At 32.7% G+C, this 72,089-nt stretch overlaps 5 protein-coding genes, 1 long non-coding RNA gene and 1 other non-coding gene across 37 annotated transcripts in view; 6 read left to right on the top strand and 1 right to left on the bottom strand.

The window, feature by feature from the left end:
• LOC129312823 (uncharacterized) overlaps nucleotides 1-9,446 on the top strand; it is a 20,281-nt gene extending 10,835 nt beyond the window's left edge. For 16 of the 28 annotated variants that reach the window (XR_008593714.1, XR_008593710.1, XR_008593730.1 and 13 more), the window contains 5 exons: nucleotides 1,116-1,272; nucleotides 2,029-2,099; nucleotides 3,424-3,562; nucleotides 3,685-3,942; nucleotides 7,688-7,909. This is a non-coding gene — a long non-coding RNA (uncharacterized LOC129312823). Of the gene's footprint in view, nucleotides 1-1,115; nucleotides 1,273-2,028; nucleotides 2,100-2,843; nucleotides 2,928-3,423; nucleotides 3,563-3,681; nucleotides 3,943-4,406; nucleotides 5,243-7,687; nucleotides 7,910-9,052 lie in introns of those variants that run through there. The other 12 variants (XR_008593709.1, XR_008593708.1, XR_008593717.1 and 9 more) reach the window with 12 other exon arrangements.
• Nucleotides 9,345-9,417, top strand: TRNAK-CUU (transfer RNA lysine (anticodon CUU)). The gene has a single exon. It is a non-coding gene; the product is annotated as a tRNA-Lys (tRNA).
• Nucleotides 9,447-34,283: 24,837 nt separating the features above from the next.
• LOC129313684 (thymidylate kinase) lies at nucleotides 34,284-41,609 on the top strand. 4 transcript variants are annotated; one of them, XM_054956991.1, is made up of 7 exons: nucleotides 34,298-34,419; nucleotides 34,537-34,594; nucleotides 34,929-35,285; nucleotides 37,982-38,093; nucleotides 38,203-38,262; nucleotides 38,595-38,699; nucleotides 40,876-41,609. In XM_054956991.1, the coding sequence occupies exons 2-7, from the start codon at nucleotides 34,557-34,559 to the stop codon at nucleotides 41,002-41,004; spliced, it is 801 nt and encodes a 266-aa protein (XP_054812966.1). In that variant the 5' UTR covers nucleotides 34,298-34,419; nucleotides 34,537-34,556; the 3' UTR covers nucleotides 41,005-41,609. The 4 variants fall into 4 exon arrangements, with proteins under 4 accessions (XP_054812967.1, XP_054812966.1, XP_054812969.1 ...); XM_054956994.1 differs by having other exon boundaries at nucleotides 34,324-34,419; nucleotides 34,537-34,554; XM_054956992.1 differs by lacking the exon at nucleotides 34,537-34,594 and having other exon boundaries at nucleotides 34,284-34,419.
• A 4,921-nt stretch (nucleotides 41,610-46,530) lies between these two features.
• Nucleotides 46,531-49,292, top strand: LOC129313685 (probable ubiquitin-conjugating enzyme E2 26). Its single transcript, XM_054956995.1, has 4 exons — nucleotides 46,531-46,830; nucleotides 46,958-47,066; nucleotides 48,798-48,893; nucleotides 48,984-49,292. Exons 1-4 carry the CDS (start codon nucleotides 46,775-46,777, stop codon nucleotides 49,290-49,292), a joined length of 570 nt encoding a protein of 189 aa, XP_054812970.1. The 5' UTR covers nucleotides 46,531-46,774.
• Nucleotides 49,293-49,306: 14 nt separating this feature from the next.
• LOC129313821 (uncharacterized) lies at nucleotides 49,307-59,822 on the top strand. Its single transcript, XM_054957232.1, has 8 exons — nucleotides 49,307-50,116; nucleotides 50,197-50,260; nucleotides 50,635-50,774; nucleotides 50,872-51,183; nucleotides 52,573-52,869; nucleotides 55,794-55,878; nucleotides 56,938-59,280; nucleotides 59,362-59,822. The coding sequence occupies exons 1-8, from the start codon at nucleotides 49,307-49,309 to the stop codon at nucleotides 59,820-59,822; spliced, it is 4,512 nt and encodes a 1,503-aa protein (XP_054813207.1).
• A 2,468-nt stretch (nucleotides 59,823-62,290) lies between these two features.
• LOC129313820 (translation initiation factor IF-1, chloroplastic) lies at nucleotides 62,291-62,725 on the top strand. Its single transcript, XM_054957230.1, has one exon. The coding sequence runs from the start codon at nucleotides 62,291-62,293 to the stop codon at nucleotides 62,723-62,725; it is 435 nt and encodes a 144-aa protein (XP_054813205.1).
• Nucleotides 62,726-71,628: 8,903 nt separating this feature from the next.
• LOC129313688 (uncharacterized) overlaps nucleotides 71,629-72,089 on the bottom strand; it is an 863-nt gene continuing 402 nt past the window's right edge. Inside the window, exon 2 of the mRNA XM_054956997.1 lies at nucleotides 71,629-71,997. Within this exon, the coding sequence (XP_054812972.1) occupies nucleotides 71,821-71,997 (177 nt within the window). The 3' untranslated portion in view covers nucleotides 71,629-71,820. The remainder of the gene's footprint in view (nucleotides 71,998-72,089) is intronic.

Genomic DNA, 72,089 nt, shown 5'->3' with positions numbered 1-72,089 from the left:
CAAGTTTGGAAATTTTTATAAATTGCAAAGCAAAATCTTGACCTTATGTATCATGAAGGGATATCTTGCCTCATCTATGATAATGTCACTTGTTAAGGTTTTGGTGAAGTCTTTGATAGTTTATTTTTATGATGGAAATGAACATTTGAGTAGTTTATGAACTTATCATTCCTACTCATGGGAATTCTCACAAATTTTTGGGTGGTTCATAGAAGTTCTTAGATTGCTAATGCACTATCGAGATCTATACGATCCTCAATTGTCATTTCCGAAATTGTCAAAAGATGTCGTCCCCTCTTTTCTAGGCTAAGCATCCCTTCCTTGACCATGCATTAATTTAAGATTGGGTAGTTTCACCTTCAATGCTCACAGTCTTCTATTTTGATCAAATTTACATGGCAAATATTTATATACTTTTTGTGGAGTCTTAAATCTTTTTGTTATTGTGTTCGTTGTCTGATTCATGCTTTGAGCGGAGTTAATGTGATTTAGTGTTAGCAAGTTTTGTAATTTTTATAAATTATAAGCCAAAATTTACACCTTGTGTGTCATGAAGGGAGATCCTGCCTAATCTATGATAATGTCACCATTTAAGATTTTGGTGAAGTCTTTGGAAGGGTGAGGGTGATTCTTATGATGTGAGGAAATGGACATTTGAGTAGCTTATGAACTTATCATTCCTACTCATTAGACTTCTCATAGATTATCGGGTGGTCCATCTCAGTTCTTGTATTGCTTATGCACTATCGAGGTCTGTGCGATCCCCAATTGTCATTTCCAAACCTGTCAAAAGATATCCATTGTCCTATCTTGTCAATGCAACACTACCTTCATGATGCATTACTTCAAGGTTAGGTGGTTTGACTTTCAATCCTCAGAGTCTTCTCATCTAATCAAATTCAAATGGAAAATTTTTATGTAGTTTTTGAGGAGTATTAGACCTTTTTCTTGCATCTTTTTGCTCTTGTGTTTATTGTATGGTTTATGTTTTAAATGGAGTAAATGTCATTTTGTGTTGGCAAGTTCTGAAATTTTTATAAATTTAAAATCAAAATCTATGCCTTATGTCTCATTAAGGAAGATGCTGCCTAATCTATGATAATGTCACTTGTTAGGTTTTCATTGAAGCCTTTGGAAGGGTGAGGGTGATTCTTATGAGGTGAGGAAATGGACATTCAAGTAGTTTATGAACTTATCATTCCTACTCAAGGGAGTTCTCACAGATTATTGGGTGGTCCATAACGGTTCGTTGATTGCTAATGCACTATCGAGGTCTGTGCGATCCTTAATTGTTGTTTCTAAGATTGCTAAGAGATATCATCCCCTCCTATCCATAGCAGTTTTTGAATTGCTTATGCATTATCAAGATTTGTGCAATCCTTAATTGTCATTGCTTAAATTTTCAAGAGACATCATCCCCTCCTATCTAGATAGTGCATTACTTCTTTGATGTTGCTTTACTTTAAGATTGTGTAATTTCACCTTCAATGCTCACGGTCTTCTCATTTGATTAAATTTACATGGTAAAATTTTATATAGTTTTTGTGGAGGTCAGACCTTGTCCTTTCATCTTGTCGTCGTTGTTTATGTTGTACATTTCCTGTTGTTTTAGTGGAGTCTTAGACCTCGTCCTTACTCTTTTACATTGTTATTTACATTTATTGATTCATGTTTTGTGTGGAGTGAATCTGAATCGAGGTTATGAAAATTTCATTGCATATTTTTTATAGTTGTGGAGATTTAGGCCTTGTCCTCTCATGATATTTTTTATTGAGTGATTTAATTCTTGTGAATAGGTGAATGTAAGTTGCTATCAACTCCATATAAAACCTAAGGAATTGAACATTCGAGTGGTTGGAGAAGTGTTTATTCTTACCCAAGTGAATTCTCATAGATTATTAGGTGGTCCATAGCAATTGTTAGATTGCTTATGCATTATTGATCTTTATGTGTTATTTGATTGTCATTTCCAATACTGTCAAGAGACATTGTCCTCTCCTATTTATGCAATGGATCACAACCTTGCAGGATGCTATAGTTTAAGATTGAGCGGTTAAGTTTCAATGATAACGGTCATCTCACCTGGTCAAATTTACACGGTAAATTTCCTATAGTTTTAATTTAAATGGAGTCTTAGACATCCTTACTTCTTTGCGTCATTTTTTACATCGAGTTATTCATGTTTTTAATGTAGTAAATTTGAATCAGTTTTAGCAACTTGTGAAAATTTCTTGGCATGTTATCCATAGGTTTTATGTTGATTTAGGCCTTTTCCTCACTTGTTAGTGTTATTCCTGGTATTGAATGATTTTATTGCTGTGGAGAGGTTAATTTAAACTTTCTATTAACTTCATTCAAATTGTCAAGCTAAAATTGAACTCAAGTGTTTTGAATGGAGATCTCGCCTTATCTATTAAAATGATGTCCGTTGAGGTTTTCATGAAGTATTTGGAAGGGTGAGGGTGAAGGTTCTTATAATGTTAGGATATGACCATTTGAGTAAATGATAAACATTATTTCTACTGAATTGAATTTTCTTAGATTATTAGGTGGACCATCACAATTCTTGGAAGTTAAAAACTTTCATAATAACTTTCTTGATGCATTATCTTCTCCTCCCTATTATTTAATATTGTTAAAATTTTTATAATAATATTTATATCTGATTCGTGTAATTGTCTTCATTTCTTGATTATATCTACTATTTTTTTCAAATATTTTTGTTTTTAAAGAATTTGTATGACACATTTTTCCTTTGACTTCTTCATCCCTATCTACTCTTTCGTGTCATTCAAGATTTTTTGAAATTTTTCATAGAATACAAAATTTCCAAACTATGGCAGATATCCCCATTTTCTGTCTTCATTTTCAACACCTGTTGGTGATGTAAGAATTGGCTCAGGCGAAAACACTTCATATGGAGTCGTGTTAGTATCTCATTCTTTTCCTTTTGTTTTAATTTTTGTGGTCTTGCTCTAAATTTGGCTTTCGTTGTGAATACTGTTTTTGGCTTTACATTGATGGGTTTGATAATCTGATCATGAATCTTGTGTTGGAGATTGTGTACAAGCTGTTGTTGAGGGGTTTTGCTTTTTTTTTTTTTGACGTGTAATGCCTGTTAATTCTGAGCTAATGATTGTTAACTTGTTCATTATTTTTTATATGCAAAATATATCCCTAGTCCATGTGCATTGCATGATTCAGCTTTTGATCATCACCTACATTCAAAAATCTATCCCTAGTCCCTACGCATCTCATCTCCGTCATATTCTTCCTTCAAATCTGGCAAGGTTTTTTTGTTTTTTTTGCTTGTGAAATTTCTTTTTTATACTTAGATTGAACTCAAGCCTCTTTTTTGTGCGAGCTAAAATTTTTGTTTTTGTGCAAACAAACATATAAGTGGAGTTTATCTATCTTTTTCAGAGAGGTAAATGCAAGTGAAATTAAACACACAAATTTTCTTTCAAAGGGAGGCTGAAAAAATTCTGGCAAAAAAGAAAAAACAGTGGCTAGGAAGTAGGAAAATCCAGAGTAGATGACACCATGTGAGAGACTTAACTGGGTAATTTATTTATACAATTTAATTTTAAATTTAATATTAATTCTTTCTTTGGATGTTAGTTTGCTACAAAGTCCTTAATCAAGGTATTTGCTTTCTATTGTTGAAATGTATACTGTTAGCAGGATGAAGATGATAAAAAGCCCCCCAACTCAGAGAACCGAAGATGTCATCAAAGTATAGAAGAACATGCACGTAGTCAAAGTAGAGAGGAGTAAGATAATTCCCAACGCACAAAGCTAAGCATGTTTTTTAAGTAAAGATGAAGTAAAGAGGAGAACAAGCTCCAACGCAAAAAGTTGAAGATAGTGTCAAGAAGATGGAACAAGAAAAGAGGACTAGGAAACTAACACATACAACAAAATCCCCCTCCAGTGAAAAAGGTAGGGTAAAAATAATTAAATGCTCAAAATTTCATGTCATTTGCCTGTGTGTTCTTCTTCGCTAGTTTGAGATGGCATTTTTTGTTGACTTCCACAGCCATTTTAATGGTTAGGGGCTGATGATCACAATTTAAAAGTTTGGGGTGTCCATTTTAAAGTTAAGGGAAGTTATATGCAACTAAATTAAAGTTTAAGAGGGTTATATGCATTTTTGCCAAGTTTTTTATGTAAAAAGATTTTTGAGTTTTGAATAAATTTAAAGACTTCAAAATTAATAACGAGTCAAGTTTTGGTTATAAAAAATATATGTTCTAGGAATTTAGGGTAATTTTTAGTATAAAATGCTATTTTAAAAAAAAAACAAATGGAGAACATTAATTAATGAACCGCAAACCATTGTCACATTTATATTTCATCAAACCGAACCTTATCCTTTTTCCTTCTAATTTTTCTCTTCTGGTCAGCTCAAAGAAAAGCAGGGGGCATAACGCTTAAGCACTAGCCATTGACCCACCGCTATTTCCCCCTAAAAAAAAAAAAAAACAAACGGAGAACATTACATTAAAGAGATAAGTGGGTGTGAAAACTGCTTCCCCCAAGAAGGTTTTAGGTGCATGAGATCCAATAAGAAATAGCTACATTGATGAGTTGCCTATTTTTTTGTTCAGAGACTCTGTTTTGCTGGGGGTGTTGACACCAGCTTTGGTGAGTATAATCCCATTTTTTGATGTAATTTCGTTCATCGCAAAATCAAAGAACTCGGTTTCATTGTCAGTGTGTAGGACTTACTTTTGGGTGGGGTTTATTTTAAGAAATGATAGAAAAAATAAATCGATAGGACGACACCTGATGGATGCTTTAGTTTTGGACGGGGGCAAGTTCATCTGCTCATCACCATCTTGTCACTTTAGTTTTCAGTTTTTCATGTTAAATTGCCTATGCTATTAGTGGTGTTTCAGATCTCGTCCTTTCTTATGTGTTAATGTTATTCTTGGTGTTTGAGTGATTCAAATCTTGTGAGAGGTAGACGTAAATTAGTGTTAGCTATCAAATGCAAAGAGAAATAAGACCTTTTTTGTTGCGAGGTCTATCAAAGTTATTGGGCTAGGGTTCTTATAGTTAAGGAAATGACGATTCATGCAGGCAATGAACTAATCATTTCAACTTAAGGAATTGTCAATATTATCTGGTGGTCCTTAGCAATTCTTAAATTGCTTGTGCTAAATAGAGCTCTACACATACTTTTGTTATTATTTTAAAATATTATCAATGGACCTTGTCGTCTTGTTTGTGTGCGTCATTGGCTTGAGGTTATAAAAATAAACTTGTAACTTCTAATATAATAGAATGGATCCTGTGATAGAAAAGAATCTATCATGGTGGATAAGACTTTGGTTAAAGTGCAAATGTATGCAAATCTTTCTTTGAGGAGCTGCTGACATTCTTAACTCAATTATGGTGTGATTTTACCCATGAATCGTTAAAAAAGGTGCTAGAAATCCCTCTTTCATAACGAAGGCCAATCATCTGTTAAGTAATAATTGTTGTTGGTCTTACTTGCTCTGCCATGTGTAAATAGGTTGGTGGCAAAAGTATCCAAAAAGTAATATATTATGGCGCAATTTTGCCTATCAATTCTAAAAATAGTGCAAAATCTCTAATATGTAATTAAACTCTGGGAATTGTAACTAGCGCTAATTAAACTCTAGTTGAACCTAGATAAGTAAGTTGTGATGTTAGGTTTCCTAAAACAGTAAGCAAATTGGAGTTTCATTTTTGTCGAGACTTAGAGAGGCTAATTGGTAATTAGCTTAGGTTAGATAGGATGGGTAAAGATAATTGAGGTGTTACGTTTACATAATTGGCCTAAAAGAACGTTCGGGGTTGTTTGCGCCCTGTTGAGCACTATGTTAAGGGGGTTTTGGGACAAGAAGTTAGACTTTCATAAAACTTTCATAAATCACTACTGAGACTAGTTAGGCTTAGTAGGGAAGATGAATCAAGGTTCTGGTATTACTTTTCCCACTTTATGGTGTTAGAATTTTTAGGGATTATTTATTAATTACCATGGTCGTTTTGGTTATGTGTTGGGGTAATAAAGGTGGTATTACATGGGGCAATCCGGCTGCTTGAATAGCCTTACTTTTGATCATTAGGCCCGTAAGAGAGCCCAGATAAAGGAGAAGCGGCTAGCTGATTAGCTATTGCATTGGGAAACACGTCAATCCATTGGTTGTTTGCGAAAGCTCTATCCAGCCTTGCGAAAGTGCCACCTCAGTGCCAAGTGAATTTTGATCCATAAAAGCCCAATTTATGAGCCCATTAGCGTTTGAAAATTGCTAGTAATGTTTACAAGTTGGGAATGTTCTTCTCATGATTTGCAAAACCAGACTGGTTTATCCGACTGGTAAATTAGTGAACCGGCAGTGTGTCCTGTCTAGTTCACTATTTTTTTGGGGGAGTAGTTGACCCGAGAAAAACCTGGATTACGATCAACCCGATAGGTCATGTGGTTTAAGCAAGCTGATTGTTTTTCCTCTCTTACACCCGAAAACAACACAGTTTTTCCTTTCTTCATCTTCATCTACAGCAGCGTGCTCTTCCCTCCTTAATTGGCATTGCTGTCTCCGACTTTTGCATTCCGTGGGTCTGTCATCCACTAGTCCACTTGATCTTAGAAGAGAAGGAAAAATAAGTGGACAAGATTTATCATGAAGGCAAATATTGCTTTGAAGGTTACTGGGAGGAGATAGTGAAGACGTGTGAGAATATTATTAGAACTTCATATCGGAGTCATCTTGATAAGATTTCAGATAGAATTTTCGTAAAGACTTATTTAAAAAGGAAGTGTCAGAAGATAAACTAGAATTAATTTTATTTGATTCAGTATTTTAGTTAGTTTTTAGATATTTTTTCAGATTTTATTTAGATATTTAATTCTTTCTATTTTATCTATTTTAGATTTTATTCAGTTTTTAGTAATGATTAAAAAACCAAATCAAATCGGATGGTTGGACTGTCAACCAGTCAGGCTAACGGTTAGGACAAGCCGAAAAAATCATTTGGAGAGTTGAGTTGGATTGGACCACTTTGGATTAGCAGTTGGATTGAAAAACGAGATCAATCAAGGGATCAGGTCCATTTTTCAAAAACTAGACTGTTAAAAAAATGTTCTTTTTTCTTTTTCCTTTATTTTTTAGAAAATGATCTATTTTTTAATTATTTGATGTTATATTGGATCATATTAACTTTTTAAATTATAATAAATTTAAAATATTTAATTTTATTTTTAAGTTAAGTAGCAATTTCATATTTATTTTTTTATTTAGATTATTAAATACATATATAATTTTTAAATTTAATTATTATGTCATCAATTTGACTATTGGTCTAACTTGATTGGACCATATAAATTGTGAATCGCTAACATTTTTAGTTCATTTTGCGATCCGGTTTTAAAAACATTGGTAATTGGTAATTAGATTATAGGAGATTTTATTTAGTTATTTGTATTTTATTCATTATTTTAAATTGTATTTAGCATTATAAATATGATTAGCAACTTAGAAGTTAGCATATTATCTCTTTAATAAAACGGTCTTTCAAACTTTTTGAAGATTTTTTTAAACATAATTATTAAAAAATATAAAAAGAGATGTTTGTTTTATATTATCTTAATAAATTTATTCTTTTTATTTCCTTTATTTATTTTGAGCACCTAACACATCTCCTCTCTTATCACCAGGCTTGCCTTAAGGTGGCACGTCATCTCTAGCCATTTTACCAAAAGCTTCTATGAGAGACTGTTTGAGCTTTTCTGTTGTAGTTAAACCAGCGTCCTTGGGCCTTACTTTGTTGCCTTCTGTTCTTAACATTCTGCTGAACGTTAAAACCAGGTTAGGTGGGTGTTTTATCAGGGGCTTTACTATCATTTTCACATTTTATAAGATTAAATTATTATTATTTTTTATTTTAGAAAGATTTATTTATCATTTTTCCATATTTTTAAATTGATTTCGTGTAAAAATGGAACTTTTGTATGAGCAAATAACTAAAATTAAACTAAAATAAATAAAGGAGAATTTCTTTTAAGAACCATAACAAGTTTTTTTTTTTAATCAAACCAAAAAATTTGAAAATACAGTGGAGGCTCTAAGGTCCAATTGAAATAAACTTTCAATGCAAAAGATCAAATTAGATTCAATGTTTTGAACTTAGCATTAACAAGTAATAATGCAAGGAGATTAACCAGCAATTTTAGCAATTTTATAAGTGAAGTTAATAATTTAACAAGTCATGATGATGGATTTAAAAGAGGATAGGTTAGATAATGCACAAGTAATATTGTAGACTTAACAAGTAACATAAGTTAACAAGTAATATTAACAATTTTACAAGTAAAGTTAATAATTTAACAAGTTATAATGGATGGATTTAATACAAACTAAACAATATATAAGTAACATTTTGGACTTAACAAGTAATGTAAAGAGATTACCAAATGAAGTTAGTAATTTAACAAATCATATAATGGATGGATTTAACACATTAGATAATGCATAGATAATGTTGTGGATTTAACAAGTAAAACAAAGGAATTAACATGTAATGTTAGAAATTTTATGAGTGAAATTAATAATTCTCCTAAATCATTCAAAAAGAATACTTCAGTTATTTTGCTTCAACATTTTGTTTCACCCCGGTCCCAAAATCATGCAAAGTATAATTTCAGGATTTTTGGGTTCCGATTTGTAATAACTAGGTACCGTGGTCTTTAGGTGAAATTCTCCCAATAAATAAATTGTTATGATCAGTACTTAAGACATTAATTGAAAGACACAGATCGCAATTAATAAAATGCTATATTTTTTTTACTTACATTAAATATGAATCACAGAAACTTGCATCACAATTCACGCATTTAGATTCAGCACGAGACCTATATATGATTGTTGTTTTCAAAAAGCCATAAAAACGTTTTCCTCCTACTCCTTTTGGATCAGCATTCCAACATTACAATTCTTTTGCCAATGTGTGTGTGTGTGTGTGTGTGTGGTTATTTGCCTTTTTCTAACTGATTTCTTCTGTACATTCTGTGAATTGGATTCAGTGAAACAAACCGGAAGAAGTGTACAGATCAAGAACAAGCTTGGCTTGGGGTATATGATTAACCGCAGTCAATTATTGGTGCTATATGTAACAGCAAAGACTTACTAGTTCATCAGTAAGGCTACATAAAAGTTATTATAATGATATTCGAGGACTGTACTGTGGCTACTTGATTGCTTAGAGTGACTACATGCTGTGCACACAAGAGCAGCTTAATTGGTCTGCAGTTGGACGGCTTCAACACATGTACGTTTACATCTATTTATGTACGTACAAAAGAGTGATCGAGCTAAGCCCGTCTAGCTCAGTCGGTAGAGCGCAAGGCTCTTAATCTTGTGGTCGTGGGTTCGAGCCCCACGGTGGGCGTTAATATCATCATTAATCGTTTTAATTTATGACTTATAAAGTTTTAATTAATTAGTTCAGCTTGCATAATTATCATCCATAGAAAATGAACATGCACGCATGACTGCATGTGCATGTTTGAAAAGTGTAAGAATGAGCTCAGTTTCAAAATTATGCTCTATTATATATCTCTCGAGGTTCGCCAAATTTTGAAGACCTTCTTTGCAGTGCTTGAGAACTGAGAAGCCATAACAAAGAGCTAAGGTTAACTTTCAACTTTTCTCAGTGTCTGTATTATGATGTGTCATCAACGTAGTCGTTCCCTTTCTTTGTGGATAACATATTGTATTTATAATCACATCATAAGGATATGATTAAGTATATAACACGCACGCACGCACATCAGCTCTGCCCCAGTCGTGATAGGGGTCGGACAAAGTGAATATTGAGATGTGAGAGCAAGCACGAAGGAGCTATGAATCTCAGAGCCTTTTTTTTTTTTTTTTTACTTCAGCTTGTTCAGACCGTTCGAATAAATTTTAAGAAATTTTGGATTAAGCCTGAACTTGAATGAGTCAAGCTTGAATACCTGAATTTTTTTATTAGTAATAAAATAAAATTAATATTCACTACAACTTTTGCTCAACATTTACGAACCTTTACCTGGGCTTTCAGTTTGCACATTTCATACTCTTGAATAAGGTTTTAATATTCTAATAATTATTTGTTTTGAATATTAAAAAATAAACATAAAAGATTATTTCATATGCTTTCATTTTTATTCTTTTAATGCTTGATCTCATTTTAATAAGAATAGAGAAAAAGGTGTCTTGTACTGTTATGTTGCTTGAAAATTTTAATTTTTTAAGATAAAAATTAAAATTAACTAAAAAATAATATTTGATAATTTAGACATTCACATTAGCTTGAATAAACTTAAAAAATCAAGATGTTAAAATTGAGTTTGATCATATAAGTTTTTTTTATATGTTTAAATATTTTAAATTCGGCTAGTTATTTTATTAATGTTATCATCTCAAGGAATTTTCACTTTTCAGCAATGGAAGGCCTGGCCCTCCTCGGCTGCAATATCGCTTGTATATGTTCTGGCTTTTTTAGATTAATTTTTCAATATATATATATATATATATATAGTTATGTACATATTTCTTTTTTGTATTTGTTTGGTTTTTTCTAAAGAAGGTATAGTTTGCTCCGTAATGTGTCACTTGGTTACAGTAATAGCACTTGGTGCCGATATAAAGTTATTCTTTTGTTCTCTGATTTGAGAGTAGCTAGCATTCTTACGTAATTTGGCATGTTTTAATTTTATTGCTCCTATGTGAATATTATATTGTTATAAGGAAATTCAAAGACAGCTTTTTTATTACAAGATAATTATCATTTGATCCCTCGTCTCATCTCTTGTTATGTGTCTAGGTTTTGTGTTAATTGATCCTACTTTTTTATGGGAAGTTGATTGACACAGAATGGGCAGCTTGAGAGAGAGACAGAGATTAGATCGACATGATTTTGAAAGGTTCCAAATGGGGCTGTCAGCTTTTGGATCATATATATATATATGATTGATTTGGTATATGTATGTATATTGTGAACAGCAGGATTCAGTGAAACAAAGTAACAAAGAAGAAGAAAAGTGCAAAGAGAAAGAACAAGCTGGGGATATATATGATAATATCGGTGCATTAATTAATAATAAAACATAGAAAGACACAATACAACATGGAAATTATTAAGCACACATACATAACACCACCACAGGAACCACAGACACAGTCAATTATTGGGATGTGCCTAGCACATATACATATATAGGCACCAACAAGGTACTATATATAACAGCCAACACAAGCTTATTTTCAAAAGCAAGGCTACATGATATATATAGCTGTGATAACATCTGTGGTGGCAGATTATGATATATATTAATGGCTTAGTGACCAGAGCAAGTGCAATTCACGCAAGAGCAGCTTGGTCCACACTTGCACTTCCCGTCGTGCTCGCCGTCTGCCACGTCCATCATGTAGCTCTCCTCATAGCTGCAAGATATATTTGCATATTAGATGAAACCAAATTCAATATGAATATGCACTAATACATGCTTATGTTTTATAAGAGGAAACTTGTTTTTTAACATAGACTCCCACTTATCCTTATTATGATAGTTAATTTTTTTTTAAAATATTATCATTCTTTAATTTCATCAAATTATAATTCCTAAACACACTTTATTATTAGAGAAAGGCTTATATACTTAGTTTTATATACTTAATATATTTATATTCAATTAAATCAAGACAAATGAATTGTAAGGTGTCAATAATGTTAATAACAAGAATTTTTAATAGAATAAATAATCTATAAAAGATTCACATGTCTTTATTTAATTAAAAACAAACATATTAATTATTTAAAGTTAAGCATATAAATTTTTCCCTTATTATTGTGGTCATTAATTTTAATGGAGACAAAATTGGAAAGTCAAATATTTTTATACAAGTTAAGAAAATTAACCAATAACATTCCTTAAGAATTATGAAATTGATTAACTTTATCATATGCTTACTTCAATCCTTGGCATCGAGCGGATTTTGAAAGCTTTTTTAAGCACTGAATTAATATGAGTTAATGTTAGAGCAATTAATGTTTTTTTCCCAACTTCACCCCTTATTTATTTATTATTGTTTGAATTTTTAGACAATAATTTATTATGACATTAATTACAAAGAATGGATGGTAAAATTAGAAGTTAAATATTTTTTAACAATTCCAATTGTTTACCAAATTTTGAAGGCCTTGAATAAGCTTGAGACAAGTCATAAAATGCAATATTATGAAAATTAGATTGACGATTAAATTAATTAAAATACTAGTTCATGATTTAATAACAATACTGTAGTTTGTCATTAATAAATTGATATATTTTAAATATTATACATTTAAAATAAAAAGAAATAATCATATATAGTAATAAAAATGAATATTTAAATCTCAAGAAAATAATAGACAATAAAAAAAGATAATATCCATCAATATTACATCATTTTCATTAAAAAAATATAATTATTTCATAATTTATTATTTACAACTTTAATATGCACACATATAAGTCATGATTTCTTGCATTTTTTTCATTTCATAATACTTACTAAGTATAAAAATATATAAATTATAATTAAAAAACTATGAATTAGAAATGAAAAAAATAATATGACCGGTTCAAAACCGATTCTCAAATTTTCCAATTTTTTATGGTATTTGGACTGAACTTTAAGATCGATTCTCAAAAAATAATACTAGCCAATTCATTCCGTTCTGATTTTAATAACACTGATAAAATATGGACAGCTTGGGTTAAGGTTGTTTACCTGTTCTCGAGGTATACCAAGTCAGCAACATAGCCGCTGCCTTTCTTCCTGGATGACAGATTTCAATCACAGCATTAGGATACAATTGTAAATCCAATCTATAACTAAGTAAATGGGTAATTATATGAGAAATTATCATACCAACCTGGTGCATCACCTTACGTCATTATTCTTGATTCATCTAATAAAAATATAAAAAAATATAATATTCATATGATATTAAATATAAATTAATTTTAACATTAATAATAATAGAGAGTTAAAATATATGAAATTAAATAAGCATTTTATTATAAAAATAAATTTATTAAAAATAATGGTATATAAAATTTTATTTAATTAAATTGATTTAATTTTATTGAATAACTGTGGATGACATGATACATCCATCTAAAAATTTATTGCCATTAAATATCCCATATATCTAGTATTTAGGGCGAGATGTCTATGTAACACACACACACTAAAACCTTATCAAGTGATAGATTCTTCACTGCAACTCTGGTATTCTCGGTGAATAGACCAAAATAGGACACATGAAAACAAATTTAATTCAATTTGTGATCTACAGTTTCATCTTTTCTTGCTGGTGTTTTCATATATGTGACACTTAATAAGATACGGGATAAAAATTCAATAAATTCCCTTCACAGAACGAGCCATGAGATATGCTGTTCCGATTCCCGTGGCTTCCACATACACACCTAATATATACTCGTGTGTGTGTGTGTGTGTGTTTTTTTTTTCATTAGTTAATACATAGGAAAGAAGAAGCACTTACACACACTGGCTCTTGTCAGCACAATCACAGTTGCCACACTTGTCCGACATGGTGATTATATTTGAGAGCGAAGAACAAGGGAGCTATATGGCTGGCTTTTCAAAGTTTATTATTGGTGTGCCTGATTGATCAGCTGCTATTAGTTATGCGGTATTTATAGAGCAAAGACCTCACAGGGGCACGTGAGGAGCACGAGCCTGCTGAATATTATGATCTCGAGGAATTTTTAGCAATGGAAGGCCTGGCTTCCTCTGCTCCTCTCGTGTCAGCTTCAAGTCTTTTCTTAGGAGAGACGCATCTTGCCTTTATATATTCTAGCTTTTTCCAAAATACGCGTATTCTTTGGCTTTTTTTTCTTTTTCTAAAAGATATAACATACATAGCATGATTCGTGTGTTAGCTAGTCAGCGTAATTTATTTGGTGATATCTCTATATACATACGTGGTTTATTCTCTTCGATTTGAAGTTTATATTCTTCCGTAACTTGTCATCTTTTGTTGCTTTCCATATGAATATTGTTAGAAGAAATTGAAGTAATATATCAAAAAGAAAGAAAGAAAATTAAAGGAGACCTTTATTTCATTAGAATTAAATTTTTAATTCACTATAATAAAAAAAAAAACTTTTTACAACAATTAAAAATAATTTTTTACAACGATTTACAAGACAATGTTATTTTAAAAAGTGTAGAAAGTCGTTGACTTTTTATGTTAGTTTTATAATCGATGTAGAAAATTTATTTTCTACATCGGTTATTTATAGAACGATGTAAAAAGTTATTTAATTTTTTAAAAATAAATTAATACCTTACTTTTTACATCGATTGGAATCATAATTGATGTAAAAAGTTAATTTTTTACATCGATTGTAACCATAAGTGATGTACAAAGTAAATTTTCTATATTAGTTAGAGTTACAATGCCCATAGTCTATTAACAGTAACCATTTTGTCATTTTATAACAGAATTATCAGTTGAAGTTGAACTACACAGAATATATTGATAACTACCCATAGTATATTGACAATTTATGTTTAGATTAGTAACAACATATTTTGGTATTTCATAACAAATTTATCAACATGTACTGGTTGTTAAATTTGTTAAATTTGTTTTAAACCATGCAAAACATTTTGACAACTACCTATAATATGTTGACAGCTTAGACTTAACCTGTTAACAACACATCTTGGTATTTCATGATAGATTTACCAGCTTGATCAAGTAACATTAGAATCTCAAATATATCATTACAAATGCAAGGCTGGTAATCACCCACAATAAATATACCCATTAAGAGAGAAGGAGAAACCATCCATGACTGATATACCCCTAACGAGAGAAAGAGACAACTCTATTCTACCAATAAATAATAAAAGACTAGATTAAATGATCGATAGGGAGTACATGCAAACCAATCTCATCATTTACCTAACTTGATGCAGTCACTATTGCATTCGTTGAAGGTTGAAGCTACATAGCTAGCTTGAAGGCGGGCCTTCTTCCTTCACAAACTCCTACCTAGCTCACTCCGAAGAAGATTGTGAGAATGAGTTCAGATTCTAACTACAAGATGATCACCTAGCTCATACAAAAGATGAACGTGAGACTTTCATCAACTGATTATCGCTTCATTTCTCACGAAAATCTCTTGCTCTTTCCTCTTTCCTTGGTTTTTTACTCTTTATTCAGTTAGGGTAAATGAGTCATTTCAGTTGCAGAATTATTTACACCCAAGGACCAAGAGACTTCAGAATAATTTTACTAATTCATGAGACCTGACTGTATTTAAATCTCTTATGTGGAACCTCATTATAATTTCTTCTTATGTATATGCGTGTGTGTGTGTATATATATATATATATTATATTATAGGTTATATGGGTATTTATCTGTCAAAAAGGTCTGTTAGTCCTGCGACTAGTTAGGATAGAAATATATAATATGTTACATGTAACAAAATTGTTAGTTCACAGTTAGCGTAATAGAATTGGCTGTGTTTTGTTCCGGGGGGGGGGGGGGGGGAACAGTGAGCATGTTGATAAACCTTTTTTGATGAATGCCTAGTTGACAAATCAAGTGGCATCCATTTCTTCCTCTTATTTTTTTAATCAAATATATGTATCCTGTTTTAACGCTGATGATTAGTATATGTTGAGGGAATTTTTTGGCCCAAAGAGTGTCCACTCAAAAACAAAGTCAACTAACCGTATAACTTATGACATTATTGGTTATTGGTCTAAGTTGATAAACTTTTTTTAGAATTAAATGACAATTTTATCTTTAAATTATTAGTTCAAGAACATTTAGATTTTAAATTTATTTTTTGTGCAATGATTTTATTTAATTTTTAGGAATGATACAATGTCACTCTTACTATTAATATAGTTAACTTTAATTATTAGTCAATCAAAAAATTATAACAAAAACATACAAAATTATAAAAAATAAAAAAAATTACAAAAAAGAACCCAAGACATCAGGAGAATGATCGAGAATTGTTTTATCATTTTATGTGATTTTTTAGATCATTTTTTATGTCAAAATTAACATTTGTATATATAATATATGCAATATTGCACCATTTTTAAAAATTTTAAAAAAGTATTGCATAAAAAATAAATTTAGAATTTTAAATGGTCATAACTTATAATTTAAGAATTAATTTATTTTTAATTTTTTATTTTTAATTAATGAGATTCCTAATTGGAAGGGTGACGTGCCAACTTTTGGAGCATGCAATGATTTGTCCCTCAAGTTAAATATTCTCCCCCCATGATGAACCATGCATTAGAGAAGAACAAGTTTATCTAAAGAATAATACTTTTAATATTTAATATTCGATGATAATAATAACATACGATGATCAATGACAACAGAAATATAATTAATAATACTGATAATTCGAAGCCTCGGTTCTATCTAGATAAAAAAAACTGAAAGAAAGAAAAAAAAAATGACCCCCTTTTTTAATTCATATTAGACCTGCTTTTAAGAATAGAGAGAGGGCCACCCCCTAACTTTTTAATTTTTTTTAGTAAAATATAGAGTTATATATTTTCAGCTCTCATTGAAATATTATAGAAATTATGAAATATTAAATAAAATTTTCATTTTAATTTTATATGTAGTGTTTTACATATCTATAAAGCAACTATTTCAATAGCTTGAATATATGATTATCATAAGATCTACTCATTTTCAACAAGATAATATTATATATGCTCTTAAGGTATTGATGCCATTTTATTTTTCTTTCATTTTATATTTAATGAAAGAAATTGTTAAAATTATTATTAACAAACTTTGTCAAACATTGTACCAAAAATTTCAAAATATATTGAATGTTATGTGCTTAATATATATATATATATATATATAAAAATAAAATCACTTATCCAAAAGTCAAGAGGTTTGATGAAGATGTTTTTCTAAAAAAAATATTTTTTTAAAATAATCAAGCTATTAAAATTTATTATATGAATAATTTTTACTCTAATATAATTTAATCTTATTGACATAAAGATTTTATGACAATTGAGCATTATTAATGCGTTGACATATTTGTTTATTACAATTGTCAATTGAAAAAAATTAAATAATAAATTCAATAAGTAAGTAATATAACTTATTACATTGAATAAAATTTTAGATTTCAATGATATATTTAAATTATTTAATGCTCATAGAAATAATAAAATTTTTACCAATTCAATAACAATTCATTTTGCGAAGGAAATTGTTAAAATATTTATTATAGACATAATAACTAATGATTTTTATATCATTAAAAATTGATGAGCAAAACTTTATATATATATATATATATATATTGTTATACATGTATAAAATTAAATATAAATATATATTATATATAATTATTTATATTATGTCGGTGATATATATATATATATATATAATTTTTCTTTAATTGTCATATATATTTTGTCATTTTGCCCCCTTTAATAAAAATCTCTGATTCCGTCCTTGCAGCTGCTTCATGTTCGTTCGAATAATGATTTCACTAACTGCTTCATCGGCATCGAAAATTAAGGTTATTAGTGATCTTGCACACTAAAGTTCATTGGGTGTGAAATTCATGCTAAAAAAATTCAAAAGCACTGAGTCATATATCACCTTCTTCTTTAACTGTCACAATATTAAATCAACACTTCAGCAGAACGCTTGTAGATTGAAATATTGGGGGAAAACATGAAGAGATCCTGGCTCATGTGGATTGTGTGTATGTATGCATATATCCCATCGTCAACATATCTCCATCATTTCCCAGCTAGGGTCCAGCTTTGAAGAGATCAGCTTGTGAGATTCCATGATGCATTCTTATCTTTCTTTTTCTTTTTCTTTTCGTTCTTTTATTCATTTTCTTTTCCTATACTATCTTCATTATTATTCTTCAATATCCTTGCTAATTAAAATATTATTTCATCTGTCCTTTTGACTTTTTTTTTTTAGTTCTTGTTAGAAAATTGCAAGTTTTAGAGCCAGTTTGTTTAAAATTAATTAAAAACTCATTTTAGTTATGCCAAATTATAGAGTTGCTAGAGTCAATGAACTTTATATGAGAGTTTCATTTGTTGGGGAAAAATATTTTTTCTGTTTATTTTGTTAAGTTAATCTAAATATAGCGTATCAAAATAAGTGGAAAACAAATTTTCTAACACATCTAATGATGAAATAGAATAGTAGAAATTAGAATGAAATAAAAAGTAAAAAAACAGTAGAAATGCTACATTCTTATCGGGTGTGATGCACGGGTCAGCTCCTCGAATCGACATTTAATATTTTAAATTTTGTTTTAGAATAATGTCATTCTGAATTTTTTTAAAAAATATAATATTATTTTAAAAAACTTAAATACACTTAATATATCATATCATTTATAATTTATTTAATTAAAATATTTTAAATAATTTAAATAAGTTTTTGTGTGATTTTTTTTAAATTAATTTTATTTTCATTATAAAATATATTTTCCCTTTCAATTATTATTAATATTAAAATTAATTTATATTTAATATTATTTAAATGTTATGTTTTTATTAAATAAATTATAAATGATCTAGTACATACAATTTATTTAAATATTTTATATTATCTTAAATTTTTAATTGACTGTTCACTGTCACTTGGGAGTCACCTCAGATTTTTTAGGAGTGAAAAAATAAAAAAGATCTACACGTGTTCTCCGTTAGCCCAATGTGTAGTGCTTGAAGCTGCATACACACGAGGACCCAGCTCTCCCATCACTCCGGCGACACTCGATGTCGACGTGATACACCCAGATCGCCGGGGAATCATCGCCTTCACCGTGCTTGATTCTGAGTTGGTCGTACTAAGAGATCGTGAAGTAAGGAGCGAAAGTTGTGATCACCGAAGTTGAAGATGATCTTGAATTTCTACTGCGACGTCAGCCAAAGGCAAATGAGGAACAGCCATGACCCATGAGAATACATGGCTAGAGGCGAAGTCAGCTAAAGGATGTTTTTCCATGTCGTCTTGTCTGTTCATCTTCCCCTGTTTAAAGCACCGCCAAACAGAGCCATGAGAATACACTGAAACTCATGATAAATCTTCTGATTTTCTCACAGATTGGAAGGCAAAGTGGCGATAGTTACGGGAGGAGCAAGAGGAACTGGGGAAGCAACAATAGGACTTTTGAGTAAACAACAACGAGGAGCCTAGTCATTTCCTCATTGGGCATTGATTTTTACTGCGGAGTTAAGAAGGAGAAATGAACAGGGGATGAGAAGATTCTAGGGGACCAAGATAGCCCAACTTCTCTCTCTCAAATTATTGATCAACGCATATACACTTATGCAAATAGGACTCGTGAATACTTTAATTTGTTACCATTGGTCCATGATTATCTCATCCAAATCCAAACGAAGGCCATGGAGGCCAAGAGAGTTAAGTCCCGTTTCATCACTCGTCACTTAATCACTTGTCCCTTTATTCCTAACTCGCTATTTCTGTTCAATGCAACAATGCCTAATCATATTTGTTTCCCACCACACATCCCAGCCATTTAAAAACACAAAGAGATTTGCACCCATTGTTTTCCACATTCAATTTTGGAATCAGCCTGCTCTTGACGTGGCCTCGAATTATATATATAATAGAATAGCACAGTATACCGATCGATCACTTTGGGAAGTGAAACCCAGGAGCGAAGAAAGAGACGAAGCAAAACAAATGGGCACAGAAGGCACTCTGGCATCCCAATCTAATTTACTTGGCGGCTCTATAAGGTGACATTATACTCTTTTTAAGAGATTCAAAAATTGTTCTAAAAAAAATTTAAAATACCGGTAGCCTCTAATGAAAAAAAAAAAAAATCCATAGTATTTTTATCTTTTAACCCTATAGCTAACTATCTATTTGTTACAAAATTTTGGAAGATTTATTATTAGTTACTACCATTTTACCAAATAAATACCATTTTTGCGGAAAAAACCTAAAAAGGCAAATAAATTAAAAAATTGAGAGAAATATATAAATAAAAATAAAGTCTAATATAATTTTTTTGGTAAGCATATTAAAAAAAATAATATAAATTTTAGGGAGAATATCAATCAAAGACCACTAAAGTAAATTTATAGTAAAAAATGACTGCAAGATTTTGACTTATCACTACAAGATCAGGGGACTAAAATACAAATATTTGAGAGTGAAATGACCATAATACCCTTGTTTTTTTTAATCATCCCCATTGTTAGTGCCGGAGACTTTGCCGGGGGCCAACGCCACTAATGATATTTTTGAATAATTGATGAAGGTGGCCAAGGGAGGTTTGATCCCATAACCCTTTGGCCATTTAAAAAACTTAATGGCCACCAAGTCACCAACTAAGCTCACTTAATTATATATTGCAAAAACATATATATAGTAGTTTAAGCTTCTACAAGTGTTAGTTCTTTATCAACATTATTCATTCAGGATTGAACCGCAACTTATTCAAAATTAACAACACATTTGAACTTTAACAAGCCATAAAAATTGATAAGATGGGATTAATTGTGTAAGTGTGAGTCCTTAATCAACAAGTATCTATTCATATTTCAACAACAATTCATTCAAAATTAAAAATAGTCCATATGAGTTTTAACAAGTTAAAAAAAAAATAGGTGGGATGTGCTTAATTGTGCAAGTATTAGTCATTTATCAATAAATATCCATTCAATTTTTAACAACAATCCATTCAAAATTAACAACAATCTATTCGGGCTTCAACAAATTAGAAAAACTAACAGAACAGGCTTAATCATGTAGGTGTTAATCATTCTTTAACAAATATCTATCCAAATTTTGACAACAATCCATTTGAGTTTTAATGAGTTAGAAAAAATTACAACAAATGTTTAATGGAATAAGTGTTCATCCTGTATAAACAAGTTATTTTGGTTTTAACAACAACTAATTCATGATTAATAAGGGGTTTGTTCCATTAAATATGCATTGACTGTTTTTCTATCTCGTTCAAGTTTAAATGTATTGTTGTTAATCATGAATGAGTTATTGTCAAAACTTAGATGGCTTTATGTTTATATAGTATGGACACATTCCATTAGATATGTGTAGTCAGTCTAATTTGTTAATATAACATCTCAAAAGATTTAACCCCTAATTAACTAAATAAATGAAGTTGATTAAGAAAACAAATGTGGTGTGAGTCTACAGAAAGTTAATGGGTGTTTTGGGTGTAATTTCAACCCTAGGATTGAGTCCGAAGCTAAGTCAGGCCGCCTGGGCATTAAAAAGTAAGAAGGATGAAGAGAAATGGCTATGTCCCATATGCTACAGCACACGCACAGCATGCCATGGAGTATGGGCCACCATAAGGCAAGAGCACCCTTTTTGTACTACATGCTGCAAAGCATAGGGACAAGCATCGTGGCGCACGGTATAAATTCTGCAAAAATAAGTCGCAAAAATAGAGAGAAAACAAAAGATGCACAAAGAAGACACAAGGAGCTCTACTGGAGCTTAAGGTTTAAAAGTATTGAGAGTATTTTAAAATTTCTAAACATTAAAAGTAAGTTTTTTAAGCTTAAATATCTCTTCCTCTTCTATTTTTTCTTGAATATAGAAGTTAAGATGTAGTTGAGAAAGTTAATTTTTGGTCCATAGAGCCTATGGGTCTAACTCCATTAGTTTAAATAGAGTTAATGTGAGTTGTTTAAGCTATTTAAGCCTAACATTAATGGCTTTATACATTTTTGGTAGTCAGGAGTCTTGACTGTATGAAAATCCTTGATAAATGAGGTTGATTAAGTAATATAGCTCTATTAATGATTGTTTAAGAGTTCAATGAAATTAATGTGAGTTAGAAGAAGCTACTAAATCTTGTGGGCACCTCTAGAATTGAGGAGAATGAATTTTGAGTGTATTAAAATGTTGAACCAAGTGTTGGGAATTATCCTAAAAGAGAATTTTGATAATTATGTCACGATTCATTGCAGATCAATTACCTATTGGCACCATTCAAGCTTTGTGAAACTTTATAAGTGTGAAATTAAGGGGTAAACTTTTGACCTCTTAAAAGTTTGAGGTAGTCGAGGAAATTCTCTCGCATTTTTATATGTTAATTGATTTTATTGGCTTACATATATAAATTGAAATGTGTAAAATTATTTGAAATGCAAGTAAGGTATTAAATATTTAAAAATCCAACATTATGAATTTTTCAAGGTTCAATGATTGTTTATTATTAAAGTTTAATGATTTTGTGTTTTGTGGAGTACAATGAGTATGTGTCAATGAAGTTTAATGAGTATATGTAATTGTTTGGACTTCAATGATGTGATATATGAAGTTTAATGATATGATTATTTGTGGAGTAAAGTAAAGCTCAATCATTAATATATGTGAGTTATGTGATGTCCTACTATGACTTAAGTCTAATGATGAACTCATGTATGCTTGTACAATGAATATTTGCATGCCATGAGATATTACATTTTATGCATTGCATGATCATGAGAGGTAGGAGGTCACCGAAGTAGAGGAATAGTGAGTTGAAATTCATGTAGTAAGGCTATCATTAGAGCTCGATGGTTTCCTGGATCTATATATACTTATCATCCTACTTGTTTGATGAGAGACTATCCTACTTGTTCAACAAAGGACTTGAACCTAACTAGCTTTTCACTTGTGCGACGAGGAATCTAGTTTAGGGAGAATGACATCCCATAATGTAAGAATTAGGAGAAATCGTAAACCACAAGTAGGGGTGTTCATAGGACGGGACGAGACTGGGACACCCTCGTCTTGTGGCCCGTCCTGAAAAAAGATCAAGACTCAAAATTTATCTCGTGTCTCATCCCGTCCTGAAAGCAGTCTCGTCCTAAAGGGAGTCGGGCCGGGATGTCCCGAATGCACGTCCACAAGATTATTACAATCTTTCAGCTTATTACTTGATAAGAAAAAGCATATGTTACATTAATTAGAACCCGAAAAAATGCAAATTATCATTATAAATATGGTTGATCATAGAAGTAATGACTGACTATAAGAATTAAACCATATAAATTTTTATTCACAACTCAGCACAAATCTTTTTCTTTGAAAATATTTCTTAACAATGTCTTGATTTTATGGGAGATTTGGAGAGAGAGAAAATTACCTCTTATTGCTTCCATTTAAATGGCACTTGAATTCTTCCCATATTCTCGATCACTTCAAATTCCTCCCCTACAAAATTGTATTGAAATAAAAAATTTAGTCTTGCTATTCCCAATCATAACTTAACTTTTCACATTTTATTTAATAAGTCCATCCTACTTTAGTAGATACTTCCACATGCTTTAACTAGTCCATGAACATCTCCTAGAAGCCATACATTATTGAACCATTTGTTAACACAAAGATCAACCAATGATGATGGCATTTTTCCCACAACAATTTGCTTGGCCATTTTTCTTCCTTGAATCCTCTCTCTGATAAAACCAAGATGATATAGTGTCTGAAACTAAATCAAATGCAGACATGCAATGCCACTCAAAGATTAGTTGGAATAATAGAAAATCATGTTATACTAGACAATAATATTGGACACATGGAATAAATAAAATAAATATTGTTGAAAATAGAATAAATATTATTAGGCCTGTGCAAGATGCCCATATGCCCGTAATGCCCGACCCGACCCGAGTTAAATATGCCCGACCCGAGCCCTAAACAATGTGCCTAGCACTGATTGGGCATGGTCGGGCTGAGCCCGAAATTCGGGTTGGGCAGGGTTTAGGGTTAAGGTATCCAACCAATTGACCCTGCCCGACCCGAGGTATATATATATATTTTAATAAAAATATTAATATATTATGTAATTTGTTAAATTGGTGAGGGGCATGAATGGAAATGAAAATATTATAACCCTAAGTCTCAATTCTCTCACTCGGTCACTCACATTTTCAATAGATTCAGATTGAGAACAAATAGTGCAGCCGGTGCTCGTAGTCACAGCCGAACTTCCCTAACCCTACCTTGCTCGCCTGCTCGGTGCTCACAGCCTTGCTCGCCTGCTCGGTGCTCGGTGCTCACAGCCTTGCTCGCCTGCTCACAGCTGCATACTCGATTACTCGCACAGCCACTGAATCTGATTTCATCTCCAGCGTTACTCTCCATTCTGCTATCTCGATCGTATTCTGACGTCGCTCTCTGTCCCTCTCTCTCAATCGCATCTCCGGCATCGCTCTCTGTCCCTTGATCTTTTCGAGCTTCCTTCGTCTGGCATTGGCAACTTCAGAGTTCAGAGCTTCCTCTATCTTGGACTCGGGTTAGCAGCTTTAGAGTTCAGAATCATTCGTCTCATCGCACTCGAGTTCATCAATTGATTCAACTCGTCTCCTCAAGGCTTAGGTAAATGGTCTCTTCTCTTCATACCTGTTCTTCTCTTTCACTCTCTCTGTTCGAAGCTGTTCTCTTTCACTCTCTCTATTTGAAGCTCAAGTATCATTGCTGCTGGATTGTTTCTTTTCCTTGTGAGATCTCTGTTTTTATTTTGTTTTGATTAAATTGAAAATGATTTTAATTTTTCTGCTGGTTTTTTAATGGTTCATCGATATGCTGGCCTACTCTTGTGCTGGTTCTGTTTTTAGTTTAATGAAATTATTTGTTAGGCCACAAAAATGGAAGAACAAAATTCTGCTTCTACTCCTTCACATGTAGCACACGACAGTCCTGGTTCCACTCCCACGGGTCCCAATGCTAACCTTACTCCATTCACACCTATGACTATACCCTCTCCCCAAGATGAAAGTGGGACTAATCCTGATTCGATTGCACCTCTTCCAATGCCTTCATCTTCATTACCTCCTCTACCTCCTATTAGTACCACTGCAAAAGCCCCTCAGGAAGTAGAGTGTAAGGGTCAAAAGAGAAAAGAACCTGAAAAGAGGACACCAAAATCATCACAAGTTTGGGAATTTTTTTTTAGATTGCCATTAGAAGAGACAAATGGGGAGTATAGAGCGGCTTGCAAATATTGCCACACCACATATGCCTGTGACCCAATTAAGCATGGGACAAATTCCTTGAAAAGGCACATACCTAAATGTCCCAAGAACCCACACAAAGCCACAACAGACAATAAGCAATCAATGCTGAATTATGTGTCACAAGGAGGGGCAAGCATGCAAGGACAAGGAAGAGGCTTGATTCCTCACACATATAATGAGAAGAGATGTCGAAGAGCACTTGCTGAATTTATAATTACAGATGAGCAGCCTTTTAGGATTGTTGAGAAGGAAGGATTTAGAAAATTGATGCATGAATTAGAACCCAAATTTCCAATTCCTACAAGAACAACTGTGACAAGGGATTGTTGGCAGTTATTTCTTGGAGAAATGAAGCTGTTAAAGAAGGCTTTAAAGAAGTGTGCTCATCGTGTTTGTATTACTACCGACTGCTGGACATCCAATCAAAACTTCAACTACATGTGTGTGACTGCACATTTTATTGACCCTGAGTGGAAACTTCATAAGAGAATTTTGAATTTTTGTATGATTGAAAATCACAGAGGTGAAACAATAGGAAAGACAATTGAGAAGTGTTTGTTAGATTGGGAAATTGACAAGGTATTCACAATAACTATGGATAATGCAACAGCTAATGACACAGCTTTAGCATACTTAAAGAGGAGGATTAAGGCTTGGAAGGGGTTAGTATGTGATGGCGAGTACTTACAATTGAGGTGCTGTGCTCATGTGTTGAATTTGGTGGTGAATGAAGGCTTGAAGGAGTTAAAGGAGAGCTTTGAGTCCATTAGAAATGTTGTAAGGTATGTTCGTTCCTCTCCTTCTAGGTTTCTTAAATTTAAAAGTTGGGCTGATGGAGAGAAATTGGACACTAAAAGCCTTGTATGCTTAGATGTTTCTACACGATGGAATTCTACTTATTTGATGCTTGAATCTGCTTTGAAGTTTGAAAAAGTGTTTGAAAGAATGCATGATGAAGATGATGAATATCGTGCTCACTTTAAAATTAACGAGGAGGATGAGCGTATCTCTAAGCGTGACCCAATCGGCCGTTTATATAGACGTGAATATCCTAAGGAAAGGGATTGGAGTAGAGCCCGTATCTTCCTCAAGTTTTTGAAGGTTTTTTATGATATCACATTGATGTTTTCTTCTACATTGAATGTGACATCTAACACATGCTTCCATCAAATTGCACGTGTGCAGAATTTGTTGCAAAAATATATATTGAATGCTGATCCTCTCCTTGGGGACATGAGCCTTAGCATGCAAACAAAATATGAGAAGTATTGGGGTCAAACTGATAATATGAATCCTTTATTGATGGTTGCTGTAATTTTAGACCCTCGATACAAATTGGCTTATGTGAATCATGTTTTTGAGCAGCTTTACATTGATTCAGATGTATGTGCAGCTATGAAAATGAGGGTGAAAGATTGCTTGTATCATTTGTATAATGAGTATTTAGCTGGAGTAAGTTTGGAATCAAGTATCCCCTCTTCATCTACACCATCAGGGGTGATTTCATTAGAGGATGACTCTTTAGATGATGATAATGACCCTGGTGTTCTATGGCTGGAGTCACAAAAGCAGAAGACTTCCAATGATGATCAGACAGAGTTGGACAAATATCTTGCAGCTAATCTTGAGATCGTTTCTGGTTCTGGTACAGTGTTTGATATCTTGTCATGGTGGAAGGCAAATGCATCTACATATAAAATTCTTTCTCTTATGGCCAGAGATGTGTTGGCTATTCCAGTGTCAACGGTCGCATCTGAATCTGCTTTTAGCACCGGAGGGCGAGTAGTTGATCAATATAGGAGTTCACTATCTCCTCGAATGACTGAAGCACTGATTTGTGCTCAAAACTGGCTCTTACCTGGAACATCTCTCACTGAACTTGCTAATAAGTTGCGTGAATTTGATAACTTTGAAGAGACAGATCATGTTGTTCAATCTGGTAATATTTTTAATTTAATTTGATTTTTTTTTGTATTTTTCTGTGCTATGAATATTGATTTTAGCTATTGTACAGTGTTGGACATATTTTTAATTTGATTTCTTTTTCCTTTAGAAGTAACTACTGTCATTGAAGGAGATCACTATGATACTATGACTGTGGATGGTTGAAAGAGGGACAAAGATTGTTGCTTGAATGCTCAATATGGTAGTTTTGTTAAATTAATTTATTTTTTCTATTATAAATTGTCATATAATTTAATTCTTCTTATTGTTTTATTTCAGGTTCTTGATGTGATGGTTCAGTAGTTCAGCTTCAACCTTAGGAGGAATGGCCAAATGGGCATTGGCAACTTAATTTGTCTAGTTTATGTTGGATTTTTTTAGGATTAATTTTATGTTTGAACTTTGAATTATTAGACTATTTGACTTGTGGCTTTTGAAAACTTATTGTGGTGATGGTTGATGGCTTGATAGCTTGATGGTTGATGTTTGTGGAAGATAGATCTATAGCCTTTTAAAAGGCTATTTTTGTTTATGGATGACTGGACCATATTTGAATTATTAGAGAAATCTCTTTGTGTTATGATGAATTTTATCATGTTATGTTTATCTTCTATTTTTGACTTCCTTTATTGTTGTTGGTGGTGGAATATCATTTTATATTGTCTAGTGTCTACTAGGTGTGTAGTATATTGTTTTAGACTTTTTCATGATGAATTTCTGGGCAAGGCTAGAGACCCTGCCCGATGAGCCCGATCCCTGCCCGACCCTGCCCGCCCGGCCCTTCCAAAGTCGGGCATTTTTCGGGTAGGGTCGGGCTTCGGGCTTGATTTGCTTGCCCAAAAACATTTAGGGCAGGGCATCGGGTTAAGGGGCTGCCCTACCCGACCCTGCCCATGCACAGCCCTAAATATTATATTGCATCAATAATGCTTTTAAAGACTGTCAATTAAATTAAAGTGAACCAAGTCCCACCAAAGCATAAAGATATGGATCTGCTTTACTTTTAAGACATGAGTTTTAATTTTAAATGCAGGAGAGAGTATTTAGTAGATTAGTAGCATCCTAAGTCTTAACTGAACATATTTCTTTATTTATTTTTCCCATATAAACCAATACAATACATAAAAGAGCTAAGGAAATCAAGATTAAGAACATAGAATAGCATAATATACTAATAAATGACATGTCAAATGCCTCATGCCTATCAACTTGATCCATCTAGAACGCAAGCTACAACTCCAAATCAATTAGAAAATAATGCACTTCCTTCTCTCTTTTTTTCAAGTTTTATTGGATGAGTATATTTATTTATGAGTTCGATTTTCTTAAACAGAATCAGGTAATGAACAACCCAATTGTCAGCAAACCGAGTACCAGTGAAAGCCATGGAAATGTAGAAAACAATCAACCAGGGCACGATGTTTTTTAGATATCCTAGAAATGGCAGAGACAAGCTCAGATTTACTGAGCAAACAACATACAGGGCACAACCTTTTTCAGAGATTTCAAACATAATCTATTTATTTCTTAAACCTTATATTTAAAACTTAAAATTTAATAAACGCACCAAATCAGGGTTGAGGAGAATGGCAGTGGATAAATGAGGAGAATGACGAGGAGAACGATGGATTTGAGGAAGCACTGGCTTTGGGTCAAGGAGAACGACAGCAATGGAGATCTGACTTGAGGTAAAGTTGGGCAAAGATCTAGGTCGAGGTAGTAATAGCAAGTGTCTCACAGTCACGTCGCGCAGCCGTGAAGGCAGAGGCGTGAAGGTGTGGAGGTGGGGAGTTGTGGAAGATTGAAGGGAAAGTAAGAATTTGAGTAGAAAATAAGACCAAAATCTTAAATCTTCCTTCCTGGAAAGCCAAAATAATAAGCAAATTTCAAAAAATATATAATAACATGCTCATTAAAAACAAGATGGGATATGACGTCCTGAAGGTGAGCTTGAGTTCCTTCATATCTCGTCCTTATTTTTATCCTGTCCCACAAAAGTCTCATCCCGATTTTTTTTGGGCCGGGACAAACCCGTCCCAACATGATCGGGTTAGTACGGGCTAGTCAGGGCAAGTACAGTTTGAATACCCCTAACCATAAGTAAGGTAGGCAGCCTTGGCTTGGTAGCCCTTAATGTGTGAATGACTAGGGTAGTCTCATTTCACAGATGAGCCCAATGTGTTTTAGCCCGCGATCTCATGTCAAAGGCATAAGAAGGATATAAGGGAGGTGTCATCATGCATATAACGATAAAAAGAGCATATAGTTATCTGTATCATGTTCCTTGAGATGAAATGATGTGATTAATTTTGCACTACTATAGATATTGATTCTCATAATATTGCTTCATGAATTTATGCCATTGATGATGAAAAAGCAAGTATGTGCTTGAATATGTTAATTCGACTTGAGCATGACAATGTTTATCACTTATATTTAAATTGATTAACATATATTAGTCTAAGTTAGATGGACCTTAGTTACTGAGTGGTTGTACTCACCTCTTTATCTTCAATATTACAGGGGCTAGCTCATTAGGACACAACCGAGGGAAACAGACTAAGGCTTAGGACTTTAATCCTAAAATTAACAGGCCTCATTTATTTTAATTATTGTTATGTGTATAATTCAAATGATATTGTCAGTTAGGATTGTCTATGTTTTTGGGCTTACTTATACTAGGATATTGTTAAACTATATTGTATATTTTGGGCCCTAAGGTGTATATATACTGATTGTGAAATCTATCACAGGGCCAAGATACTAGTACAAGTAAGAAGTTAGTGAGATTGTGATTATTGTAGAATGATATGATGATTTATGAATTTAAGACTTCCCTTATATTTTTGTAATTAAGGGGCTAAGTATTGAAAATGTATTTTATGTGTGTTGTTAGTGATATGGTGTATTACATAAGTTCAAAATAGTCTATTAAGTGTAGTTTGGGTTGTGTTTGAAGCTTTCAGCACTTGGTATGAAATTAGTATGCCCAAGTTATGTTTAAGTGGTGTAAAGGAGTAAGTTGTAAAATGGGTGTCCAATTTTTTATCTGAGAAATAATTTGATTGTAAAACTAGTGATATTAACTAAAGTTAGAGGAAAGCTTTCTGTAAATACTTATATTGCCTTAATTGGATATCAGATGGAGAAATGGGATGTGTTGAAAATTTGCCCCTATTGCTGTAAAATGACAGCAGCAGTGCTATCAAATACATGCAGTATACTGTGGTGTATGGCACAAAGGCATATAATTCGTAGTGCATGTATGATAAGTTGTGATACATGTCCATTTTTTTGCATATTTTTTATGGTTTCCATATTGCATGTAAATGCTTTAAGTTGTGAAAGATTACATGCTTCCACATACATCTAACTACTCTGATTTTGAATTGTAAAGGTATATTGTAATGTTTTAACTTTGAAAACTCGGGATCCTTGTTTTTGAAAAACTTATACACTCGGTAACTTGTTTGGGATAATTTCTTGATTATCTTGAAATTGGAGTTAGTTTGAAAATTAGCAAGGGACACCTTATAGTTAAAGCTTGAATGGATTATTATTAATTTTAAATAAATTGTTGTCAAAACATGAATGGGTATTTGTTGATAAATGACTAACACTTACACAATTAAGGTCATTCTAGTCATTTTTCTAACTTGATAAAGCTCAAATAGACTATTATTAATTTTAAGTAAGTTGTTATCAAAACTTAAATGGATACTTATTAATAAAAGACTAACACTTGCACAATTATGCCCTTTCTGCTAGTTTCTCTAATTTGTTAAAGCACGAATAAATTGTTGTTAATTTTGAATGAATTGTTATTAAATTCCGAATTGATACTTGTCAGTAAAGAGCTAACATTTGTAGAAGCTTAAATTAAAAGCTTGAACTACTTTTATATATTGTCAAATGTAATTAAATGAGTTTGGTGGCTTGATAGCCACCGGGTTTGCTAGGTGGCTAAGGGATCATGAAATCAAGCCCCTCTTAGCCACCTTCACTAATTATGCAATAAAATTGTCACCGTTGGAGCTTCAGTGACCTTGCCACAAATAGGATCTCTGGTAGTGATTTGGCCGATGATAGTAGGGTAATTTTTTCTTTTAGAAAATCAAGGATATCATAGTCATTTTATGCTCAAACTTAATTTTGTTTTAGTCCCTTGGTTTTGTAGTAATAATTCAAAATCTTTTGGTCATTTTTTACTATAAATTTGCTGTGGTAATTCTTGATTGATATTTTCTCAAAACTGTGAAGTATACATATTGCATGAAAAACTTACATACTTAATTATATATACTTGATGTGCTTACTTATTATTGTCAATCAACACATTAAATTCACTTGTTATGTCTTGATTTGATTCAATAAAAGTATATTAAATATGTAAGATTAACAGTTAAAGAGTATCTTCCTCTATCAACTATTCACTATGGGGGTTCTAACATCCTAAACTTACATTTAGTATAATGCTCCTCTTCAACATATAAAAATAATGCATTGAGTACTTCGTTGTTAAAGAAGTTAACTAAAAAAATTACAAAAATGACTTAAGAATTAGGGAAAATAGTGATGAATGACTTCCGAAGGAAATTTATATCCATTAGGGATTAGTTGTTCAAAATTTGAATGGAAAAAAGCCTGAATGAACTGTTGTTAATTTAGAATAAATTATTGTTAAAACCTGAATGAATACTTATTAATAAAAGACTAACCTTAATCAACAAGTATTCATTCAAGTTTTGACAATAAGTAATTTTTAACTAATATAAATTTTCTCCAACAGTCCTTAATTGACATTTTTCCTAAAAATTATTGAAATTAGACCTATGAAATTACAAGTAAATGCTTGATAAAAAATTAATATCAACTAAGTCTGTAAAATAATGATAAGTCAAAATCATATTTTGGTGTTTCATGTGAGTAAGAAATAATGTTTGCATCCTATTATTTATATATAATTTAAGGTACTTAATTGATATTAATTAATTATAGGGTACTTGTGTGTAATTTTATGAGTCATTTTTTGTAATTCTTGAGATTATTTTTATAATTTTTAAGTCAACTAATAATTAATGTCAGTTTTTTTTACGGTAGGATGCTCAATGCACTATTTTTAAATGTTAAAGAAAAAAAATTACATTATATAAAAGTTTATGATACTGGTTTAAGAGACCACGTAAGAGGTCAAGCTTGACATACTATTCATTTAAGCATTTTTTTTACGACTTGTGCTCAAAATATGAATAAATTTTAGTGTAATTAGGTTTCTAAGTCTAGCTCATTTAGGCCTAATAAAAATTGGTTTGGGCAGCCTATTTAAGCTCGTTTTTTGTTTTATCAATAAAATATAAAATATTTTTAATTTTTAAATTGAATTTAACTTTTAAAATATATGTTTATGTTTTAAAATTAAAATTTATATTATTTATTTTTAATCTCTAAACACGATAATTATAATTCATAGTTTAGAAAATGAATATATAATATGATAATATAATTTTTTTAATTTAAACATTTTTAAAAATAAAAAATAAAAAAAGGATTCAAGGTTGGCCTTTGAACCTAGTCGATAATAGCCAGGCTTGAAAGAACCACAAATTTTATTTTTTAGGCAATTGAATTTATAGGTTTGAGCGCATATGAGCTAGTCGTGCTCATTTATCTACTGATCAATTTGTTAATTATTGATGATGACATACCTAATTAGTCAAGAGAAATAAAAGAAATGATGGTGCATTAGGGGTGTTCATGATGCCAATAACCTGGTATGCTCACCTAAACTCGATTAAATTTTGCTCAACCCAACTGAAAAAAAAAGCTTGAAATGTTTTGGGCATGTTTGAGTTAGGTTAATGTAATGGATAAGGTCAGGTAGTGGATAAGGCATGCTGCCATGCTCGTTTAGCTCAGCTTGAGTTTTTTTTAAAAAATTATTTATTCTTTTTAAATTTAGACTTACTTAAGGTTAGGGCTGTTAGAGAGTCTGTCAATTTAGTCTGACTTGATTTGACCTGAGGTGATTTGGTCCCTATAAACACTGGTTCTTTAAAATAAAAAAATTAAAAAGATTAAATTATTTTTTTGACTTGGACTGAATAGGAGATTGGGTGTCTGGATCAGGTGGTCTAGTCTGGTGCTATTAGTTTATTTAATATAATAATAATAATAATAATAATAATAATAATATCTCTGCTCCCAAGGCAAAATTACTCGCACATGCACAGCACCCTGCCATTCGCAGTTCGCATCTCCCCTGCGCAAGCCAAGCTCTAGCCCCTCCCCTCCGCAGCCACCGTCGATCGGACCTCTGATTTGCGTAGCCTCTCTTCTCTGATTTGTGTCGCCTTTCCTCTGATTCACGCCGTGTTCTCTGCTTCGTCGCCTCTCACCTCTGATTCGAGTTGCTCATTGTGGGTCCTCTGATTCCTTCACGTTCTGCTGTCTCTAAGGTATTTCTGGTACTTGTTGACGTTGTTTTCTTGTTCATTATATGAGATTCTTTATGTCGTTCGCTTAAACGAGTTTAGTGGGACTGGTGGATGACATCTTAGATAGGGTACTCTCTCATTATCTGAATAGCTCGTCTCTGTGGTCACTTTACTCACCAAATTTGCTTTAAAATATTGCACTGACCTGAGCTTCTGATAGTTGTTCATAATGAAATTCTATGTTTGTAATTAAAACCTGTTAATGGACTGAAAAGGAAAATACGTTAAGGCATATCTAAAAAAGGAAAACCTGTTAATTCTATGTTTATTTAAAATATGTTTATAATGAAAACTTGTTGATATTTGTTATATGATGCTCCAACCTTTTTGAAATTTATTATTTTTAATGTATTGTGACTGTTATTTTGAATTAGATTATGAGTGATTGAATATTATATTAAGATTTATAGTAGTTTTATATTTTAAGTCAGAAATTTGTATTTTATGATGTGAATTTTTAATTTGTGGATGTTATGTTGAGTTAAATTATTTTATATTTTTTTGATAAATTATTTTATATTTGTTTTTAAGAATGATGGGTAGGGCAGCGTGAAAGTGCCCAGCCCGCCCAGCCCAAAATGAGAGGGCTTTTTGTTGGCAGGGTTGGGCAACAGGCTACATTTTGTAGCCTGTATATTTTTTGGGCTGGGCATTGGGCAGGGGCCTGGTCCAGCCCAATCCTGCTCATTCTTTGGTGCAGTGCGTTTGGAAGCAGGCAATTTTCATTTCAAGATAGGGCGCGAAAAACTTTTTTTTTTTTTTTTTTTTTCTAATACAAGGACGCAAAACACTGGGTAGACACAGAAAGCAAAAGAGCAGAGGGATTTGGTTGAAAAAGCATAAACCCTAACTTCGCACCAGCTTGTCACAATATTGATGTTGATTATTTCTCCCTGCAGGTATGCTCCAGTTACAGATATCGAATGTTTTTCGCTTCTCTGCTTTGTTCCCCATGTCTTCTACGCTGATTGGATCTTAATAATCATCTTTTTTTTTTTTTTTAAATTTTCGTCAAGTTTGATGGCTTACTGAGGGTATGCTCTGTTCTTCACATATTACCGTTTCTAAAGCACTGTAAGATCTTGTCACTCTCCTTCTCTTTTTGGCTTTGAGTGGAATAATGGAAACCGGTGTTTTTACTTATAGAGTTGGCTGCATTTCAATTTTTGACTGTGGCTATTCTGCCATTTTCTATCATGCTACGTTATGTTTATTCAAACTTAGAATTAGTATTCAGTCTGATTAGTATAACATTTTTTCTGTTTTCCCCTTTCCCTGGCCTTCCATGAAGAAAATTCAAAGATATCCAGTTTAAATTTCAGTGCTTTGCTTGGGCCTCTCAGTAATTGATCAAGGGATATATGTGCTCTTATTTCAGCTTTTATAAGGTCTGGTTTTTCTTTCACAGGAATCTTGGAGTTTTAGCTGTGCGAAGGTCATTGAATTTTCAAAAGAAATTCTCTTACAAGTATTTTCATGGGCAGATAAGAATGGAATCTAATTCTAACCATAATATAGTAGACAGAAGAGCGGAACCTAGAGGTTCTCTGATTGTCTTAGAAGGCTTGGATCGTTCTGGGAAGTCTTCTCAAAGTAGCCGACTAGTTTCATACTTGGAGGGACAAGGGGTCTCTGCTGAATTATGGAGGTTTCCTGACAGATGTACGAATGTTGGGCAAATGATATCTGCTTATCTTAGTAACACGTCTCAATTGGATGATCGCGCTATTCATCTTCTCTTTAGTGCAAATCGTTGGGAGAAGAGGTTGGTCATTTTTTTTTTTTCTATTATCAGCTACATCTACACTTACTATCTAGTTAGTGTTCAGGGCTTGAGGTGTTTTTAGTCAACAAATATGTTTTGTTATCTGTCTAGATTATATTACTTGTACACCTGAAAATATGTACCTTAAGGAAGGAGAGGTGGGTAGCAGAATGGTTGGTTGCAACGGTTTCTGAAGTAATAATCTACGTATGAAGTTGGTCAAATAATGAGCCCTTCTTCTGCAACCAATTTGGGACCCTCGTTCTTTATATTTGGAGAATGGAATTGTAGCTTGAGAGAAATAAAAACAAATTCTTAATTCATGACAGTGGGCTTACTAAGTTGCTATATTTAACTGCAACGCATATGACAGATTCTGTGGAGAGCAGGATAGCATGAAATGGAAGTTTTCTCTTTTGTTGCTAGAGAATGAAGCTGGCATTGAAATCCCATCAATGACATGGAGAAATATGAGTTATCAGAATAACCTTTAGAAGATAGACGGTTAATTCTTTGTGATAATTATGAACTATAAATTCTGGCAATTAGAGCATGCTTTGTTTTTTTTCATTGTTAGCATGACCCATGGTGATTCAATTCACGATGTTGCTCGTCATGTGCATATGTGATCAATGCTCTATGTAGTGGATGGCTGAGCATGAACTAGGAAATCCATTGCATAAAGTTGGCGATGCAGTTCTAGTGACTATACAACAAATCTGTTCGGTCTTTAGTGATGTCTAACTATATTCATTATTCATTAATTAAGGTTGATGGATGTTTACCTGTAGTCTATCACTGAAATCAGTGAAAATGAAACATAAAAGTAACAGAACAAGGGGGAATGGGGAGCTATGAAGGATTCAAAATATTTCCGTTTTTTAAAACTCTTCCCTAAAACTTTCTTTTGTTGTTAACAATAGATGAATTCCATGAAGCATGGGTAAGGCTGAAAACAAGCCACACTCATGCTTGGTATATATGGGGTATGGTTGTCTTGAATACAATTAAAAAATGTACCCTCTATCCAATCTTCAACCTTAGTAGTGAAGTCAATACTGGTGCAGGAGTAGGAGGAGGATTTCTTAACTCATGGTGTTGGGTGGTTGGAGGCTTTAGTGTCTCTCTATCATTAAGCTTGAAGAGAGAGAAGTGAGGACGTTTTCCACCATGGTTAGGCAAGAAGATCTTGAAGATGATTGATTGAGGGCTAGATGGGTTTTTGAATGCTTACAATTTGTGTGTGGGAACATAACATGGTGTATGATGTAAAAAAGTAAGTAAAAAAAAAAAAAAAGCTTCTGGTATGATGATATAAAAAAGTAAGTAAAACAAAACTTCAGGTTTGACGATGGTAGCTGTATGGGACAGCAGGCAGCAATGGCACAGTAGGAACAACATCAACGCCATCAATGTCAAAACCAGGAGGAACACCAACAGTAGCAGTGACAATGGAGGCAACATCATCCATAATTATCCTTATGATTGTACTAAAACAATAAGGAAAAGGAACCTTGAAGCATGGTGATGGTCATAGCCCTTAATTCCTTGCAATAAGACATATCTTACAAGATTCAAGAAGTTTTTCTATTTTAATAGACGACAGGGATCAACAGAGAATTTATGGTAACCCACAGATAAAAGAATAGAATATACTTCCTTCGTTAAAATGTAAGGTATTTTTAACCGAATCTCACCTTCCAATAAAGTAGTTACCTACTTTCAAACTAATCCTATTTTTTCATATTTATCCCCACTAAATACTCTACAATAAATATAAAGTCATTCATCAATTTGGGCACTTTTGGTAAAAAAGCAATGATTAAACCTTAAAAGATTAAAAATGCCTTACATTTTTTAACATCCAACTCCTCAAAAAATGCCTTATATTTTTGAACGGAGAGAGTATATATATATTACTTTTGGAGGCGTAGGCTCAAGTGTGGTAGGGTTTACTATTATATGCAACTTAGAGTATGACCAGTGGTTAATATCAAGAAAAATAGGAGATTAACATTTAGATGGAGGAAAAATAGGTTGGCAAAAAAAAAAAAAGATGGAGGAAAAACGGGTGAGGAATGGCTAGTGGAGCAAAAATAGGAGAAAACAGAATCAGCTGACGTATTTTAGCATTTAAATTGGTCAGCTGTACTAGTTCAAGATTTCAAGTAAGCACCTTCAAAATCATTGTCCTCTTATATCCAGGTGGCACATAATTTGAAATTAATTCACGTTCTTACTTATACTAGTTCAATAACTGATCTATTCAATGCTAAAATCCCTCTGCTAGTTTTTCCCTATTTTTTTTCTTCTCTACCAGTTCATCTCCTATTTTAGTATTATATGCATATGAAATGAACTAGAGCCAAATAAAATGATCCTTGTGTTCGTGCTTGAAATCTGAAGAATTTTCACTCGGGGGGACAAGTCAGAGATTATCGCTAAAACTAATTTTGAACTTCTACTAAGCTGGCTAATTTTTTGGGACAGAATAGTACTTTGACAAAATTGATAAGCTTGTTCAAGATAAAGTATCAACCATTTACATTTGATGGAGACATCATAATCTGCATTACAATCCTGTAAATAAGATGTCTGTCAGTTATTGATTTATTTATATGGATGTGGTATTTGTAGGATGAAAAACGTATTTTGAAGAAGTAAATATTAAATTCCAAACCTGGGTGTTTTTGCAGATCATTGATGGAAACCAAACTGAAAGCTGGAACTACTCTCATTGTTGACCGTTATTCTTATTCTGGAGTCGCTTTCTCATCAGCCAAAGGACTTGACATTGAATGGTGCAAGGTAAACAGTTTGCATGATAAGTTAAGCTAGGGGACTATTCGTTTTAGAACGGTCTAGGTAAGGTGTTTGTTGTCTGTGTGGAAAGAAAATTGAATTTTATCCTTTGCAGGCACCCGAGGTTGGCTTGTTTGCTCCAGATGCAGTGATATTCCTTGACATATCACCAGAGGTGACCTAATGATCTTTTCTCATGGCCATTAAATAGTGTTGCTAGGTTATGTTTGAGACACCATCTTAAAGCTGCTTTCCTTGTGAGTCTTTGAATTTCTAGTTTTTCTTGTATGCAAGAAAAACATTACAAGTATCTACGTCTTTATTTCAAACCTTGCTTATTTTCTTAAGCGCATAAACAATAGCACTGGTCTGGGATTTCTCCTTTTTGCCCCCTCCCCAAGTACATGAATTTATTTGAATGTCTTATTTCACTGTTGGTTGGCCAGCATATTGGATCTTGGTCCTTGTATGTAACCCTTTTTTTTGGGTCTGTACTCTCTGTTTCAGAAAGCTGCGGAGAGAGGAGGTTATGGAGGTGAGAGATATGAAAAGCTGGAGTTTCAGAAGAAAGTTGCTGAAACCTACAAAGTTCTCCTTGATGCCTCCTGGAAGGTAATATGGTTTTCCTCCCAAAGCACAATGCTTCTGTTTTTAATTTTTAATGCTTTTCTGTAGCTATCGGTCTTGCCCTATTTTAATTAATCGTTTTCTTCATTCTGTTTTTAATAGTTTGGTTATCTTGTATGCTTGGGGAAACAGATAAAAGTAATTTTGACAGGTGGAAGAACTCTCTTGAAAGAGTCTACAAGGTTTGAATAAATATCCACTTACAAGACATAATGACAATACCGATGCCATTTTGATTGTGTGGAAAGAATTTCACATGTCTTGGTTTTGAGTCATATGTTACTTCTTTTAGTCCTATTTATAAGTCATTTTAACATATTTCATTAGAATTTAAGAAAACCTTAAAATTTATTAATTTTGTCTGAAAATTTAGGGAAAATTAGTCATTCATTCCTTCAACTTTTAACTTGGTTATGATTCAGTTCTTCCAAGTTTAACTTGTTGCAACTCAGTCCTGAAGTTTGGCCTGTTTAAAAATTAGATCCTTGCCATTAGTAAGTGGTGATGACTCTGTCAGATATTGCTTACATGGCATCTATGCAAGCACCCCATCAGATTTATGTGGCATAGCATTAAAAAAATGAAAGAAAGAAATGACGTTGCAGAAGCAGAGGAGGCAATGAGTGTGGGAAAGGTTGTGGAAGCACTGAGCAAAATCAAAGATGGGGAGGGAGGAGATGTTGAGAGTGAGAAGCCTAGTTCTAGGTGGTGATGGTTTGGGAGAGAGGCTGCATTTCTGGACGAAGATGGGGATGTAATGGGAAGAGAGAGGAGCTGTGGATCGGAGGTGCCACAGAAGTGGCCAGTTTGGGAGATTCGAGGATCGGAGAGATGGGAGGGAGGGAAACAGAAAAATGAGTAGGATGAGAATGAGAAGGCACGAAGATGGATGTGAGGAATGTTCCATGGCAGTGCTTGGGTTGGGGGGAGAGAGTAATTAACAAGTGAGAATGAGAGGTTTGATTTGATGAGAAAAGAGGGCGGAACGGGAAATTGATCACTGCCAAGTTTGATCTTTTTGCATTTGGTTATGCTTCATCCAGTGGCACTCCCCTAATTAATTTTGGAAAATTTCCCCCTTTTTCTTACATAATTTTTCAATTTATTGCCACATAAATATGATGGGGGGTGTTGATATGGGTGACACGAATGCAATATTTTACACTATCACCACCATTTATTAATGGCAGGGGTGCAATTTTTAATCAGACCAAATTTCAAGGACAGAGTCATGACAAGTTAAACGTAAAAAATTGAGTCATAACCAAGTTAAAAGTTGAAGACCAAATGACTAATTTTTCCTAAAATTTAGTAAGTTTTTAATTTTGTCCATATTAAATATACATATGTTAATAACATATTGTCTCTTATCAACATTTAATGGAAGGTAAATGAAGAAACTTGTGATAAAAAACATAATGATATGACTTATAAATAGAATAAAAAAAAATTCTATCTTATAAATAAGACTGGAGGGAGCTTGTTGTAAGAGTTTGTGTTCATTTAGAATCCAATAATTCTTAAATATGGATCTATATATCTATATATAATATAAAATTTATAAGAAGCTGATGGGAACACAACAGTGATATTCCACTAAAACAGGAATAATCAATACAGCCCTCTTCATGTGGAAGAGGTAAAAGACAATAAAATGACTTATCAATCCTAGCTCCAGCACTGGAAATGAAAGAAACAGCAACTAAAGATGTCAGAGGCTCTCCTAAGACTACATACTTCCAATCTGCCTTCTCTGACGACACACAACCCTAGAAAACTAACTCTGGTCACCTACATCTGGGCCAGTCTCCGTTGGGCTGTCTTCTTGGGTTTAGTTTTCTTCCTCTCTTACACTTGGCCCAACTTACGGGTGGCCTCATCAGAAGCCAACCGTGAGTCATGACTAGTGTGGCTCACTTTAGACTTTGTGTATTGTATATCACTTGCATTCTTGTTAGTTGGTAGTATTAGATACCAAGTAGTTGTCAGAAACAAAAACAACATAATAATTACTCAAGGAATTGTTGCGATTAATGCTTGTAACTTGTAAGTTTCTTTTTTTGGGTGCAGTGGGGTTCTCAGTGCAAGTGTTTGATCTGCATACTGAACCTTCTGTTTCTTGTTTTTCTTTCTTCTCAATTTCTCCACTTGCTTGACGCAGGTTGTGGATGCTGGCCAATCCATAGAAGATGTGGAGAAACAGTTGCAAGATATAGTACTTGATTGTGTCATGGAATGTCAGAAAGGAAAACCTCTTTCCCATTTGTGGCCTATCCAGCAGGCCAGATAATTTCCAGACTCCAAATCCAATCTGCTATCCCAATCCAAATCCACACACACACACACAATTTCTGAACACTTCTGCTTTTGGATTCCCTGCACACAGGAGGTGTTGTGCAGAGCCTACACAGTGGGGATCCAACGGCCATAAATTATGTTTTTGATCCAACGGCTACATAAGCTGTCATGTAAACCGCACTGCAAGCTGATCACGCGCGCGCACCTTAACCCTGGATCGATAAATTTGATTGGGTCACGTAATCTATTAGGAATGCAATATGTGTATCCATGATGTTCTGGTTAAGAATTTATTTGCTCATATCGAATTCCTGTTGGTGTTCAAATTTGCAGACTAGTGTCCTGATTTGATATGAGGTTTGAATGCTACAGCTTTTGGTAAAAACCAGACGATGGCAACTTGGAACTTGCTCTAGTAGGCTTAAATGTGGCTGCAACATGAAGGCTCATTCTTTTGCCCAAATTTATGTGGGAATCTAAATCAAATTTTTCATATTTTTATAACAATACATTTGAAGGGTTTTTTTTTTTTTTTAAACGTCATTATGTATGGAGTTTTATTCAATTTGCCATTGAAGATCAAAACGCCGTATCTTATGATGTGGGTCATTTGTTTATTTATTGATAAAAAAAGCTAAAAAAACAAGACAGCAATCAAAGCAGGATCAGCTTAGGATTCTGCCTCTTGTGCATGTGGGAGAGAAGCTCCTCGCAACGAGGCCATGCTTCCCTGCTCTGGACTACGATCTCTTCATTCGTATCACGCCCAACTTGATTACTTTCAACTGTCACTTTTCAGCATGCTCTTCTCAGTTTTTAATGTAACTTTTAACAATTTTTAGGTCTTTAATATAAGATAAAATTTAGAGTAATCATTTTTTCATTATTACACTTTGTTTATTTATTAAGATTTGAATTCTTAAACATTAGTGTATTATAGTTTATAATTGCAAATGAGAGTAAAATTGAAAAATTATGCAATTTTTAACAATTTTAAGAATATAATTATCATGTCTTAATAACTATGAATATGAAATTGGTTAAATTTGTTTTATATAAAGGACCGGAAACAGTATAATTTTTTTTTTTGAAAAAGGAGTTAAGTTAGATTATTATTTGCAACAAATGTGTATTGATTTATACAAAGTGCTCCTATTTTCTGTGATTTACATTAAAAGTTATTAATGCGAGCAACCAATCAATCAATACGAGTAGTTTAAAAAATACTAAATGTGAAAAACAGAGAAATTAATGTTAGAACCAAAACAATCTCTTCATGTAACTCATGCAGAGAGAAGCTCCACCACGTTAACTGTTCATTCTCCTTCCACGTCAACGTAGAATAACAGAGTTTGGTAGTCCAATCTTTGAAGCAACCCCCAATAACAAGTGCCAGATTAATAGTGTTCTTTTCCGTATAATCTTCATCGCCGGGAGCAGAAATTATCTTTTCAAGATATTGAAGGTGAATGATAGATCTCTTGTAATTAAGTTTCTATATATATAAGGATTAAGATTCAAACTCCCAACCTTTTATTTGTATCACTGCAATGTATTAGAACAGGCAATACTTGTATGTATGTATTAAAATAGCTAAAAAATGATTGCTATACACTCCTTTATTCTTATTTGTAAAGGAGAGAGATAATGTTAATTTTGATCCTATTTTTAAGGACATAAAGATAAAAATGAACATAAAAAATACTAATGAAGAGCCCTATAAATGCTATTTGTCTTTATTAGGGGAGATGGCAACAACTTATTAAATTTTAAGATAGAGTTAATAAGATTTAGAGCATCAAAAGAGTTAATGAGATTTAAATTTTTTTAATTCTGATAAAACAAGGTAGAAATGATTTATGAGTAAGATTAGAGGCAATACAAAGATGAAAATACTCATAAATACCTGTACCAACTCTTTCCAACGTTGAGGTCCAGAAAACTTTTTCCAACTTCACATTACATGCCATCAAAATAATGGCCTGAGATAGCTCTTTTTTTTTTGGCCAAGAAAAGCACTCAGGTTAAATTAAATAAATGTTTTAATGCAGGTGTTGTTTCGTTTTTCCCTCTTCAAAGACTAATCAAGCATAAATGATCTATGTCCAAATTGAATTAATCTATTGCTTTAAAATTCTTGCTTTCTCTCTCTGTTTATTATTTTTTGCCCCCCGCTTGTTTTCCTCGTTAATTTTTTTACCAGAACTTTCCTTGTTAATTTGACTTTTGAAAATTTGTTCATAAAAATATAGGATAGGCCCCATTTTTGTCCCATTCATTTCCCGACGAGCCGACTAAGTTGAATTAGATTGCCAATTCATTTAATGCAATGGATGCAATGAATCGTAATAAAAAAATAATTCCAAAAAAATAAATAGTAATTAGTATTTCAGTATGTCTATAAAAATTTGTAAAAACTCATAAATACTGTAATTCATTTTAAACTCTATACAGATCAACCAATTTATTCTAATTATAATCATACTATACCAAGAATTTTAAAATTGATTATCTCTTCATCTTGATTACCAAACATATCATAATTTTTTAATTGAAAAGTTTATCGATTAATATGTACCAAAAGAAATTATCAGAATGACTGAAAAACATGCTAAACTAAAACCTCTAAGAAAAAGGTATTACGGTATTTAAAAAAAGGAAGAGAGATCTAAAAAAATTTAGCAGTTTGCTGGTAAAGGAAAATAGGATTATCTCGAATTCTTCGCCCCTCAAAGTCATAGAGGAAAATTAAAATAAATAAAAATAAATTCATGTCTGTTTATAAAAGTATACTAAAAACCAATCATTTTGAATGTTTGCTCCTTGTGTGATATCCTCTCACATACATAACACTTTATAGGAAAAAAAAAAAAAAAAAAAAGCAAAGAGAGAGACCCTCACATTATGGGTCCAATTGTAGAGGATGCACATTTAAAGCAAATACTAATCCTCTGTTTGGTTCGGGCAGTGGGGCGAGAAATTTTTTTAATAAATTTGATTTTTAAAAAATGGACAAGTGAGATTATAAAATTTTAATATAGGGAAGACGTATGAGAAATGAGTAAAAAATTAATTAAAATTTTTCAACTTCACTTCTTCAAATTTTTTAAAACTGAATTCGTTAAAATTTTGCATCAATTTCCATCTCATCCATTCCCATCCAACCAAACATGGGATTATTTGTATGTTTTTTGGAATACAAGGCCAAATGAGAATTAAAAAGACGAGGACAAATAAGCTAGAAGAGGATTTGTACACTTTGGTGTCGGTGGTGTTAAAAGAGTTTAAAAATTGTATTAAAAAACAAGAGTTTAAAAATAGCATTCATATAATGAGCTTGATTATTTAGCTAGTTAGCCTATTTATTCAGCTATTTGAAAGTATGATATAAAGTAATGGTCCAATTTCACATGATAAAATCTTTAACATTCTTGAATTTTGATAGTATTTTATAATGCTTGTTTAACATTATATTTTTGAGGACTTTGTTCCTTTTAACAAATACACTAATTTTTAATGTTAAAGACATATTTCCCAGGGTATGCCGACTGTGAGGATGCACTGGGAAACAAAAAAGGAGAAGTGATTTACTTGTATTTGTTTTTTTTTTTAGTGATTTATTAGTAAGTTTTTAGATTTCGTGATATCTTTATACATCCTTGTTTTTAAATGTCAAAATTTTTTTATATCTTTGTATTTTTTAGATTCTAGCTGTTTTAAAAAGTTTAAATAAATATAATAATTTTTTTAAATTCTTTATCAAAGAATGAGTATTTTTTTAATTAAAAAGATTAAATAAACTGCCATATTTTAGGCATGTTTTTTTTATCAAAATACCGATAGTTCGAATTACTTAACGTATCCATGCTATTATTGTATATAATACGATATGTGTCAATACTTTTTGATATGCATATGTAAAGTAATAAAATATTATTTTTTAAATAATTTTTTTTAAATTTTTGGTACATATTTAATGATTTTATATTGCTAGTCGATATTTTAAAATCATTACTTCAAGACATTTTTTAAGAAACTAAATTTTGTTACCGATAGAAATATTATTCCTTTGATTTATAATATCTTTTTATGATTTAATTTTATATCAAATATTAATTTTTTTAAAAAAGGTTCATTATGATCCTAAAAACATAAATATTTTATTTATTTTCTATTATGTTTAAATATTTACTTATAAGTATTTAAATAAGTTTGTATATTTTTAAATTTTATTTTAAAATTTTCTATGGTATGGAAAAACTAATATAGTGGGTTTCATGAATTATTTATAAATATGTGTGTTCATATATGCACTTATAATAAGACGTACCATATCCTACGTTTTTTTAAAACGAAAATATGGATGAATCATACATTTTTTTTAAATGAAAATATTTTCATATATGTATATTCACGTATTGTTTTTGTGTCAGTGTATCATAGGTTCTAAGCAAGAGCACACCTTTATGTTGTGCTGGCAAGGTAGGAGGAAGAAAAAGTAAAAAGTAAAAGAAAATAGTAGAGGAAAATGGTGCGTCTACATATATACATATATACATACATACATACATATATATATATATATATATATAAATTTTAATTTTTTAATTTTATAAAATATTATTTCAGTTTTTACTTTTTTAATCTTAATGCTGTTAGTTTTAAATGATTATTTTTATCTCAATTATTATTATTTTAAGCAAAATAAATTTAATGTGTTAATACTTAAAAATATTTTGTTAATATTTAAAAGTTAAATGTAAGAATTTTGTGTGTGGTTAAATTAATAATATTGTGATTAAAAATATTTTATAAAATTAAAAAAATAAAATAAAATTTTGTATAAAATTAAAAAATTAAATGTGCACTTTAATTATGTGAATTTTTACCTTTGTTTTTTTTAAATAAAAAATCTACATATTTATTTTGTAATCATTTACTGATCTACCAATCCAAGCAAGTGAATCCAAATTATCATTATCATTAATTATCAAGTATTAATTAATTATTAATTATTAAGTAATTGATAACAATTGTAAGAGGTTATAATATTCACAAGTGATAAATCCATATTCATGTAACTCATGTAGGTTTCATTTAAGTGCATGAAACCAACTCTCATTATGATGGTAATTCTAATGAAATGAATTATGATTCATGATAGATTAAATATAAGATCTCGAGATCTGACTCCAACAAAAAAAATAAGAGATCTCGAGATATAAGGCTGATAAAAAAAAAATTTGGAGAGAGTTACCTAATCTAGAGTTTGTTAAAAAGAACTAAAATTTATATAAAAAAAATACATTGTTATAATTATAAATTCCACTTACTTCCGATTTTATGCAAAACCTTATTTTGGTGAATCACAAAATAATAAATATAAATTATAAAACAAATTGAGTTGGAAACAAAACTAACCGGAAAAGTATCGGGCGCAATTGATCGCGACGCAGGGGCACGGACGAAAATAATTGAAATGTCGTGTCTTGTTTCGAAAATGATAATACTGTTTCAGCACCATCTATGTTGCCACAGCTTCTTCATTAGGCGAAGGCGCGAAGCCACAAAAGGCTGTCTTTTGCTCTTCCTATGCTATTCTTACTGCTGGTGTCGTCGGGTCTTTTTCTTTCTTTTCTTGCCCGAAAAGAATTTTTTTTGCGCATGAGATCAAACCGATTTTCTTTGAAATTTCAGTGGCTAAGTCGCTGATAGTGGGGATTGATTCTTTTCGCGATAAACATTTCGTTTTGAGCTCTATAATGAGCCGATCAATCGAGCTGCCGCCGCTGCCCCCCTATTCGTTTCGGAATTCCAAGTCTTTTTCTCTCTCTCTATTATTGTTATTGTTATGATTGTTGTTTTTTCGTCCCATGAAACCCGCATGAACACTCTCTCCTCACACTTTCGCAGAATCTTTCGTGTTTTCTTTTCGCTGTGAACAGGAGGACTGTTTATTCAGGTAGCAATTCTCATTTGATGGACCCTGACGTTGTAGAGATTCCTCCCCCAATTCATCGGCCTTCAAAGCTTCTGAAACAGAAGGTAGAAACGGTCTGTGAAGCACTTGTTTTCTGTGGAATTTCTAATGTTTTTGCTTCACGGGTCTGAAAATTGTGCAAATATCTTATCTTTCTTTTACGGGTGTTCAGAATTTGTGTCGATTGCCAATGTTTTGGGTTGACCCGTGTTTCATCGTTGCTTTGAATTCATAGTCATGGTCCCCAAAATTTCTCGCTTTATTTTATGGGCACTAGTTGTGAACTTCGGGTAATCTATCATTGCCAGGGACGGCTTGTAATGAGTTGAATAAGTGAGGCGAGAATGCTTGATCGTACTATTGGAACTGGAAGTTCTGGGTATTTGTTGAAAGTGTCCAGTTTTGTTCGGCTTGTATATTGATCAGGGTAGTTTGTTTCAAGTCTTGAATAAGGATGGCACTATTTCCCCCTGAAGTGGTTGATGTTTAAGGACTCCTGCTGTAATCTTGGAGTCTATCTGCTGCGTTGTAATGAATCTTAAGATGAGCAGTCAGGATTTCATTTTAGATGTCACTGTACCTATGATTATATTGTTTTTGAAGGTTTTGCTCACAATCTGATCCATCGGTAAAAATTATATTTGGTAGGCTATATGTCTATGTGAATACATTTTCTTTTGAAATAAACTTTCTAGACTGCCCTGCTTGATAAGATTAACGCATGATTTGTTATTGATGTTGAGGACATATAAGCTTTGTCTCTATAATCCACGCTTGATTCAAAGTTTCCTTCTTGTATCGTTGTTTCTTTCTTCCTGCATTGTTCCAATGCTGGGAATATGTGCCTTATAGACCTTGGACAAGTTTTTGTTGTATGGATTCCTCTATTTAAAGGGGAATGTAAAACTTGAGGAATGATGCTATATAGCAGTGTAGTGGTGTTGGGGCTGAAGTTGTGTGTTGGTTTCTAGAATCTTCATGGGAATTTATTTGTCCCTTTAAGTTTAATGTAGGAGTGTCTATTAACTTTTTTGTGATTACATGCTTAAGGGGTTCTCCTTACAAATTTTATTTGGTCATGATCAGTGACCTTGTTATTTTGATAGCTCAAATTCCTTCTCCGTTCATTATTCAATTCCAAGATATTCATGCTTTTCTTCTATATCAATAAAATTTTTTCTTTATTAAATAAACAAGGAAAACAATTTCTCTTAGAAAGAGTTTTTGAAGAGTTATTATACCATGAAAATTAGCGCGACATTCTGCCTTTAGATGGTTGCTTCTCCTAATATTTATAATTTGATCTTCAAGTCTGAAGGACTTTGGCATTGGGGTGGTTGTGATAGAGATAAATTAATAATCCTAATAACCATTCACTTTCCTTCTCTTCAATGACTTAAACGTCTGAAATGAATTATTTCTTGACATAGTTGATGTTTTCTGGTTTTGTGAGGAACAGGATCTAATGCAAAATAGTGGAGTTACTATATTCCACTGTATTCTTCTGTACAATATGATATTGAAGATTATCATTTGATATATAGTTCTAAACAGCACAGAACAGTTTTCGATTATTGAAAACTTGCCCATAGAAGGCTATAGTGTCTGATTAATTACATAATTCTATTTCTCAATTTTTTACCTTATAAGTTGCATAAGTACAATGTGTTCTGTATTGCCTCATTGGATCTATTTTCTTGCTGCCTTGTTTGTGTAAGATTCCCTGGATGTCTCTATGAGTCTGTCTCTTCTTTCTCAGATATCTCTGACTCTCAAATATTTAATATTGTCTTTGATTTTTCTAGGCTATTATTGGTGATGTGATTGACATTGACAATGATGAGGACTCTGCTGATTTAGTGTTTATTGGTGAAAAAGTTGGTGGAAGCAACAAGGGAAAGGTAATTGAAGCCATTCATAATTGCTGTGCTGATAATTTAGCTTTACTAAAATGAAACATGATTTAACATTATGCTTGGTTTCCTTTTCAGGAAATGTCCGATGATATTTATTCCCCCCCTACTTTGGAACAATTCGGACAAGCTAGTGGGCTTGAGTCCTCCAGTGGTTATGCATCAGTATCACATAACGTAATCAATGTTGATGGTCACAATTCTGATCTATCAAATGATGAAGATGACTACAACGATCATTTTGCAGAAGAATTCATGGATGTTGATGAGTATGCAATGTTACAAGCACACTTTGACAATGTGGATATACCTGCTGGAATTGAGGCACCCATTCCTTGGATGTCAAATTTTGATCTAGATCTGAAGAAATCTGAAAGTAGTTCTTGAATCCTTGGGGCAATATGCAGTTAGACGCTAAAAATTCTCATGTGACAGACTTATCTCAGCTTTCCTGGGCAATAGAATCTTCTGATCTCATCCAAGAAAGTCCAGTATGTAGTTCTAGTTCACTAACCCAAAATGTTGCTGTTAATCCTCCTCAAAAGTTGTCTTCTCAGTTATTTACTGAAGTTGCTCCTGGTAAAAAGCAATCAACGGGTAAAAAGCAATCAACTTTTTCACAACTTGATGAGCTTAAGCTGAACTTGAATCTAGCACTAGGGGTAGAATCATCCAAACCTCATTGGTTCAAGGGACCTTTCAGTCGTAAGAAGAAGCTTTCTTTAGGTGAATTTCCTCATGATGTTTTAGCACACAAGTCAGAGTCCTTGAAGCTGTCATCTGGAAGTGAACCTCCTTATTGGGGGAAAGCTAAAAGTGCAAAAAAGGCACATGGTAAAGATGTTTTGTTCCATTCAAATGCCTTTCAACCTTTTGAAGGGTCATACCATTTTCCTGGATTAGAACCAGCAAACTCTAACGTGTGGAAGAATCCTCCTAACCCGCCTCTTTCAAATCATTCAGATAATTTAGGTTTTTATTATCCATATGATCCTCTTGATGCCCCTCTCCCGCCAATGTTTGGTAGCACTTGGTTCCACAATTATGCCAGTGATGAGCAGAATGAATCCACTGCTGACATCCCGGTTGTTACAATATCTGATGAAGATAGGGATGGAATCTTGAGGAAATTCCAACATTTTAAACAGTTTGACACAGTTGAAGACACTTCAGACCATTACTATAATCGCAAGAGTTATTCCTTGAAGCAGGTAGTTTAGTTTTCAGGGAACAGTCTCTTTCAGTTCTGATCTAAATATTTTGGTTTTTCATACAGCTATTTTTCTGGCAGCATTCAAAGAATTGGTCAAAGAGAATTCAGGAAGAGTGGAGGATTCTGGAGAAGGATTTGCCTGGTGAGTGTATTTTAAGTGTTACTAATAGTTACAAAATGGAAGTGATATTTTCCTAATTGCATATCTTTTGTTTTTAGTTTTCTTTTTAAGCTGGTGATCCTCAAATATTTGTATGTCTCTGGTTTCCATCTTTGTTGTTGAGATTGAAGGGAGAGCCTTTTAGATCCATAAGCCACTTGGCATATATCATTATTTTGGTGAATGTATGCATTTGAAATAATGTCATGTCAATATTGTAATTGAAATACTAGGGATTTGAAATAGTATTAAAAATAGCTGTAACAGCATGTTATGGATTACATACTGTGCAACCTTTTGCTATATTCTTTTTGAGTTCTCTCACTGTTTCTTTGTCTCCTCATTGATTTTGTCAGATTCAATATTTGTTAGAGTTTATGAATCAAGGATGGATCTTTTGAGAGCTGTTATTATTGGAGCAGAGGGAACTCCTTATCATGATGGTCTCTTCTTTTTTGATGTTTTCTTTCCCAGTGGCTATCCTAATGTGCCCCCGGTAATGAGTTTAGGTTTCACTACTATATCTTATTGACATCAGTTTCATGTTTTCTGCCTTAAAGTGCAAGTCTGACTTATGGAAAATTTCATGGCAGGAAGTCCACTACCACTCTGGTGGTGTTAGGATCAACCCAAATTTGTATAACTGTGGCAAAGTATGCCTTAGTCTACTTAATACTTGGTCTGGCAATAAGAATGAGAAGTGGCTTCCTGGTGTTTCAACAATTCTACAGGTTCTTGTTTCTATACAAGGTTTAATCTTGAATACAAAGCCTTACTTTAATGAGCCTGGATTTGCTCATATGAGTGGTTCTCCCGCTGGCGAAACAAGGTCCCTGCAGTATAATGAGGATACATTTATTCTATCATTGAAGACAATGATGTACGTGATGAGAAAGCCACCGAAGGTGTGGTTCTAGTAACTATATCATGTTTCATTTTTAAACCTTGATCAAGTTTTATGCATATTCATACATATATAATATATATACATAGACTTATGTGATATGGGTTAAAATAATGACTTTTAAATTGCAAATGAATGGGCAGGATCAAAGAAAAAATCCAGGGAGACATCTATTATGATTATGTATTTGATATGTATGTTGTATAGATTCTAGAAGCAATCTGCACTTATAGCATCACCTAGGGATGCCTTTCTTGTGCCTTCTGGCATAAAAAGAGAGGAATGGGATGAAAAAATACAGTACATTTAGAAACTTCGGGGGCTAAATTGGATTATTTTAGAAGTTGGAACAAAAGATGTGATAAAAACAATGCTTGTGGGTTTGATTTCAGTCCTTTCAGTCAATTATACATAGTTAACATGTATTAGTCCATTCACATAAGCATCCTAGGAAACATGAATACTGATAGGGATGGGTGACTTGACAAAATTTGAAGTGGTAACAAGTTTTTAAAAGTATTGCATTGTATCCATTATGAGTATCAGGTACGTTTCAGACACAGACATAACTCTCTGAGTGTGTCCTTGTATCGTTAGCATGCATTTATGTACATCATCACAGTTTCTTGATATCACAAGTTCTATCTTTTTTTTTTTTTTTAACCTCCCCTTCAAAGAATGGTTAAGTGTCTGCCTAAATAGGATGGGGAATCTTGTCCTAAAAGTTAGCTATTACGGTGGGAGAATCAACCTACTTGAATACTTAATTGAACATTTCATGCTATTCAACACAGGACTTGGTATCCCATCATACTAAGTCTTCATCAAGTGACCCCTTATGGAAAGCTGATGTCCTGACAGTTCCATGAAACTTAACTTGATCTCTTGCCGGTCAGAATCCTTTGTAGGTAACCCTTACTAGAATCACCAACATGGCTTTAATACCAATTGATGAATTGATAGATATCTAACTAGAATGGGAAATCATATCCCACAAGATAATTGTTGAGGTGGGAAAATCAACCTATTTAAATACTTAATCGAGCATCACATACTACTCAAAGTGTGACTTAGTATCTCATACTACCGGGTCTTTATCAGTCTGCCATAATTCAGCATTTTTGTGTTGTCACTCATAAATCTAGTTATAGATTTCTATAATTATCTTGCAATAGCATGCATCAAGAGGGCATGACGTCATTATGTAATTTATTTAGTTATGAACAAAGAATTGGTTGAAGATTACAAAGATCCTTGAAATCATGATTGAAGAATGTGTCAAGTGCTAGGATATGCAAGGCTTTTCTTCATTATAACCACAAACTTCTTAGTGTCTCTTCCTTTTTTGGTGGTTCAAAATCTGACTGTTATGGGCCTTTTTGGGCCGTAGCATTTTGAGGACTTCGTTGCAGGGCATTTCTGCAGCCGAGCTCATGATATCTTGGTGGCGTGTAAGGCGTACATGGACGGTGCTCAAGTTGGCTGCTTGGTCAATGGTGGCGTGCAGGATGTTGACGCTGGTGACAGGAGCTGCTCGAAACAGTTTAAGGATACTTTAGCTGGATTTGTGAATAGGCTTGTCGGAGAGTTTTCCAAGGTTGGAGCGAAGGACTGTGAGAAATTCTTGCCAGAGCCAGCAACAACCGGGAACATGCCGGCAGGTTGTAACCCTGATGCTGCTGTTCCTGCTACCTGAACTCTCCCCTGATTAAGCCCAATTTTGAGACTTGATATATATATATATATATATAGAGGAGGCATATTCAAGTTATACCTAGTAGTTCCCTGTTTTATATATAAAAAATAGCTAAAATCTTTTTATGGTCTATCTCATGGTCACATTGGAAAAATGCCTGCACATAATTTTGGACACTGTATATAGTTGCAGATGATGCTAGTATAGTGTATGACTCGGGGCTTAAGGTTCCTGCTCTTATCATATATGTTTTTTTTTTTTTGGCCATTTTTATTTTTGGTCTAAAGGTTTCGGCCATATTATTCTCTTGCTGATATTTGCAAGAATGTTTTAAGAAGAAACAAATGATTGAACGGAAGCCTATAGGTAAAATGGGCATGATTATAAATATTTGGTCTGACATTTGCATATTTGCCACCAGTGAAGAACAGCAGAGTTAGCATTATTTGCATTAATCTCAGCTGGCATGATTAGGGTTTAGACTCAAGACTCAGCCTCAAGGTCAGGGAGAGAATGTAGGAAGGATCTAGTAATCTTTGTGGAAATGAAGAAACCAGTGTTCTTTGTTCGTTGAAACTTATGATCTTGCGAGTTATGAAGAGGATTTTGTTATTTAACAAGTTTACTAGTTCACCTCATATTATAAAAAATAGCCTTCTATGTATTGAATATTATAAACAAAATTCAGGAACTTGTATGTGTTATACTGTAAGAAGGATGAGCCTCAACAAAATGGGAACTCCATTCCCTCATATAGGTGATATCTTCTATCTGATATTTATTATAGGGTTAAGGAGTATATTTATCTTTAAATTATTTTTTGAAAATCACTAGATATCCTATATTATGAAAAAGTATAAATTCATTCAGGAATTAAAAAAATCATGGCAAGCAGCACCTTCCCTTTTTATAGTATTGTTTATTTCCTTTGCTTTTTTTTTCCTTATAAAAAAAATTAAGGGCAAAAAAATAGGAGGATCTTATGTGATTGTTTTCCTCGGCATCAAAGCAAAATAAAATCATATCAATATTCTAATTATAAAATATTAAACATACAACATCATTATTCACAATCAATAAATGCAGTAATAATATTTATTAGAAGTTGTAATATCTCATGTCTTTTTATATTTTAACCACCCAACTTATATTTTATATATGCAACATTCCTATCAATTTCATCTATCATTTAATATAATCAGTCCAAATACCTGGATTTCGTTTTTTGTGGCATGATCTGATCTTTAATTTTCACCTTTAGATCATTAATAACTTGCGTCTTACTAAACTTGTAGTGCATACATTTTATCCTTGCCCTGCTGAGGTGAAAATCCTTCAATTCCAAAGAACTTTTCCATAATTTAAGTGAAAAATTAATTTCTTCTATTGATTTTGTCATGAGAACTATATCGTCTGTTAAAAAAAAAAAAAAAAAATGTGGGATGTGTTGAGTTAGAACAGTTAAAGCCAAATTAAAAAAAAAAAAAGGTTGAATCACGATGTTTGATGGACACCAATCCTTATAAGGAAGTATAACTTTAACACACGCAACACCAACATTTTTTTCAAAACCTTTTCAAAACACTTCTCTTCATTCCTAATCATGTCAAGAAAAGATTCAAAATTAATTAAATTTGAAAGGATAAGAGAAAATTTAATCCTAAATAATAATATAAAACATTTATACTAAAATAATTCAAATTGAAAATTATTTTGAATGAGCTTATGAACAAAAAAAAGTTGCATATTAGAATATTGCAAAATATTTTAGAACAAGTTCAATTTTATATTTTCAACTTAAAATATATCCAATTTCAATTTAAATATTTTTTAAAAAATTTAATTTTACCTTCTCTAATGGTTAAGACTTTGTCAAAGACTCCCGGTCTATGGCAGTTAATGACGCCCCTAAAGTTACGTTAAAGTTGTCTGGAAATTATCGATAAAGTTCAAACGCAACGTTGTTTGAAATTTGAGTGATGCTATATCCACGAAATTTCCATTAAAAAAAAAAGCTTAAACAATCTCAATTTGTCAGGCTAAAACATTAATTAATGGGAGAATTTTAATAAAGATTTCTTAACCATATTTAATTATATTTAAAGTGCCTAAATTTATAAAATTTCACTCCATTTGATATCAAATTGATGAAAAAAATGATAAAATTATCTTTTATTTAAATTAATATCTAGACAACTCACTACACTTATTCATTTACTTATCAAATGTTGTTAATTATCCTAATTCACTTATTTATTTTTTAAAATGAAATCAAATGAAAGTCTGGACTTTGGCAATGAACAAATAGAGTAGGGCAATTAATAATAATTCATAAGTAAATGAATGAAATATAATATAGAAATCAACAAATTGTAAAAAGATTATTTAAATGTATAAAATGAAAACAAATTAAGTAGAACATTTAATAACATTATATAAGTAAATAAACAAATGAAGTGACAATTAATCAATAAAGTAAAAAAGTTTTAATATTAGTTTAAAAGATGGATAATTTTGTCATTTCTTTAAAAAATTTAATATCGAATAAGTACTCCTGAATTGCAGTGAAATTTCAAAAATTCAAGAGCTTTGAATGTAAAGGTCCTTTATTAAAATTGTTCCTTAATTAATTAAGAAAAAATATAATTTTAGATTCCTATACTTTACTCATATTTTGCTATTAATCCCTGTATTATTTTTTCAGTGTTTTTGATTCCTCTATTTTTATTTTTCATTCTGTTAAATAATTTCATAAATAAAATATAGAGATCTTGAAAGGATATAAAATAATAAAAAATAAAAGTATAAAGATTAAAAATATTAAAAAAATATAGAAATTAATAGTAATATGTAAGTAAAGTATAAGATATAAAGATATGTTTTTTTATTAATTAATTATTTAAATAATGAAATAGTGGTGCACAAGGTGCGAAAAACTATTAGACGCCGTGGAAACCACTCTTGTGGATGACGATGACTTCATAGACTCCAGCAGCCAAAGTCTTTGCCAGAGTTGACTCAAAGTCAACTATAATTGTCACACAGTCACAATTACACCTAGTTTTTTTGGGATGAAAGTCACGCCAACATCTTTATTTTTTTTATTTATATCAAGAAGATTAAACACCTTTAATTTCTTAAAAGCAATTAAATGTATTGGATTGTGTTTGATTTTCACAGATTTACATTTTAGCCTTTGAAGTAATTAAGCTGTGAACTGTGAAGTATTTTTTCACAAATGAATATTAAACACTAATATAATATTAGTAACACTAAAAAGCAATCCTAATCTAATATTTGCTTTTGTAAAAAAATTAGTTTTGTAACATCCAAAACCTATTAAAATATATGGATTGCAGCTTATAAAATATATTGAAAAATGGGCTAATAAAATGCACAGAAAAAAATATTACAATAATAATAAAAAAAGTTGCATGTATGATCACAAAAAATAACTGAAATAATAGGGCCTTCTTTTAAAATAAATTTTAGATTTTAGATTTGTTTATCATCGCTCTGATCAGTAGAATTTAAGGAATCAATTTTTCACTGAAATTATTGAATAATACTATAGCTTTCTTCGAGTGTCTTTTATTTTGTCCTTCTCTTATTGATATCTTTTTTGAATTGTTTTATTTAAAGAGAATAATGTCTTTTTTACCCAAATTAGTTATCATTAACCAACACTTTTTTTCCCCCTTTATACGTGTGACCCGTAGCAAGGATTTGAGTGAGTGTTCATGAGGAGTTGAAGAAACATAAATCTAAGAGATTGTGGGGGTGAGACAAACGTGATCGTATGTGTATTGTATATGTTACCATTATTCAATTTTAAATAGGCATGTAGGCCTGTGACATTGTTCTGTAAACCTAATGCCACTCCGAAGACTTTTTGGTCGTTATTCCAAAAGCAAATAAGAAAAAAAAATTGCATTACTAATTCTCATGACTCATCAATAATAATGCAGTAGAGAGGTCGCTCTTTCTATATATGGCTTTGCATTCTTCTGCTTCTGCACCATCCTTCACTTCTTCACTTTTCTTTGCCTCTTTCTTAAGCCATGAATACGCTTCTCTTCATTCTCATCTTCCTTTCCATTTTCTTCTCTTTCAACTCCCTCTCTTCTGCTTCCACAAACTCTGCGTACAAAGCTCACTGTTCTTCTGTTGTCCCTGAATCCATTCCCGTGAAGTTCAAGCCCTCTTCTTTCCCTCTTCCTCAGCTTCACACAGGTTACTTCAAAGGAGGTGATAAAATCCTCACCGCTAGCTCTTCTTGGCAACAAAGCACCTTTTCTCTTCAAACTAAGAAAGTATACGAGACAGAGACTTCTGGGATCTTCAAAATTGAAGCTTCTCTGTCGTTCATGAGCAGTCATCGTCATTACTACGGGGAAAGCTCCAGGTTCGGGTCTTACTACAGTCGAGGTAGTGGCAAAGTCGTCTTCAAGCTTGATGGGTTCTGGTCAGAATCTTCTGGAAGGCTTTGTATGATTGGGGAAGGTAAAGGGTATTCCCAAGATGGTGACTTTCTTCATCTTAATGCTGTTTTATTCAAACTGAGCAATCTGTTCAGCTCGAGTGACGTGACCAGTCTCATCCATGGAAGATTGGTGAGCTTGAGTTCTGCAGATGATCAAGAACATTTCTTCGAACCCATTTATGCTCTGATGCTTCCCAAGAAGAATTACAAGTATAGCTTGGATTCTAAAGAAGTTGAGCATGATTTTGCTTCTGATTGGACTGATGCTGAAGACGGTTTACCACTAGATTCCTCATCTTTTTGCTCACGTCAAGTCTCCAGGGCAATTAGATGGCTTTATCTGGAGCACCCTTTAGATTGCCATCTTAATCCTGCCAAAAACTGTAATACCATTGGTGGGGTTAATGGATCATCCCGTGGATATATGGTTTCTTTGGATGAGATTGAATGTTCTTCTCATGTTGACAAGCCCAGGTTTCGAGTTCTGGTGCGATTTCCTTATGATGACTATTATTATGGTTACGAACCTGTCAACGTCACTCGACAAACACCAATGTTTGTTGGAGAAGGATGGTGGGATGAGACGAAGAATCAAATACGTGTTGTTGCTTGCAACGTCATGGGAGTGACGGATTCTCCATCATCATTGTCTGGGGCTCATGTTGGTGATTGCTCAATCAGATTAAGGCTCAAATTCCCCCCTGTTTTGTCAATCAAAAACACCAGCAGAATTGTGGGGCAAATCTGGAGTAAAAAATCAGAGAAAGATGTGGTGAACTTCAACGACGGTTTTGGTGGTTCTAACGTGGCCTTTCAAGGCTTGAAGTATGAGTATACCCAGTTAAAAAGAGTCAAGAAATCTTGTCCAAAAAGACACAATCACGTCAAGGACCAAACAAACAGGTACCCAGATGCTTATTCTTATCACATGAGAACTGATTTATCTATTAAAGAATCCAAGAAGGGAATTGGATGGGGTTATTCATCTCCACTAGCTGTTGGTGATGAGATATACAGGGATCCATTCTCAAGTTTTGATTCTGACACAACCACCTCGATTTCGGATCATTTTGAAAACATTGACAATACTACCTTGTTTAATGTTAGCTTCACCATGACCTTGCACACTAATTCAATGTTAGATGACAATAATTCTCTGTTCAACAAGTCCTCTAAGTCAGCGAAGATTTCTGCTGAGGGAACCTATGATGCTGAGAAAGGAAGCTTGTGTATGGTCGGCTGCAGAAATCTGGTCTCAAGCTATAGTGGAACTCCAAAAGCTGAAGATTCTCTAGATTGTGAGATTCTAATTAAGTTTGAATTCCCACCATTTGATGCTACAAGTAGAAGAAGTCACACCAAGGGAAGCATTGAAAGCACAAGGAAAAGTTCAGATCCTCTTTACTTCAAAGTCTTGAACCTAACTGCATATGCTTCTTATACACAAGGGGCAGACACTGCTTGGAGAATGGACATGGAGATTATAATGGTTCTCGTATCTACCATTCTTGCATGTGCTTTTTTGGTGTCACAACTCATTTATGTGAAAAGGCATCCCAATGTGCTTCCCTTAATATCACTTACGATGGTCTCAGTTCTCACATTGGGCCATATGGTACCTCTTGTCCTGAACTTTGAAGCTGTCTTCTCTCAAGACCCAAACAATAAAAACTTTGTGTTTGGAAATGTTGGATGGCTTCACCTTGAGGTGAATGAAACAACTGTGAGGCTGTTAACTATGGTAGTTTTCTTGCTGCTGCTTCGTTTTCTGTGGATAACTTGGTCTGCAAGAAAGGTTGATGAAGAAAGCCACAAGAACCTCCAGGTTGCTGAGAAGAAAACTGCATGTGTCCTTTTTCCTTTATATGCATTAGTGTTCTTAATTGCTCTATCACTAAAGTCAAAAAACAACTATGAAGGTATGATTTTCTTGCTATTCCGTGAATTGTTAGTTCATTCATGGTTTTATTATAATCTCTAACCATATTATTGAACTGCAGCATCATCATTTCAGAGACATTCATCATGGGAAGGCTTGAAACACTTTGGAGGTTTGGTTCTGGATGGTTTTCTGTTGCCCCAGATCATGTTCAATTTGTTCTCAAACATGAAGGAGAATGCTTTGTCTCGTTGGTTCTACTTTGGGACTAGCTTTGTGAGAATGTTACCTCATGCTTATGATCTTTACAGGGCTAATAACTATGACGAACAAGATTATGGGTCCTACTATTATGCTGATCCAAGCGCAGATTATTACTCCACTGCTTGGGACATTGTTATTCCTTTGGGAAGTCTTCTGTTTGCTGTCATCATCTTGTTGCAGCAACGTTATGGAGGTTCTTGTGTTCTGCCTCGTAGGCTTAGAAGGTCACAAGAAGGATATCAGAAAGTGCCTACGGCGACTATACCAGAAGAAGAAGCAAAAGAAAAGGAAAATGAAGTAGAGGCAATCAGCGTTTGAAGTACAGTTTGTGTTAATGGTCTTGGCTGTTTCTAATGTCATATGTAGTAGCTATGAGGTTGGTTTGATGAAAATCTTGTATAAATAAACCTAATGGTTAACAGGGTAATGGGGCTTATCTATTCAAGCCTTGTCTGTTAAAAAGTTCTATAGAAAACTTGACCTTGTTTTAATAGTGGTTCACGTAAAATATATATATGATAATGATAAAATTCAGGGTCGTCTGTGAGGAAGATTCCCCCCCCCAAAAAAAAGCAAAATTATAGTAACTAATTATTTGGACTTTCCGCATGTTATTTATTTATAAGTTATATCATGTTGATGATTTCAATTTTGATAAATGGGTTGATTAAAAATTATGTTGACTATATCATGTTGATGTTTTAATAGTGGTTCACGTAAAATATATGTATGATAATGATGAAATTCAGGGTCGTCTGTGAGGAAGATTCCCCCCCCCAAAAAAAAAAGCAAAATTATAGTAACTAATTATTTGGACTTTCCACATGTTATTTATTTATAAGTTATATCATGTTGATGATTTCAATTTTGATAAATGGGTTGATTAAAAATTAGACAAGTCCAATACATCAGTTAAAAAGCAACAAAATTCTATTCATGTCACATAAAATTCAGTGTTAGGTAATCATAGTCGATCAATAACAATCAATCCACTTGTATAGCTAAATACCAACTATAAACTAAAATATATTCTTTAAATTTTTAATATGCACAGAATAATATTTTCAAACTAACAAAATTACATAATGTTTTTTTCTTAAGATATTTTGGTTAGTTTGATAGTTGATACCTTAAACTTGAAGAAAAATAAGTGACTTTCTAATTTTGTTTTTCACTAAAATTAATAATTATAATATAGAAATTAAAAGCATACCAATAACTTCTTGTAATTAAGGAGGATAATGTTGAAAGAAAAATTAATTATCATATCTTTATTTTATATTTAAGATCCAAAAATATTTTAAAAATTTTTCTTGAGTATGGAGTATTTCAAATTATGATATTATTATAATTTTGGGTTATATTTTAAAAATATAAGGTGTTTTTAAGGTTAGATATTAAAAAATGTAAAGCATTTTAAGTGCTTTAAGATATAATTAATATATTTTTTAAATACATATGATAGAAAAATGATGTTAATTTGAGAATAATTAAATATTTTATTTTGTACAAAAAATTAATTACTCTATCAAAAGACGAAATCCGGTCGTTTTGACCAGGAAATAAAAAAAGATTATGAAAACACCAATCTTGCCCACAAGTTTTTATATTTAAGTTTTTTATTTTTGGGGTGAAGTTTTTAATTTTATTTTAATGTATACTCAATTCAAACGATCTTTCTTGTGATCCATATTAAGAGGAATTTTAATTTCCGTGGCAAGAATAATAGGTTGTTTGGCTCTATCATTTATATTGTTTGGTTGGTGTAAGGTAATGTAAAGATGATTATATCATGTAATTAAAATTATTTGAAACATTGTAATTTGGATTACATCAGGGAACTTATGCAATCCTCATTCATGGTACCAAAAATCAAGCTTTTACCATAGTACCCCTTCCTTCATCTTCCCTCCCTTTCATCACTGAACACCGAAGTCAATCCACCTTGTGTTGCAGCCATTGTCATCTATCCAAATCTATCTTCGTCATCTTCCTCCTCATCCCTTTCTCACCACATCCTCATCAAACACCACCTTATTTTATTTCATCATTCTCCGTTCTCCTTGTGAATTTGAGCTTGCGATAACTTGTTTGAAGTTCTCATCAAAAATTAATGGCAACCACTTCAAAATTCAAACAAAGCACTACTACACCGCCAACTTTAATCTCTTATTTGATACCATATGTAATCTTCTTCTTCTTTATTATCTAGTTGATGCTATCTCCCTCAATTTGTGCAGCCTCTGTTAATCCCATTATTGACGCATTAAAGATCTGGTTTGAAAATTGATTTTATATTTCAATTTTTTTATTTTGTTCTCTTTTAGTTTTGAAGGGTGTTTGCACTGCAATGGGAGAAAAAGACAAGGGATATTTTTATGGTGCTTGGCTCGTGTTGGAGAAGACCGACCATGGTAATTGGTGAGGATAGAAGAAGAGAATGGAATTATATTTTTTTATGAGGATAATTGTGTCTTTTTATTTTTATCTCAATTTAATAAAATATAAATATCAAGTTTGATTTTCATATTTTTAAATAACATATCAAACAAATTTTTGTAACCCCTATGACATTACATTACATTCTCAGCTATTACATTCGATTACATTTTCAATTATTTCATGAACCAAACGGGCCATCAATTTTTCGATTCTTCCAAATTTCATTTAGCCCGTTAAACCTTATCCCCGCAAATTGTATGTTCTTCTATCCTATGGCTTCAGCTTAGCACAGAAGCTCTTGTATCAATCTTTCCTCCGAAACCCACCCACCCACCCACGCAGAGATGTTAGCTTCATCGCTGTTGCAATATCGCTCCCCAATTCTCCATACCTATCTTCTTCCTTCTCGAAGACCCTCTTCTTCGTCTTTCAGACTTCAACCTAATTCCACTTCCCATTCTCGCAGCCCCCTTTTCCTTAAATCTCATCCATTATTGGAGACTAAGCCTCTAGAGACTCTTCTCGTGCAGGCCAAGTCTCCTCCCGCTGACCGATCCAATGAGTCGAAATGGGTGCACGAAGGCTTGATCACCGAGTCACTTCCCAACGGCATGTTCCGTGTACGTCTCGATAACGAAGATTTGATTCTGGGTTATATTTCTGGGAAAATCAGGAAGAATTTTGTTCGAATTTTGCCGGGAGATAGAGTCAAAGTTGAAGTTAGTCGGTATGATTCGTCTAGAGGCCGCATAGTTTACAGATTGCGTGGTAGCTCTTAGCTTTCGGGTGATTGCCCAAAATGTGTTGGTAAAAAGTACTGCTTGGTGGACTCTGTTTGAACCGAGTTAGATAGACTGTGGTGTTGCTCTGTTCTTATCGGGGAAAATAATGCGGATGAATTTGATAATAGTGTTGATGGAATTGGGCGGGTTGAAGATTGCGGAGGAATTGAATTCATGGAAGAGGATTTGACGGTGGTGAAGACTGAAGAGGAGGAGAAATATATATATCTCTTAGCCTCTTAGGTAATACGCTCAACTGTAACTTAAATTATGGAAAGTTTGATTTGCTTGTCCTTTTGTTTCTTTCTTTTCGAACTTTTTGTCTAGAACCAGGTTCCTCTCTATGATTTTGCACCGTTCAACTTGATGTTAAGATAATTTTTGTCCAAAATTTATGATTAGAATTGGCTGGATGCTTCGTAGTATCTTTCATCCTATTTTCCTTTTAATGCATATTTCAATATTTGTTCTTAGTCAATAGGTACGTTTAGCCATTGATTTCTGTGTATTGTTCTATCTATTGTGCCCCCATTTTTTGTTTAGCTTGAATAAATGGTTCACCATGGATGAGACTTGTTCAATAGTGAGCTGCATGACTCATGGCCATGGGCTAAGTAGTAGTGTAGCACGGACACTGACAATAACACAAATAATGTACCTTGACAAATTTTAAGGTGTTAATACCTGCTAGTAATTTGAAGTGTTATGTAGTGTGTGTCTTGTTTTGTGGAACAGAAACATGGCTCTTTTTGCGGTGTCTGGGCCTCATAGCTTATGACTTTGAGGGGGTGTTAAATTGTTAATAAAATAATTTGACCAGCTTGTTTACTAGATAATTAAGTGAAAAGCGAATATGAGGCCTAATTGGCAAAAGTTCAGACCCATCTAGGTAAATTGTTTAGAGCAGTTCCGCTATTGAGCCGAAGTGGATGGCTTATCTGGCATCAGCTTCAAATTTGAAGATTGAGATGAGCTTGATGTATTGGATATGATTTTTATAGCCTTGTCCCCTTTACCTACTCCCTCCCAGGACATGTCTTCCTATGCAAACCTTGGAAACAAAAACAGTTATTAACAGTTAGTTGTCCTAGTGACAATGCTACCTTTCTCGTTTGGAAGAGATCCTTGGTTCAAGCTCAACACTGATGACATGTTTGTATGACTGCGTGTATGCCTGAGTCTCCCTTTCTTATAGGAGGACTAGGTTAGGAGTAAAATTAAAAGAAAAGGGGGGGGGGGAACAATTGATTCCCTCTTGTGAACATTTTTGTTCACTGCAGAGGCTTCATTTATATCTGTTTAAGATTGGGTAAACACATTAGTGCCATTTAGATAGTGTTAGCCCTGTTTAAGAAATCATAAATACCTCATCTTGCATGAGAATGAACTTGGGAGCAAAGTTTAGAGTCAAGAATAGGACTAAATAGTTAATACCATTCCTAATTTGTTTATACTTGTAGACTGTTCAAGACTTCAAACTGAGATGGAGGGTCGCGATTCGTTTGTTTAATATAATTGCTTCTTTCTCTTCCGTGTCTCTTTTCTTGGTGGGTATCTATACCTTTCTGACGCCAATTTACTGAAAAATATATTTTGAAACATGTAGAGTTGATGTATGGTAGTTGTTGATCAAGATCTCTTAATTAATAACATTCTTAAAAGCTTGGTAAATGATAGAGCACAATGATGTCATACAATTCATATAGCTAACTTAATTTAATGAGGTAAGGTTTGTTGTATAGAGTTGATGTGATAATAAAGTTCAGCGATAAGATATTAAAAGCATGTAAAAATAGAAAAACTAAGAAGTATAATAACATCAAAATCAATTTAATGTGTTAAAAACAATAAAATTACATAGTTGGGGTGATGTTAATATGGATTAACCATCAATAAGATGCCCCCTGATTGATAATTGAATGAAATTCATCTACAACCTCATCTTTATAGTGAAACATAGAGCAATTTTATTTTCAGTACACAGCTAAATTATTGCTTGTGAGTCATTTTTACATTTTATTGTGTGGTGTTTATATTAGTTTAGTTGTTGATAGAAGTAGAAATTAGAAGTGTAAGTGCAGAACATATTATACTGTCAATAAGGTGATGAACTTTTTATTTTCGTAAAACAAGTAATATTTTGTATAATTTTGTAGGACTTGTGAGATTCTAAAATTCAATTTAATCACATGAAGCCAGGGACGGATTTAAGGCTGCTCCCATTTTCTTTAGAATTGGTTGAAAATTTTTTTGGCAAAAATAAAATTAATTCTATTGCCGACATACTTTATGTTATTTGAAATCCCCTCCCCCAAAAAACTATATCAAACTCTGGGAGATCCGTCCCTGCATCAAGCTCCAAATGCTGTAATTGGATCAAATGAACTTTTGCTCACTAAAATCTGTTGGATAATATATTCCAAGAAAAACTGCAGTTATAATTTATGTTCAAAGATTGAGAGTTCTAACAGAACTATCAGCATCTTGATCTCAAAGTTTACAATGAACTGTTGAGTATCTAGCAGTCACATTACGTAGAAATGATAGAAGAAAGTCAATGATTGAATGGATTGTCACTTTACCAGACAACGTTGGATAAAGTTCTAGTTCATCACATTGAAATGTTATGTACAATACAGGCATTAGAAGAATTTGAAAACAACTACCCACAAGGTAGGGTTACAGCTGAAATGTTCGTTGGTGAACTTTTCATGTGCTTTTAGAAGAGATATTTTTTTTTCCAACTTTTAGAAGAAATAATTAAAGTGTTTATTCAAAAACGTGGGCACTCTTATTGAACATATAATTAGGTGATTTACAACCAAAAAACAATCTTTTAGACGACTAGAAAGAGTTTTTTTCATTTCTGGCTTGGCATGAAAGTGTTGTGCAAATTTTAGGCGACAATAAATGTAATATAGATGTTTAAACATCATTGGAGGCATTTGCTAAAAATAAAAATAAAAAAAAAACTTCCAATCTGTCACCTATGTAAAAAAGGATAACTTTTTTTAAAAAAAATTTGGCAGGCAGTACTTAAAAATTTTATTTCTATTTTAACGCTCATGTCTTAATGGAGATTATTCATTATTGTAATTGTTTTTTTTTTTTGTTAATAAAGAAACACCGACCTTTTGTTACACGTGGCAATTGATTATGAAGTCTCTAGAACCTGCCCTTTCCTATTGGAGGATGGAGTGGGAATACGTTGTTTGCGTGCCGCCTCATTCCCAAAACCCTAACCCTTTTTGATTGGTTTCATCAGTCTCTTAAGCCCTTCCCTGTTCTACCCTCTCGGCCACAGTCTAACAAAAATGGCAACACGATTGCTGTTCAAGTCCAATCTCACTTCCCAATTCCTTCGCAAGCCCTTCCATCTCTCTGCTCCTATTGCTCAATCAAAAATTCTTGACGAAGCCCTTCGTCTTCCTCTCACCCAGATATCTGAGCTTCCACTCCCTGCTCCTGCCTGTCGTCTCTCCGATTTCCTCGGAGCGAACAAGAAGCTTCACATCGGAGAAGGAGGCTTTCCCAGCACCCGTCAATGCCTTCAGACGGAAGATTCTGCTCTCGGCGGATACTTGTGGGCTCAAGCTCGTCGAGGCTCGTCGTCATCGCGAAAACAGATCGACAGTGAGGAGGAGTTAGACTACGATGACCTGGATGATTCCGATCATTATGGTGATTTGATTAATGACATGTATGATGATAAGGATTTTGATGGCGTGGATGGTAAGGACTTTGACGACGATCACGACGAAGAAGAAGAAGAAGAAATTGATGACAAGCCTAGAAGGAGGAAGTGATTGGAACTGACAATTGTTACTCAATACCTGTTATCGGTTACATTAATAATAGTCTTTTCTATTGTTCTTTGCTTGATGAAATGTAGTTTGATGAATTTGACCCCTGCCTAGTGTTATAGTGGGCTTCATTTCTTAAACAGGTGTTACCTGAATCAGATAATCACTTGTTGATTGTTTTTGTTCATTACCCATCTCTTCTTTTCTATGGATTATTATATTTCTTGTGACGTACTGTTTGCATTTGCTTTTAGTTATGCAAGCAAGGGGGGAAATACACCTTGTTGTTCATTAAGAAACGAAATTTAGTAAGTCATGGTTTTAAAGTTAATTAACTAGAAAACGAATGCAAATGGTGTAGCTTTACAAAAAAGAGATGCACCCATTAAGACAAAATGAGCGGGATATGAGGATATCTGTAGCATGAATTGAGTGATGAAATTAGATAAACACAGCATGAAGAATGTCTTGGGGAGTAGTGGATGATTCGTTCTGGAGATTTCGTTTGTTGCGGGTTTGCTGCTTCAATTACCTGTTAACAGAGTTCCGATTCAGCCAGTGTTTAGCCTCAAGCAAATGAAACCGAGAACCCTGGCCATCAGTTACTTTGGAATTTTACGCAATAGTTGGGGAAGCACGTGCTCCAGGGGGTTCCTACTTCGTAGCCCATCATAAGTAATGAATTGTGGGATGGGATTGGAGTGCGAATGGGGAATACGGGCGGTGCTAACCCTTCTGGCCGGTCTTTGAAAGTTTGGGTTTTGGAGTCTGATTTTTTAAATTTTAATCAAATTTTGAGATCTGATCTTTATCAAGGATCCGTTTGAATTTCAGTTGGGTATAATAGGTTATAAAAATAATTAATTAAGTAATAAATTTTAATCATAATTAATTATGTTATAATGTAATTTGTTTGGATATTGTTTTTTTAAAATTAATTTTAACAGAGTTGAAGATATTTGAATAATTTAATCAAAATTAATTGTTAGCTATATAAATTACTATATAATTTAATTTTTAAATATTAAATATTAATTTTTTAAATATACAAAGTTTAAATTTTATTATGAAAAAAAAGAAAAAAGAAAAGAGTTTAATTTTATTTTTATTAAATTATGTTTTTTTTTTTGTAATTTTTTCCTGGGCTTGTTTTTAGAATTTTTCCCAACATTTTTGACAAATGTTTATTAAGAAGCTGATCGAAGTAACTTACGAGAAAATGCACGTATGAGGTCAAAATTTATTTTCATCCTTTTCTGATCGTTTGGTTAATTTATTGAAAAAATTAATTTTGGGGGGGGGGGAATTGATTTTTTTCCCCTATCCAAATACACACTAAAACGGGGGGTCAGGTTGGGAAGCACAGTTTTTTTAAAAAAAAATTAACATTATTCTTTTAAAAAATAATTTATTTCAATATTATAATTTAACTTTAAAATTTAACATAAATTAAATTAAAATCTTATATCATTTAGAAAATAAATAAAAATTTTAAAATTTTAAATATATATTAGTTGATGTCATTATAATTCACAAAAAAATTTTAAAAATAATAAATGAGTCATATCGATATAATTCTTATAGAATAAGATGAAAGATTAAAATTTTTAAATCAGATTGAAATTTTAAAAGGGAGCATGAAATTAAAATCTCAAACATTTATAGCCTAAAAAAAGGTCTATATCATAAGAGAAATTATCTAAGAGTAAGTGTAAAAGCCAAAGCAATAGAATGTTGAGAGAAAAACATCAAGTTGAGGGACGTTAAATCAAGAGACGAGAGGGAAAGGCAAGTCAAGAGATAGAGAGAGCTAGAGGGTGAGCAATGAGGTGAGAGGGAGAGGTGAGACAGTTAAAGCAAACAAAAAGGTGAAAGAGAGAATTGAATTGAGAGATAAAGAGAGTTAAAGAATTTGAAATAATTGAATGCTTAGTTTTTTTTCTTATTTGTTAAACAGTGCATCCCAAGGTATTAAAAAAAAAAAAGAACAAAGCTTTGAGGGTTACTCAATTTGATTTTTTTTTTTTTAGAATTTATCAAGGTTAGATTTAGAAGCATGATTACTCTAAAAATCTCTTATTTTTCAAGCTCAAATTCTTATTTAAATCAAACTTTCAGATTTAACCTTTGTTTTTTACTCTAACTTTGAGGTTTTTAAGTGGTCCCAAATAACTCACCCTATGTCTTCCCAGGACTGGCCTTTTAGATCCATCGCCCAGACCAAATATAGGAGCAAGGTTTCCTCTTGAAATTATCCTCATGGTCATCAGGCTAGCCTTATTTCCCTCTCAAGACTTGCACCCACAAGGCATTCGGTTCAGCTGTCGGACTTGTTTCTCTCTTGATACCAATCCCTTCTTCTAGCCTTCTCCCATTTTCTTCCTCTTAGTCTCAATTTTAATAGTTGAGATTTAATACTCCTTCCAATCTTATTTATGAAATATTTTTTTTTAAAAGTAATTTTTTATCCACCATATAGGACACTTTGTAAAAGATGAAATACATGTTATTTTTTTATGATATAAAAAAACTAACTTTCATTAAAATGAACCAAATAGTTGAACAAGTTTTACAATAAGGAGTGGAGGGAGTATATTATAAAACTAGAAATAATTTTATTATACTTTTAAACCATTGTCATCAAGTTTTAATAATTTAAATTTATTTATTATTTAATATTATAATATTTTTATTGTTTATATTTATCTTCTTATTAGAAATAATCTTATTTGATATATGGTTAAACATTAAATACAGACACTTTTTTCAATAAGAACTCGAACCTGAACTTATTACGTTGTAAAAAACTAATCTTTTTTATTAGATCCAACTTCTATTGATTATAATAATAATTTTATAATATATTAAATCTCAACTATTAAAATTAAAATTCAATAGAAAAGATAAAAGGAGGGTCGGACTTGATAGGAAGAAGAAAGTCAACCAAGACTTAATAAGCTAAAACAAAGGATATCAAAGGATTATTCCTTGATCCGCTTTTAGGAGATCATATCATATATTAGCTATTCGATCACATGTGAGTAGATGATTATTTTTTATATTAATATAGGAGCTAAAGTTCCCTTCCTTGTTAAATCTACTACAGTCTACATGGACACTAATTCTAAGATACTTCATCCCTCCTCAGGGGTGCGGATATATTCTGACTTCTAGCATGTCACTTCATTTTTTTGGTTTTGCATGTATGGCCTTGTACTAAAGAAAAAAAAAAACAAAAAGAGTGAAGAGTGACGTTCACTAATAAAAGTTGGTCCCATTGATAAAAATGTAATTAATATTTCATACAAAAATCAAAATATAACTTTATATTCTTATATATTATTCACATTTTTCTATTAGTCCTTATACTTTTTTTTAGTATTTTTGATTCCCATACTTTTATTTTCATTATTTTAGATTCCTCCAAGATTTTTATATGTTGTTTATGAAAGGATTTAAAATAATAAAAAAAAAGTGTAGGGATCAAAAATATAAAAATATATATAGGGACTAATAATAAAACACAAACAAAGTATAGGGACTCAAAGGTATGTTTTTCATATTTCATAATAAAGAGAGTTTAAATTACTATTGATGTAAATTTAAAATTTCATTATTTAAATTAAATGTAAATACCTTCATAAGATTATAAACATTTGAGTGAAATATTCGATCATCCCCTTCATTTCTAAGATTTTATTTCCAGTTATTACATCGTTAGTTGATCATTAAATTACATATGTTAGATCAAAATAACACTCTTTACATATAAATATTATCTAAAAATTATTCAAATTATACAAAAAAATAATATATATATATATATATATATATGTTAGTCTTAGCATACCTTAACCATAATAAATTTTCTTAAACATAACTCATCTAAACTTTTCTTTCTCATTCTCGAAGAGGCCAAGAGTCCAAGCAAAACTAGCAAAGGGAAGTTAATTGTGTCGAGAAAAGATGAAGAACGTGGGATGAGCGTTGAGTACAACTGTACAAGCATCATGGAACTAGTACAAGATAAACGGCTTCTATAAAAGGGAAATTAATTGGGACGCCACAAAGCATCAGGACAAGACAGCAATCCCCACAAAACTGACACGAATCGACCAGGCCAACACGTATTTCAACGAACATCTTGTAAACATCCTCAGTTCTGTCTTCAGCAAGTTTCTCATCGTGACTATTGGTTCATGTCTTTGCACTGGTTAACTAGTTCACAGTTCCATAGCTAAACATATGTTCATTCCTTCTTTTTCAAGAATTAATTAAGAGTTTAATTTCCAAATTCACAATCATGATGAGATGTGTCAAAGTCTGAGTTCTGCATTGTTTAAACAATGACGTGCTCATTTGAAAGTTCAGTTAATTTGTTTTCTCCGCAGTTTGAGTCTCCACCAATTGAGTGTCGTGATAGTCAGTATATGAATTAATTTTACTTTCTATGCATTTTGGCAGCAGCCTTATATATTATTTTTTTTAAAAAAAAAAGGCTGTGGAAGAGCATACTGCATCATTGTTATCCAAATTCGGCCTTCTTCACTGCGTTTGTCTTTTTCGTTTTTATTCATCGTAAAAATTGTGATGCAAGATCAATGACCTATTTTCATTTTAATATAAGAAGCGAGGCCAGTGCCTATATTCAACATTTCAACGTTTAAACTTTTGGCGTGCCTTTTGTTTTGTCGTGTGATCACTTAACTAGAAAACAACAACACATGCTAGACACGACCATGTCGATCGAACCCCTTATGAATTTTTTTCCTAACACATCTGTTTTATAAATACATAATATTTATGTCCCATTATTCAATCTTTGCCCTTCATCTCCGAATCGATCGCCTTTCTCTCTATATATACATATTAAATACAATTGGAACCCTATCTTACCCAATTCCGAAGAGACAACAAACATGAACCAAAAAAAAAAAAATATTGAGCAGCCGAAATCAAATCAAATGTATGATACATAAACTAGCAACTACCATTTTCTCAAGCTTGTAAGTTCACGAGGAAATATTAGCGAAAATATTGCACTGGCCAAGAAAGATATGGTGTTCTGTGTTCACGATGATACTCAATCAGATGACGTTTCAACCCAAAACGATTGTCATTTTGTCAAGTGTCAACACATTTCCTCTCTTCATGCATGACTATATGTCTATGTGGATAACATTCAGATAAAACTATTAAGACGTAACAAATTCATAGTGTCATCGTCCCCAGCAAGAGAAAAAAAGAAAAGAAAAGACAAAGCTTTACAATAAACATAAGCTAATAAGGTCATTTAGACAAAGTCGGTGGTGGTTGCTTAACCAAGTGGACCTCTGTTTTGAAAAGAAGAACAGAGAGAGAGTCAATGGAGAAGTAAACGAAGCCACCCGCCGTGTGAGTCACGAACGACCCGAAACTCCGCCCTATCACACAGTGCCACGCCGGTCCATAAACCGAGTCAAACTCCTATCAACCCGGCCCAGACCGTCATTCAAAGGAAACCAGGAGGTCAATACTAACTAATATAAACAGACCATATATATTACTTGTCATTATAT

The sequence above is a fragment of the Prosopis cineraria genome, unplaced genomic scaffold (genome assembly GCF_029017545.1).
Source record: "Prosopis cineraria cultivar Desert tree isolate PC_DT_omini unplaced genomic scaffold, ASM2901754v1 PC6, whole genome shotgun sequence".
NCBI lineage: Eukaryota > Viridiplantae > Streptophyta > Magnoliopsida > Fabales > Fabaceae > Prosopis > Prosopis cineraria.
This window is presented reverse-complemented; position numbering and strand designations above follow the sequence as displayed.

Bases quoted from the DNA above. Each gene is read 5' to 3' on its own strand.
- LOC129313684 (XM_054956991.1), top strand. From the start codon at position 34,557: ATGCTCTGTTCTTCACATATTACCGTTTCTAAAGCACT. The intron at 38,094-38,202 runs GTAAACAGTTTG...TATCCTTTGCAG, and splicing joins TTGACATTGAATGGTGCAAG to GCACCCGAGGTTGGCTTGTT. The intron at 38,263-38,594 runs GTGACCTAATGA...TCTCTGTTTCAG, and splicing joins TCCTTGACATATCACCAGAG to AAAGCTGCGGAGAGAGGAGG.
- LOC129313685 (XM_054956995.1), top strand. From the start codon at position 46,775: ATGAGCCGATCAATCGAGCTGCCGCCGCTGCCCCCCTATTCGTTTCGG. The intron at 46,831-46,957 runs GTCTTTTTCTCT...CGCTGTGAACAG, and splicing joins TATTCGTTTCGGAATTCCAA to GAGGACTGTTTATTCAGGTA. The intron at 48,894-48,983 runs GTAATTGAAGCC...TTTCCTTTTCAG, and splicing joins GTGGAAGCAACAAGGGAAAG to GAAATGTCCGATGATATTTA.
- LOC129313821 (XM_054957232.1), top strand. From the start codon at position 49,307: ATGCAGTTAGACGCTAAAAATTCTCATGTGACAGACTTATCTCAGCTT. The intron at 50,261-50,634 runs GTGAGTGTATTT...TGATTTTGTCAG, and splicing joins TCTGGAGAAGGATTTGCCTG to ATTCAATATTTGTTAGAGTT. The intron at 59,281-59,361 runs GTATGATTTTCT...ATTGAACTGCAG, and splicing joins GTCAAAAAACAACTATGAAG to CATCATCATTTCAGAGACAT.
- LOC129313820 (XM_054957230.1), top strand. From the start codon at position 62,291: ATGTTAGCTTCATCGCTGTTGCAATATCGCTCCCCAATTCTCCATACC.